At 36.0% G+C, this 72,089-nt stretch overlaps 4 protein-coding genes across 4 annotated transcripts; 1 reads left to right on the forward strand and 3 right to left on the reverse strand.

Moving 5' to 3' along the window:
- Positions 1–5,936: 5,936 nt before the first annotated feature.
- LOC111916385 (BTB/POZ domain-containing protein At5g03250) lies at positions 5,937–8,710 on the reverse strand. Its single transcript, XM_023912053.3, has 4 exons — positions 8,462–8,710; positions 7,889–7,958; positions 6,592–7,812; positions 5,937–6,507 (listed from the first exon to the last, which is right to left on the reverse strand). Exons 1-4 carry the CDS (start codon positions 8,518–8,520, stop codon positions 6,106–6,108), a joined length of 1,752 nt encoding a protein of 583 aa, XP_023767821.1. The 5' UTR covers positions 8,521–8,710; the 3' UTR covers positions 5,937–6,105.
- A 4,216-nt stretch (positions 8,711–12,926) lies between these two features.
- LOC111916386 (CASP-like protein 5A2) lies at positions 12,927–14,542 on the forward strand. The gene is made up of 3 exons (XM_023912055.3): positions 12,927–13,442; positions 13,935–14,067; positions 14,153–14,542. The coding sequence occupies exons 1-3, from the start codon at positions 13,228–13,230 to the stop codon at positions 14,342–14,344; spliced, it is 540 nt and encodes a 179-aa protein (XP_023767823.1). The 5' UTR covers positions 12,927–13,227; the 3' UTR covers positions 14,345–14,542.
- Positions 14,543–17,530: 2,988 nt separating this feature from the next.
- On the reverse strand, positions 17,531–19,144 carry LOC111916387 (uncharacterized). Its single transcript, XM_023912056.2, has 4 exons — positions 18,754–19,144; positions 18,402–18,513; positions 18,213–18,278; positions 17,531–18,137 (listed from the first exon to the last, which is right to left on the reverse strand). The coding sequence occupies exons 1-4, from the start codon at positions 18,876–18,878 to the stop codon at positions 18,051–18,053; spliced, it is 390 nt and encodes a 129-aa protein (XP_023767824.1). The 5' UTR covers positions 18,879–19,144; the 3' UTR covers positions 17,531–18,050.
- Positions 19,145–51,156: 32,012 nt separating this feature from the next.
- Positions 51,157–52,074, reverse strand: LOC111916388 (uncharacterized). Its single transcript, XM_023912057.3, has one exon. The coding sequence runs from the start codon at positions 51,963–51,965 to the stop codon at positions 51,435–51,437; it is 531 nt and encodes a 176-aa protein (XP_023767825.1). The 5' UTR covers positions 51,966–52,074; the 3' UTR covers positions 51,157–51,434.
- Positions 52,075–72,089: the final 20,015 nt, after the last annotated feature.

Raw genomic sequence — 72,089 nt, forward strand, 5'->3', positions numbered from 1 at the left:
CAACTTCTCTTTTCTTAGTATTAAGGTATCATACAGTGAAAAATCTAATGGTTACATCATTGTACTTTTAATTTTTTCTTGTTAAGACATTATACTTTGAAAGATTTATTTTTACTTTGTTTTGTTATTTTGGTAAATATATCAAGCAACAACCACTTGTCATTAACTTCAACCCCCTTAGGGGAAAAGGGTATTGGACCAGTAGCAAAGGTAATATCTTTCGCAATAATGGCCGTCTCTGTATCCCCCAAAAATTTCCATCTTTAACTTGAAATCAAGCAAATAATTTGCTAAAAAATGTTTTGAAAAACAAGAAAACCCTTATACCCTGGAATTCTTTATGTAGATTTTATAGGGTATAAAAAATAAATATTTTTGTTATTTTAGTTAATACCAAAAATAAACTATTAACCATTCCAAGAAAATAAAAATAACAAAAAAACTTACATTGGGCTTGAAGATATTGTCACTCATTTGAGACCATAATCGATTGGGTTTGTTCATTAACTTCCGGTTGTGAAAGCATTCTACAAATAAAATTAAATTATAGTATTAGTATTTAAACAAAAGGAATACTTTAATTCTGTTTGACTGTAAAATAAAATAAATGCTAAACACCATTAAAGTAAGGTTTGTAAGAGATGATGTGGATGGAAAATATTTACCAAGTCATTGGTGTTGGATTGATCATATGAGAATAATCTTAATCTTACTATGTAAAACTTTTTTAACTTTTTCCCAAAACCCCATCAAGAAAAAGGAACATTTCATCATCAAAGTAATTTGAATAAATGTCTAGAAAGTAGAGTTCATACTGCTATAAAGAAAAGAAGACATAAAGAGAACACATCTTTATTTGGGTACCGCATCAAGAATCTCAAAAAACACATCATATTTTGTTTAAGATTATTAAAATTAAAGGATCAAATATTTCATTCAATCATTTTAGTGAACAGTTGGTGAGCTTAATCCAGAACACATATTTTGGGAAGAATATGTAACTTACTGGGATTCCATTACTTTCTTAAGGTGTTATTAAATCCAGGGTTATGAACAAATGATTAATGCAATTTAATAGGCATTAAAAACAAATAAATTTCCTATGGTTGCTCTTGTATTTTCTTCCAGATGCCTACAATTTCAAGGACTAATGAAACCATGAATATAATATTCTAATCACTTATGTGAGCCCGTTACACCTTATATGAGAAATGGCTTTTAAGACTTTGAATCTGTATTCGTCGATAATATCCTCAAGAAATCCTAACTGGTTTCTTTAGATTTCCAGAGATTCATCTTCCTGATAATATATAGTTTCAATATATACGCATACAAACATGGAAAATTTGAAATGGAATAGAAGAAAATGCGAGGAGAAGAGAGTAGAAGAGTGGAGAAAAGAGACATTAACCGAGGAATATTAAAGTGCGATAAACGACACAAGATCTTCGTCATCTCTCTCTATCTATCTGGCTATTTAAAGAAGAACAAAAAACACGTCGAGATTCAGAAACTAATCATTCATTTGCCTCCATCGCATCCAGCTAAAAAAGAAATTGGGTAAGAGAAGCATGAGGTGGCGTAGTAAAACAATCAGACAACCTGCTCGGTGGCGTCAAGGCTTGCTCCCTGGTGGAGAGAAACTTCCAGTTTTTCCCGCTTTGAGACGACAACATGAGGGAAGCAGGAATTAAGTGGTGGTAGAAGGAGAGAGAATATATCTAGCAGACATTAGAGTTGAGGAAATAATGGAAAGTTTGTCATCCATTCCACCAATACACATCGTCACTACGTATAAGAAAGTTGTTACAGATTAACAAGAAACCGGTACCTTTCACCAAGACTTATAGTTGATTGTAGTTTCCATTATTGTATTTGATTTTGATCTTGCATGAATTTATGCATCTTGAGAATGACAGAGGGAGACATGGAGAGAAAAGAATGCACCAACAAAGTTTAGGTCCTGTTTGATAACCATCTGACCGAGTCGAGTCAGACGTTTTTGGCTGACTCGGTCAGCAAAACATGTTTGATAATCCAACTTCGAGCATCTGAGTCGGTAAGAAACGTCTGATTCAGATAGAAGGGGGAAACTAGCTGACTGAGGAAATGGAGATACATTTCCATCTTTACCCCCGCTTTCACATTCTCTTTCAGAGCCTCCATTAGTCCATCCCAAGGACCGACTGGAAGTGGTTCAACCAAGGAGAATGATCATTGTTGTATAATTTTTAGGAAACTCTTTATATAGGCCTGAGCAGTGCTTAAATTTTATCCCACAAGCGATGTGGGACTTCTCAAAGATTGAGGATGAAAATGGATACAATAGTCTCTCTTTATATAACTGACGAGAACAGCAAATGTTTGATTCAATAGGCGATGTGGGATGGATGTATAACTGTGGCAAAATAAATCACGTCTGTGGCAAGAATCGATCCATGGCCATCTTGATAAAATGTCAAAGCTATAACAAACCAAGCATGTTGCTGCTATGTATTCTAATCACAAAAAAATTAATATAATATGAATTACGTAGGCACATAGGTTACCTTATTTGCTCTTTCAGCTACAATTTAAGTATCGGAAGAACTTTAGATATGCTTTAGGGATTTGGTTTTTATTTTATTTGGTTAAAAAAATGTGAGTTCAATTCATAATATTTTAACTTTGTGGTTATATTGTGCATTTAACTATATATATATATATATATATATATATATATATATATATATATATATATATATATATATATATATATATATATATATATAGTGTTCTAATTAAATCTACTTATGATTTTGGTATATATATACGTTTCTAAAAATATTTCTACATGAAGCAGCAGGATAAAATGGTCATTTTCTATAAGTCAACATATTCAGTCAGATGTGCAATCAAACAACATGGTTTCTTACTCAGTCATGATTTCTTACCCAGACAGATCTTTCTCAGTCAGCACTTTCTAAGTCAGCAACTATCAAACGGGACCTTACTCAGATTAGCTTTCGCAAACAAGGGATGGTGGGGGAGGTCGGTGGAAGAAAAATGAGAGAAATCATGGAGAAAGGTGAAGAGAACGAGACTGATTTTGCCTCCATTTTCTTTATTGAGGGGTCGCTGGAAGAAAAATGAGAGAAATCATGGAGAAAATTGTTTCCTTTCACTGTGAATGAGACCAACAGAAGATGGAAGCCAGATGAATTGAGGTGAAGCGGTGAAGCATGAATCGCAATTAGAAAATCGGTGGTATGGAGTTAGGGCATCAATGTGATACAACAGTTATGCTTCTTATCTGCAAAGAAACCCATCGATTGATGAATTACAGAGGAGCGGTGGCGAAATGGGCCTTGTTGGGTAGAGAGAGGTGACGGAGGTAGTAGTATTGGGAAAGTAGGGAAGCGGTGGAGTTGGAGAATTGGGAAATCATGGAAGCGGGGAGGTGAAGAGTTGATGACTTTTCAAACATGGCACGTTCTCCCATCTGCCATGTGTCAAACAATACATTCACATCAAATATTTTGTAACTTATCATTCTAAGCTTTTACTCGTTAATTAGATTAAAAATAAATTACATTCTTTCTAATAAATGAAAATAATTTTGTCACATGTCACTTTCTCATTAACTTGGACACATGTCATTTTTTGGTATTTTGATTAAATGTTTTTTTCATTTGTCATTTTTTTATTTTGTTTTTATTTTTTCTTAATTAACACATCATATTTACTCTTCAATTAATAATTACCTTAATTGAAAATAACTAATAAATTACAATATTAATACTCATATAGTATTTAATATGTTTCCTTTTAAATTGAAATTTTAAATTTTAAATTTTTAATTTTAAATTTCAAATTTAAATAAAATTTTGTTTAAACTTTTATATTTAATTTTTGGTTTATCAAACTCGTATATCATACGGGTCTCACACCTAGTGGTTTAATAAATGTTCCTAAAATCTACTATAATAAATCAAGGTTTTTTGCCACATGTCATCTTCTCATTCATTTGGACACATGGCATTTTCTAGAATTTTTAAATTTTCTATTTTCCACTTGTCATTTTATTGTATTTTTCATTTTATTAAATTAAAATTCCACATTTAATATGTAAGGTAATATATATGTAAAGTATTTATTAGAAATGGTTTATATATTTAATGTATTTAATACATTAAAGTCTCATTAATTTTAATAAATCAAAAATTTTCTTATTTTTCTTATAAATTCAAACTATTCAAATTATTAAAATTTCATATTTTTTTTTAATTAAACCCATTTTTGTCTACGTGGCTCTTCCACAATCATTTTCACATATAAGTTAATTTACCAGAATACCCTTAATAAATTTAACTCATTAATTAATTCAACATTATACGCCCCAAATCCTTCAATTCAATTAATTAAGATCTTCTAATCCCCCCTACTCTAATTTTTCATCTATATCGTGCAATTTGAATTTGAAAATTATAGCATTCCTGAAAATTAGGGTTGTTTGGGCTTGCCATTTGTTTCTTCTCCATACATTTCGTTTTTTACCCTCAATTCCACCCAGATCCCTTAAATCTCGGTGCCTTCCCTTATTCATTCAAATATGAAGATTTGCAACCCTCAATTTAAGGAAGCTCCTTCTTTCACATTCTTCCACACCGGCTTCCTTCTTCCCTACACGCAAATGCTTTCCTCATTCAAACCCTCAAATTTTGACATACAGAGAACCATAGATGCAGTTCAATCAGTTTTGCTACTTTGTATACATCATAGATTTATTAAACCCATGTTTTCTCTCTTTTGGATGTCCTCAGTTGACATTCACCACCATCAAAGATGCTTCACAGTCCTTTATTCTTCTTCTTTCTCTGGTATAAATCTATTTTCTCTGTTTTTATCTTTTTCTATTTTTCCCCATTTTTCTCTATCCAATCCTTAGAAATCAACGAAGACTCCTCTTTGTTTACTGTTTAAAGCCTAATCCAGAAATGACTCAGTTCTTATTTATTCATCTTTTATTTTTCATTTTATGATTTATGTTGTGAAATGATTAATCAAAATTTTAGTTCTGATTGTTATGTAGTAACATGGAGTATTGATTCAGGCTCTTTCCTCAAGAATTCATTATAGGAATTGTGAGTCCATAATAAGTATGGATTGACTACGATGGTAATCAATTTCCAAGAGCCCTTTAAAATGTTGATACCCTTAATTTTGATATACAAATTTTGGTGTTACAATCATTGTTTTTTAAAGTTTTTTTTTTACCTGTTGCAACTGTGAATGAAGAAAACTTTGCTTTGATATGTTGACTAGATTGCATAAAAGAAGGCTACATAGTTAATAGATGGACCTGACAGTCAAATTAGATTCCCTTGATCTCCTAGCTTATAACAGGTGATGAACTACTACATTTTGCCCCATAGAGGGATGAAATCATCATTTCCCAGCAAGTATGCAAGAGATTATCAGTGGTATTCACTGTTTATACAGAAATTTTTATTAGAACTTTTCAATGTCTATCCATCTCTATGGTAGAAAAGAAAATCCACTATTTCTCAAATTTTTTGTCACGATCATAGGTTTATCATGACAAAATGATTTTGTTATCCTTTTGTAATACATGGTTGATACAAAAACAAGTCTAAGAGTTTGATTACATTGTGAAAAAGAAGTGAGCGGTAAAAGCTTCCTTACAATAATTCCATTTGCATGTTGGGGATAAATTCTTTTTTCTATTTTATGTTTTCTTTAAATACAAAATAAATTATAATTATACTAAAAAGAAAATAATAAGGGCAATATAATCATTTTATATTTGGATTAAGATGCAACATGCAAATTTAAACGGACAAAAAGTGCATTTTCTTAGGATATAAGAGATGGTTCGAGTTAATTTTAAGGGACTAAACGAATGGTTTAACACCCGCACATGACGATTGGTGTAATTTACCCGATGATTTTAATTCTTGATATATTTATGAGTTTGTCTATTTTACGTTGAAAAAAAAAAGTTTTGTATTAACATTAGTAGACTGATTAAAACTCACGTATCAAATACCATGACACAAGAAGAAGAAAGAAACAAAAATAAAAAAATAAAATAAAATAAAAAAACTACATACGTCGATGTCTTCTTCGCTTGCAAAAAAAATTCCAACTTCTCTTCTTCTTCACCATTTTCCTCATTTCATACTTCATATTCTCACACTCCCTTTCAAGCTCCACAACACGCTCCCTCATCTCTCCGATCCCCTGCGATCTAACAACTTCACCATCGTTTTTGTTATTATTCGTTTGATCCTGCGACTGCGGGTTCTCAAGGTTTTCCGATACAAAAAACCACCCGGCGATCGACGTCCGCAGCCGTAACTGTTCAAAAAACAGAACCTGAACAATAACACGAAGAGGAAGCCTCTCATTCTGAGCCGCATGAGTACTCGCATCCAACGACAGTTTCTGAATGTTCATCAGTCTGCAGATCTGCTCTCGCTCACAGTCCGTCAGCCATGGATGCGCCTGTAACAATAATAATAACGTTCCTCTTCCAAACAATTAAACAAACCCTAATTCAAAGAATTAACCTAATTTTCGAATTCATACCTTTAAAAAGATATCCAATGCGCGATAAATCCCATCGGATTGAGGGCGGGCGTAATCGGGAACAGCAACCGCGAGCGATTGGAACTTTGATAGCTTCATGTTAACGTCAGCCGCCACGTCAGAAAGAAACGAGTCAACAAGATTGGCGACAGATGTCAACGAAGTCAAAGATTGTGGAACATCTTCTAAACCTTCTTCGATTATACACGGAGAACACTGTGTGCTAGTTGTATCCATGGCCATTGACATGAAGTAATCAAGAATCCTTTGAAAACAATCGATGTCATACAGAGTATCAACAGAGTTAAATCCTTGATTCGGTATCAATATATCATCTAAAACCGCTGAATCCAACTGAGCTCCGACCCGTTTCTCAAGATTTTCCCTACAAGATGGAGACACGTGTAACACCAAAGCAGTGCGAAGGAGTCTGATAAGAAACTTAGTGCCAACAATCCTTTTTCTGTTCGGAAGCAACTCCACAATTTCTTCCAATAATGCCCTTTGATCTGCTGCTGAAGGAGCAGAAACTGGTTTTGAATGGCTTGCATCGTTGAAACTTGATTGTCTGTTCATTAATGGAATGTATTTCTTCGCATACCCCACAAGAGAACCCGCTATTGTTTCAGCTTTCATGCCTTGAGACTCCATGGTTTGAATCAGTCGTTTGTATAAATGTAAACCAAGAAAGGAGACATCTTTATACCACCAGTCATCACCGAATGTATGTGGTTTATTGGAGGTGGGAACTCCATTCCAGATTATAGAGGTTTGAGTGATGTTATTGACTGGTGATGTGGCAGTAGGAGGGGGGTTGTATGGGTTCTGACCTGAACAAGCTTTTATAGCTAAAGAATCTATGCAGCGTGAGATGAGGTTGAGGTCTTCTGCATCTGAAAGAACTTCTTCACAGCTTTCAAGAGCATCCATGGTGTCTGACCAAGTGGTGAACACTTGTTGTAGGAAGGTCTCTGTTTGTGTGATTAGGTTTTCTTCGCCATAATCATCTGTCATTTGGAGGTAGTCTGAAGCACATCGAAGGCTGATAACGTTGTGGGAAGTGAGTTCTAGCTTTATGCTATAACAAAATTTGGCTATAAGTTCAAATGCTTTACATCCACCAGGTATGTCATTCAGATGGACACTACAAACTGGAGCATCTTCATCAGGATTGTCTCCTATTAGCTTTGCTAATAGCGCACTTCTTGAAATCAGAGGAAACTGTATAAAATAAAATGTCAACTAAAACATATGAAACAACTACTGTCTACTGTGTTTAGATGAATTGAATACAGACCTTGTGGAGATTAAATGATGTTTCTCCAATCTCAATTGTGAGATCACTTGGAAGCCCACTCGTACACTGCCTGAAGAGGAAAGAAAGAAATATTTAAATGATTTGTCGTTAACTGATAACACAAATGATAGAAGTGTAAGAAGAAAGAGATAATTTATTAGTGGACATGCATGTTAAACAAATCAATCAAGACAGATAGTTCACTGATCGTCTTTAATGTACACGATGGCTACATGAATTTAGGGTTTCCTAGATTATACTGCGAATATTATCAATTTTCGACAAATTCAGGAACAATTTTGTACGGAGAAGTACTGTGATTCACATAAAAAAAACCGAACTGATGTTCTATTCTTCTAACGAATACAGTAAGTGGCTATAGGTGTAACTTAACCAATGTGATGAGAATTTGCGAATTTTGGGTAGTAATAGCATAAACACCTGATCGAGAAGAGGTCGAATTAAACAAATCTGGTTTTACACCAGGAAATAGTAAGAATTGAGACAGAAACACGTATCAATTGATATATCAAAACGAAATCGAGGAAATCTGTAGATAGTTGAGTAGAATACCATGTATGGTCTTCAAGGCGAAATATATCAGGTTTTGTACCAAGCTTCATACAAGCCATTTGTAAATGTCAATGGTGTTCTTCTTCTTCTTCGTCTGGACTTGAAGAAACATAGATCAAGTGAAAGAATTGAATCACGGAGGATGATTTTTCTGGAAATAATCTTCATAATTTTGAGATCTAGATAGCGAGTGTGCGTGCGTGTGTGTGTGTGTCCGAGTCTATGGGAGTGACCAAAGAGAGGGGGAGTTCAGTTACTCTTTATTTATTTTTCTTTATTATTATTCTTTTTTGATCTACTGGTTTTCTGCCTTCTGCTTAACATGAAAGTTAAAAAGTGAATAGGATTTTACAAAATAATAACTAAGTATAATTTATAGTTACATTACATAATCTGGGATAATTAAATATCTTTAATAGGTTTAAATAAACAGTTGCATTAAATAATGCATAAAGGATATCAATACTAATATCACTAGCATATATATCTTACATTACATCATCAATTTTAATGAATTTTCTGATTTAAAAATATTATGTTTTGCATTCTCAATTTCATAATTGTTTTTATTTGAACTTTTTTATAGAGTTTTGGATGATGATGAACTCAAAATCAAAACTCCAAAAATAATTTTTCAAAAAATTCCAAATTTCAAAGACTCTTTATTCAGAGTCAAGGCTTCATTAGACTTATAGTACAATATATTATACTTCTATAATCCAAAAGTGGCAAAGTATTGGTTAGCAAAAATTAACAAGTGACTAGAAATCAATATGTATCAAATGGAATAATTCAAACAAAACAAACATTCAAATGCATATGTTTCTATTCCCCAAACCTACGTCAATCTCATTTTCAAACTCTCATAATTAGTGACGGGTTTTTTACAGGTATAGGGGCCATCCCCCTGATTTTTGAACTTATAATTAGACCTAGCAATGGGGTGGGTTTTGAGCGAATCAACCTTGATCCAAACCCTTTTAGCAAATTTCAAAATCCGATCCAAACCCGCTCTGTAATCCGCAGGGTTTTGAATAATCAAACTCATACCCTTATTCATCGAATCAGCAGATATACAAACCCGTCCCGTAACCAGTAGGTTTTTTAAATAATCAAACTCATTTTACTTAAATCATAAAATCACATTTATTAAATAAAACTAAGTTTTGATTTAGAAAACACATTATGTACTCGAGGGCTTTATGTTGGAATTAAAATCATTATTTTAGTTACTTCCAATTGGTTTTTGATCGTCGATTGCATTGATAGAGAATAACAATTACAAATTTTCTTCCGGTTGATAAATGAACTTATTGATTTATAAATGAAATGAAATCATGACTCTTGGGAGAGACTGAAAGTCTAGAAGGTGAGTCCTCAAGTCTTATGTAAAAACAATTTAGTCTTTGGCCTTTTCTCTTTGGACTTCTGATTGAAATTTAATGTAAACTTTAGGTAATATAAAATATAAATTTATATTTCTAAAATTTATATGGAGCGGGTTATAAACGGAGCGGATCGGTGATGATCAATATCCGACCCTTTTAATAAAAATGTTAGCGGGTATGGGTCGTTAACGGGTAAACGGATCAAGAACTATGCTCCAAACCCATATAATTGTTAAGGGTTTGGATTGGATTAGGGTCAAAACCCGCTCCATTGCCAGGCCTATTTATAATACCTAGATTTTACATATAAGATTGGTTTTATACTTCCAGTATTCTCTAGCCCCTTCGTTCATTCTTTATAAACAAAGCAAGAAAATTAAAAGCTAATTAATAAATTAAGGAACTAGATAAATTATTAACAAAAAGACCAGAAATCACTAAAAAAATCAAAATTAATCATAGTAGTATACGAATTGATTTGGAAACTAAAAGTCTATAAAACCAAAAAACTATTATAGTTTATAATTTTCTAACTCAATCTTTGAAATCTTTGAGAAACAACAAACCATAAACTAAAGAATACTAGTGCAAAAAAAATAATAATAATAAACAGTTCACCGGGAAAAAAAAAACTAGCTACCTCGAAAACTAGAGAAATATGGAGGTTTCTGTCTCTCTAGTCTTCTCTCTGTCGTTCGTTGACTGTTGTTTTCCGTTTGCTAGTGCTTCATGTTTACCGTTTGCTGCTCCGACTGACGTTATCCAGTGCTTCCTTACGTCGGACTCGGATCTATATTTACCTTAGTTGGTTCTTATTTTGTCCCTCCACTCGAAAGTCCGCCTCCTCCGAGTTGTAAGTTCTTCTTTCTATTTATCTCTAATGTATTTGTCTTTCTTTCACTATAATATGTGATATAATATTTAATTGTTGGTGAAAGACATATGAAGAGTTAGGACTACTTGACTATAACCTATAGGTACTTGTTTACCGTGGTATTACAAGTTTGCAATAAACTTCATTATTTTTTTTATTGTTTTGAAATTTTATAGATTTTTATATTGCTAGACAGATAATGTTATGCATAAATCTTGCGAAAATAAATTAGAATTTAGGATAAGGCTGTTATTTTTTTTATATTTATTAATTATTAATTATTTTTATATTTTCATTAATGTATAATTATAATTGTTGTAAAAGAATTATAGTAAATTAAAAATAATGAGTTTGACAAATACAATTGTTAATTATTCTTTCATTTGGTTCTTTGTTAATTGTTAGTTAAAGTTTTCATAATATTTTGAACGACTATCGTCAGTTGCAAATACATGAGATTTCATAGTAGGGATTGCACAGGAAAGTCAGGGGTTGCACAATAATAGAAAGGAAAAAAAAATTCAAAATTTTTTGCACTGCGTCCGAAAAAATCAGAGGTTACACGGCCACTGTGTGCCCTATACACGGCCACTGTGTGCCCTATACTAAAACTGCAAGTGAAAATACGGCTAATGTTCATGTTAGGGAGGATTGATCTCGAATTAAACTTATTTATATGTGAAGTTTTAGTTCCGGCCCCTCCGGTTCTAATGTTTGTGTTCCGCCCTGCTCTCATTGATGGTTAACAAAAATGGACTCGTGAATAGCTAGAACATGACTATCCAACTATTATCTATTCTAAAAACTAGGTACTAGTAAAACCATTATACTAGACTACATGATGGATCGTTAGTCTATACATGTACCCTCTTTTTGGGAATATCTCAAACCCACTTGGAGAGGTGTTATCACTGGATGGAAGGGTTGGGTGGAGGTCGGAGGAGGACGAGGAGGAGGATGGGGAAAATGGAGATAGGTAGATGAGGGGAAATAATTAGAAAGTTTTAATCGGTTCCCTTATTGTTGAAGGTCCATGACAACCATCTAAATTAACCAGAAGTATGGAATCAACGGGAGGAAGAGAATGAAGGAATGACATTAAGGGTGGTTTCTAGAGGAAGCAGTGGTAGGATTTGGTAGTTGCAAGCAATGGTGGTAGTGACAGATAATAGGGGATAATGTGGTAGATGATGATAAAGGATGAACTAATTCATGTCTGATGTCATTTCTGGTGATACCTTAAGCAAACGAGCTTGATTAAAGCTACAAAAAGCTTTGATTATAACTTGTATTGAATGGTTCTTGAAGAAATTCATATTACGAAACCAAAATTTCCATCAAAAGCATGTACTAAAAACAACCATCACCAAAAACTGACAAAAAAAAAAAAAAAAAAAAACATATTCGATTTCATTGATGTTCTAACAAAATCTGATTTTGGGTTGGTTAGTCTCAATCTCGTCCAAAGTGATACAAATATAACATGTTTAAAATGATTTTAGACAAATGTAAGATTTATAAATGAAATAAACAAAAAGTCACAACAACATATCACATGACCCAATTCAAATGTGGTAAGGAGACATAAATGTTGGTGGTTATGACCCCATCGAAAACAAGAGAGAATGTTTAACAATTATGACCTTCGGTGTATGAAAAACACGAACATATTAAAAGAAAGCATATAGAAATGAGGAATGTTTAAGTATATGTGTCACTACACAATATTAAGAGAACATATAGAAATGAGGAATGTTGAAGTATATGTGTCACTACACAATATTGAATAACGTTAACAACATAGTTAAGTATTGAATGGTTAATTGTTTGTTCAAAAAGAAAGTCATATTCAAAGAAAATGACACATGCGATGGCGACAATCTTTTATAAACTTATTTTCCGAGTCATATTTGAAAAAGAGGCATATGATATTGACAACTTCTATAAACTTATTTATTATAAATTAGTTATTTTCCAAATGATTCATTTGCATACCTAGATTTGAATTTGTTATCAAGAGTACAAGCAACTAATTTTTAATAAATAAATTATTATTTAATAAAAAGTATTCTTTACCATAAAAGGAAGAAGGTTCTACAGCAAAAAGCATATAAATTGCAACTTTTTTTTCCTTTCAAAATAAATTATTAAAGCAACAAGAAAATAAGTTGTGATGAGCAATATAAATAAATCAATAGACAATATTCAAGCATAAAGTTATAGACTTTAGGAAAACATTCCCCTCTAGGCATTGGTGTCCACCGATTGCTACCAACTTCCCTCAATCTTTTGGAAGAAATCTATATACAATTTCCTCTTTGAAAAACCCCAAAATCCAAAAGTTCGTCAGACAATCTACAAATCGCATAGAATCTCTGTTGAGAATCGTGTTCTTTAGTAGTGTTGATGCAATTCCATGTGCCGTCGTTGATGGTTGTGATGTGATTTTTGTTTCCGGAATTTGAGTTTTAGGCGACCGAGTCGAGTGGAAAGAGGGTATAAGTATGAGTCGGCCGGCGGTGCATCCGGTTGAGCCGCCGCCTTTGATTGACGGAAGAAACGATGCAGCGCCGCCTCGAAGAGTGAGGATGAAAGACGTGCAAGGCATGCCTGGTACGTCAACTGGACTCGCCCTCCGTCTCTGTCAGTTCGTCTTCACCGTCATTTCTCTCGCCGTCATGGCTTCTACCTCCGATTTTCCTTCCGTCACCGCCTTCCGGTACTGTCTCTAACTTCAATTCTATTATCCTTCTTACATTGCATGTCAAACGGATTATATTTCATCTTCAAAATTGACAAAACGATTCTGAAATTCACTTGGATTATCGCTAAACGCTTGAAAACCTGCTGACAATTTCTCCAAATACGATAATATTGCTGTTAATTTGCAACAACATCCATATCAATTTTGCATCTAATAAGTATTAGGTTTTGGATAAGCTAGAATTGCAGAATTGAACTTGAAGAATTCATATTGTTAGATAACCATTCAAATGTGCTCGTCCATGTTACTTTGTATGATGAGGTTTAACTAAGAGGCAGGTCCAAAAACCTAGAAAAGATCAAAGAGTCATTTAGGGATTTCTCTACCATTGTTGCTCATGGTCTGAAAACGCAATCAACACAGAACTGATCTAACAAATAATGGCTATTTAGACATTTTACTACGTTCTATTATGTTAAACTAATCATCAACCATGTACACAACTAGATACCTTGTTGCTGCTGTTGGGTTGCAAAGTTTATGGAGCTTTACACTAGCCTTGATTGATATTTATGCTCTTTGTGTCAAAAGAAGCTTGAGAAACCCTGCAGTTATTACTGCATACACCATTGGAGATGGGGTAAGATATCTTGAATCTTTTTACCAAAAAAAAACACAATTTTGTTATTCTTATTTTGAATTATTTTTACATGATTGTGGCATAGGTTACATCAACTATTACTTTTGCTGCTGCATGTGCATGTGCTGGAATCACAGTTCTTATCAGCAGTGATCTTAATAGATGTGACATAAACCATTGCAAAAGGTTCATGTCTGCAACAGCTATGGCTTTTATAAGCTGGTTTGCTGTTTCTCCATCTTTTTTCTTGAACTTTTGGTCTTTAGCATCATCATGAGGAGTAAAAGCAGCTATGCTCGCTAATTTCTGTTTTCATTTGTGAAGATTTTAATTTTTTATTAAATGCAATCTATTTGAGGTTGTAGGTACAAAATTTTGCTTGCTATTTGGAAGTTAATTAGTGTTTTTGACACTTTTGATGTCAAGTTTTGGGTATTTGTGTCTTGGGTTTAAATTGGAAGATTAGCTTCTATAATTTTGTTGTTTATGATGTTAAATGTTGGGAAAAATTGTGGGGAATAGCAATGTGCTTTATTTTTTTATTCATAATAGAAACATGCTTATACTTTTTTACACATAATTGGAATGTATTTACATTTAGTTACCAATTATAGCAATATGTAACTTGAAATTTATGGGATGCGTAAAAGTTTCATCTTGAATATTGCTATTATTGATAAAGAAATGCAAGTGTGTTGCTATCATATGGGTATGAAAGTGTATGTAGATTGCTATTATGTGTATAGAAATGTAAGTGCATTGCTATTATGGGTAAAAAAAATGAAGCACATTGCATATAGTGGTAAACGGAATAAAGTATCATTTGCCATTGTATTTGCGTTCGGTTATTGAGGAAATCATTTCCGATTATTTGTTTTCGGTTACACCATTCAAGGATGAACAAGTTTAATGGATTAAACATTTAATCTGGATATATATATATATATATATATATATATATATATATATATATATATATATATATATATATATATATATATATATGATTGTTTTTTTTACTTCATCCGGATAAAATCACTTATTAGGTTACACTGTTTGCTCTTTCTTGTTTTCCATCCCGATTTTTTTCACATTAAATTTGATTTATATTGTCATTATTGATGAAATATGTAAAAAAATTGTTCGTTGGATTGTAAAAGTACAATGGTCATTTAATCTATTCGGACATGATATTCAGTTTAGAAAAAAAAAATTCCCTTATATATACTATATAGAGCTTTTTATCTCGAGTAGATCATTACCTATTTAGATATTTTATTCATAGTGGTCATAATTGGTAAAAAAGAAAACAAACCCTAAACTTCTTGCAACATAACCCGATCGACGATTATATATCAAGACCCATGTATTGAATCCCAACAGAAATGTGGAATCGTGGTCCTAATTTATGAGGCTAAAGAATGCCTTGTAAAGGTGGGGAAATAGTCATAATAAATGATGAACTAGGATCTGGACCATTAGTGCGAGTTGTAAAAGCCTCATGTTGAAAAACCCAGTTCGACACCATATATACCAAGGAGATGATTAAACTATATAAAGTAGAGCACAAAAATATCAAGATATAATTTAGATACAAACAATTATGTACGGAAGAGGCCTGCAAAAATAAGACTTTAAAGTGTAATCTAAAAAAATTAATAAAAAAGGAATATTAAAAATTCTTGTAAGGGGTCAAAATGTAACTTTAAAATATAGTAAGTGACCAAATCGTAATGTATAAAATACTAATAATTTAACTTTAAAATTATAAATGGTGAAAACTATTAAATAAAAATTAATTGATAAAAAAAATTTAAATATGAAAATCTTCTATGACTAAAACATAAATGGTTTTTTTCAGAACATAATCCAGAAAAACTGTTGTTTTAAGATATAACATGGTTTGGTTTAATTTAGAATTAAAAATAGAAAGACCAAATAAACAGTGAATCATCCTCACAAACCATATTTGATATATATATATATATATATATATATATATATATATATATATATATATATATATATATATATATATATATATATATATATATATATATATATATATATATATGTCATAGTTTTAAAAAGTTTGTCATAGCTCCGTAACGAATCATGGCTCCATGGCTTGTACATATCATCAAGATTTACAAAAACGCCGTCTTAACTCATATATGCATATAAAAATGAATAATAGTTGAAAATACATATAAAAATATTAATTATATACAAAATTATCGTTTTATGTTACGCCTCACAAACGACGTGGCTCACCAAGGCTCAGAAAAGTTTGAGTTTTGACATTGTCGTCAAGTCATGCATTATGTTATTTAGGTTATTTAGAACCTTGATATATATATATATATATATATATATATATATATATATATATATATATATATATATATCGGAAAAAATCAAACATCGGACATTTTGTTTTTAGGTACATACAAAACGTATTGAACTTTTAACTTCAAAGGGAGTTTAACTAGGCTTCAACGTGCATTTTCTGAGTCAACGTGAATGAATTGGCAATACTGGGCATGATAAATTGGCAAGAATATGCTTTCCTAGTGTGTGTTATAATATGATAGCTTCTAATATTGTTGATGACATCTAGACATTATCGATAGATGAACGAAGTGTACAATTACAACATTCATTGAGGTTCTATGTTCTCAATATTGTCATGATGGAGGTTAATGTAAACACATCAACAAATAACTATTTTTAGCATTATATGAAGTGAGTCCTAATATCTTTTGCAATGAGATGTTGACATCTTTGAAATCTACATGATATTACTTGTACATGTCAAACCCCACATTAATGAACTAACACAATGGAAACCATTTGCAATTTGTGTGTATGTAATCCGTCTGCATCTTTTACAAAATCATAATATAACACAAATAAATACCGAAAAAATACCTTCATTTTCATTTATTTCTAACGAAATACACTTCTTCAACATAACACTGTTATTATGAATTCAGTCCAACTCTCCCACCTTACACTGCTACTATAAATCCACCAAACTATAACATTTATGAATCCACTCAACTCTCCCACCTAACTTGGTTTTTTATAAATTCTCACCCAACTCCTCAAACTACTATTTGAAAATTTAAACATACTCATTCACTTCTCTCTTTTCAAAGAAAAAAAAAAGCGCTAGGCCATCTAAAAAGTCTAAAGAATGGAAAATTAGTTGTGACCTCCAATACCAATAAATGAAGTTATTATGTGAAGACGAAGAGTGTCATTTTTCATTACTTCAAATAATTTCGATGATGTACCTGATCATCTAGATTTTTAAATCTATGGAATATATGTTGCAGCTTGTAACAAAATCTATGTTTTATCAAATTTAATATTTATGCTATCAGATTTTACGTTTTCGTTATCTTTTTTCGAACATCATACTTTTGTTTTAAAAAAAAAATACACAATACAACATAAATACATAGAGAAAATCGAATACTTTCATTTTCATTTATATATAAAGAAATACACTACACTAAAAGACATAAAACCCCAACAAAATACAATACACTATGGAGGAACCATTATCTATACACATTTTGCACTATAACAAACAAGTAAACAATAATGATGTTACTTTAAAACGAAGCATTTCAGACTCTAAAATCAGAACTTTTTCTACATACAGAAGTAACATCACCAAAACTTTATCAAAGTCAGAGAGGTCATCTTTTGGTAAATTGCAAAAATTGTGACAAATACAAATATTCATTTTTGTGAACAACCTTTAAAATGCAATGGTTTTTTGCTAAAGAATTAAATATGATGATCTTTTGAATAACTTCATGCCGATGTAATGAAAGTTTCTGTATTTAACCCTTTACCTGGATACAACAATACATCTACAGACTACAGTCTCAAAACAACAGTGTAAGATTGAAGTCAAACTCCACCATCTTTGGTCAAAATCATAGATTCATTCAAGACTTCAGAGACACTTACACCCTCTGCATACTGCACTTCATCTTCTCAGCTTCAAGCTCTTGTTTTAATGTCTCAACTCTTTCCAACAAGTTTATATTTTCCTGATAACAAGTTTATAATATCACTCCCCTCTCTTATAAAGTTTAACAGATACAAAAAAAAAAACTATAGTATACCTTCTGTAACATCTCTAGTCTTTTGCTTATGCTGGCACCACTCTTATCTCCAAGACTCTCCTTAACCTGCAAACAAGAACCCAATTACTAATTAGGTTCAAGGATCACACTTAAATCTAGCAGTATTTCAAAAGATTGTATAATCGATGTTTTCATGAACATGTGAATTGTGATTGCAAATGTACATACTCTTTTTAGCTCCTTGGTACACTTATTTGCTCGTTCTTCTGCAACATCGAATTTGAGTCTCCACTCTGCAGATTCATCCATTGCTTCCCTGTTTGCAAGATCAAACTGCCTTCTGCAATAAATCAATAACGATTACGCTATGTCAGGTCAATGTTGTACTTCCGCTGATGTACATTATGAAATATCGATTCATTCTAAACCCTAATTTCCTAATCTTACAGCTCCATAAGATTCTCTCTCAATCTCCATTCATAATTTCAAAACTATTGAACAATCAAACATAATTATTACAGAGATCCGTTGTTCGTCGGTTAAATTTTCGAAGAAAATCAATGAAATCTGCGTTATATACCTTATTAATTCGGTTTCATTGGAGGAAATTTGGTAATCAATGGTCCAAAGCTTCATATAGACCGCGAGTCCAAGAACCATAACGATTACTACGCCGATCAATAACGGCCCTCTCATCATCATCATCACGATCTTCTTTTACTTTTTGTTTGTGGATTAAAGTTGAATCACAGCTTTAAACAAGCGCTAACAGAATTTGGTAATAGTAATGGTGATCATGCTAAATTTAGTGCGATGACGGCGAAAGGCCACAGGAAGAGGATGATAACATTAACATCACGGCGGAGCAGCCGTGTAAGGATAGTAGAACTAGAAGCCGACATTCCACCAGAAAACCCTTTCTCTATTTTTAGACAATTATGTTTTCTCCTTCGTAGCCACTTTTCATCTTTAATTAACTATTTCTTACTATAGAGGGGTTTTAAGAAAATAATTTTTTTTAAGGACAAATCTAAATTATTTCTAAACTATTTTTTAAAACGAAAATAATTATTTATTTATTTAAATGGCAAATGTGTTTGGGCAACAGCTATTATCTGGGTTGCCCATACCTAGGCCTGCTTAAATGGGCCGACTTCTATGTTTTGAATTTGTTTACTTCAAATTGTTAATACTTCTTCTAGGGTACATAACTGTATTATAACAAAAAAAAAAAAAAAAATGATTCACTCAAACGTATAGACTAATGGTTAAAATCAAGAGAAGAAGACATTTCCATCTTTTCTAAGTGTTTTTTTTTTTTTGAAAAAGAGAAATTAGCTAAACTTTAAGATTTTATTCTTCAATTACCAGGAATTTCGTAACAGGCTCTGCGAGAATGGGCTTCGGTACTGCACAATGGGCCGTCTAATATTAAGACTTTTTTCATTTTTACCTGAATTCTTTTTGTAAGAATTTCTCTCAACTCGTTTTAGACTAATAAATTTTTAGTTTAATGTGAAAATGGTTTTTGTATATCCCTACCACAAGAAAACCACTGAAAAAATTGTTTTTTTGACGAAAAATCATGATTTGTGTTAAATTATGAATAATTTCATAGTACGGATACAAATTTGCAATATGATACATTTCATAGTAAACAGTAAATTTTGCAGTATAATTGTTTTGTTGGTAAAAAAAAACCAAAACTTTGTTTAATTTGATTCGCATTGCTAAAGGCAATTTTGGTGACCATTGCGAAATTAGTAGATAGGAGGAGTTTTTTTAAATTTTGTCCAACTTGTAAAAAATCCTAAAACGAAAAGGGTATTGTTATCTTTTCTCCTAAAAATCAAATGTTATGGTCAAAATGATGTTAAGATGAATAGATCCGTTTGCATTTAGATGATAAATACTTAAAAAAGTGATATAATTTATTTATAACCAAACAAACTATTTGACATATTAACTGATACTTGCAATTTTTAATTATATCATCTCATTAAACGCATGTAGCCATGTACCCTTTCTTTTACTTTTTATTGAATACAAATCTTAACTTTCTTTTCTTAAAACAGTATCCCAATAAAATATATTTTTTATTGCTTTGCTCTTATCTTAAAAGTAACTCACATGGTGCACGCAAATCTAGGTTCATCAAATGTTTGGCAAACAAACGACCTAATCGAAATTTCCGCACTCCTCTGACACATGATGACGTGAAGGTCTCCTATAGACTCGTTTTATTTCCTTTTCTTTCGGAAAACATTATAAAAACCATAAATATGTATTTTATATATAAATATCTATATATAGCGTCTGTTATAAAAAAAAGTTCGTATAAAACTTATTATAGAGATGTTTGGAATTGTGTTTTCAAATACATTATGTAATTTGAAATCAATGAAATTAAAAAACAAGTAATCAACTATAACATAATTGTTTTTGTTCATTGAGTAATTGCGATTACGAATTTTTATAAAATTAGACAAAAATGTTCTCATTTAAATTTAATAATTAAAAGTGGTTACAAAAACATATGATTATTTAAGTATTAATATATGTGTCACAAGATTCATGTAGGCAACTAGGCATACCCGATTTATGTATTTTGCATTCACACATGAATTGATCATCATGTTTGTTCTGAAAAGACGAGAACACATGTATTCTTGATCACGTGGAATCACGTGTCCAATCCTTTGCACCCTATCTATCTAACCAAAGTTGATGATCCGTGAAGTATGTGGATGATAAAACAATAGCATACTCTAATTATAAGACAAAACGTTTTTTCTATTGGTTTTCAGAGATATAAATATATAAAATCAATAGTTGAACACAGGAACAAATTAAAAACTCATGTCCATTAAATATGCAACAACAAAAAAAGTTCAGATATCATACAACAAGATAACTAAACAACGATGAGAGAATATTTAAGCATAAGAAAACTTATTAGAACAATACTCGTGAGTATTTTAATTTGTTTTTTTTTTCAATGCAATTTTTATTTGTTTTTTTTATTCAATGCAATTTTTATTTAATTTTATGAATGTAATATTTATTTTATAAACTTTTGTTTTTAAATATTTAAAAATAAAAGTGTTATGATGATATAAAATGATGAGTATTTTCTAGATATGATACAGTGTCGAGATGACAACACTCTTGAGTGTCATCTTTTGATACTGTGAATGTATGTATATACATGAAAGATTAATGGAACATTAGCATTGTAATTTGATGGAAAAAAAAAGTATTAAATTAGAAGTATGGTCCATGTGCTTTATCTAAGATCACAAGCTTCATTCAAATGTTGAAATCTTCCTAAATCGTCTCTAATATTAATTTTTGTGTTGAAATCTTCCTAAAATCGTCTCTAAAGTCGTCATTGGTTTTATGTAGAATGACATTGTTTCCCTTATGTGATTCTATTTTCCTTTTTGTTATTTATTTAATTCGATACCCTTGGCCTTCCCCCCTAACTTTGTCATCTTTAGAGTGAATATATGTATATACATGATAGATTAACGAAAATAAGCATTGTAATTTGATGAAAAAGGCTTAAATTAGAAGTATGGTCCATGTGCTTTATGAAGATCACATGCTTCATTCAAATGTTCAAATCTTCCTAAAATCGTCTCTAATATTATTATTTTTTCCAATATTGGTCCTTGGTTTTATGTAGTATGACATTGTTTCCCTTATGTGATTCTTTTTCCTTTTTGTTACCTATTTAATTCGATACCCTAATTATCATCATATATGTTTATAAGAAATTATAGCCTCAAGGGATCTTGTTTATCTACTATTATGCATAACACCAAAATACATGTTCATGCTAGTGATTAGGGTTTCTACCCAAGCTCCTTAGGGTTTAGGTTTGGTCATTCTTGTATCCTTATTTATATGAGGTTTAATCATCACTATAAATCAAAAAATCTATTATCTTACATGGTATTAAATCGCTAGGTTAAATTCCTACTGTTGACCACAACTAGTAGCTAACGCCCTCCACCTCCGACAACTTTCTCTAATAATCACCGGGGTGTCTTCTCTGTAAAAATCCCCCCCTTCTCCAATATCCTTATCCTCTTTCTCCTTCTAAAGAAAACTTCTCTCTTATAAATAGTCACCATAGCCTTTGTTGCTGCCTTCTTCGACGTCCTTTAGCGCCGACTTCACCATACATCAGTTCTCTTTTGTTGTTGCATCTAGTTCGAACCGCTAAATTCGTTGTCACCGCCGTCATCTCAAGATCTTATCATCGTTTCCTTCACCACCTTTACCGTAGCCGCCTACAGGTCCAGTCGTTACCGCCGATGCATCCAGTTCTTAATCTATGCTGCCCTCCCTCTTCTACTTTTTATCTTCATATATGTCTTATGTTTTATGTTTTTGTTTTTCTAGATTATTAACATTTGTTTCTCTATATTGGATCAGTGTAGAGAATAAAGGTATCAAAGACATGATTTTTGGGAAAATCATGTGTCCCGACGTGACAAGCCAAATTAAGAATGCGTATCCAGAAGAATGCCACAACGTGACATGAGTATGGTCACAATGTGGCAAGGGCTGTAGCCCTATCCCATGATCTTTTAGGGTTTTCTTTGTATTTAAATCCCTAATCTCGGATTTAGGGTTCATTTTACAGCCTCCATCAACTTCAAACCTTAGAAATCCTAACCCAATCCCTATTGGTGATTCTTGGCTCATTTTGGTACTTTTAGTAGCTTGAAGAAGAAGAAGGTGTTCTAGTGTGTTGATCCAGCAAGGGAACCTCTTCATCATTCTCTTTTGCATATTTTAAACTTTTGTAAGTGTTCAAGATCCAAGCTTTATGTTTCATGCACTAAGATCTAGGTTTCTTGTCCCTTTTCTTCATGCTTGTGGAAGTTTATAGTAACTTTCTTTTACTTTGATTTTAGCCACAATATTTTTTCTTTGTTTCCACTTTTAGTCCTTATGTTTATGCCTTTACAATTTTACCCCATGCAAAGCATGGGTTCTCCACTAGTTGATATTAAACCAAATTACCAAATCCAAAATAAAATACATGTATGTTTATGCCTTTACAATTGTATTTTATATGTATTTAATACTATGAAAGAACACACATTTGCTACATACAACTATAATCACAATACAATATAAACACTAATATTGAAAGTCCAAAACACATTATTCAAACATTATTCATACATCATTAAAACATCATTCCAAACTTTTACTCTTTTATCCCTTTATTAACAACACAACTTATTTACTAATCAAGTAACAACATCAAGTAATTACTTATCAAGTAAATTACTATATATTTGTATATTAAACCAAAAGAATGTACATAGCATTAACTGTCATAATATTAAAGTACACATCAACAAACTACTCATAAATTATACCAAACTCCCTAGAAAACCTAACAAAAAAAGCATCCCACAAACAAATTTCACACCTAAATACCCATTTGTATCCATTTACAAAACTATCTGACACACTAATTACAGACTTATGCATTGCACAAGTTCTATGGTAGCCATGGAAGTGTACATGTTTCATCCCCTCCCTATTTAAGTTGAGATGAACCTTAGAACAAGTTGCTCTAAGATTCCACTTACCTTTTACTCTGCGGTAAGCATTGTTCAACATGTCCAAAGCTTCCTGCTTCCTATGTCTCCCTTCAGCTATCACCATCATTCCCAAGACAACTGTTGAATCCAAATGTCCCAATGCAGATGCTTCTTCAAGCATCGTTTTCCCTTCATGATTTGCTTCTAAAAAAATAACTTCATCTAGAAAAAAAACATTAAACACATAAATTATAGTTAAAGTAATGCAAAACAAGAAACAAATTAATTAATACTATGCATATATATATATATATATATATATATATATATATATATATATATATATTACAACGTACCAATCCCTTATTGAACAAAATATTTGGGTTTCTCATCTCTATGCATTTGTTGACAATTGTATGTTTCTAGTCAGACCAACCACGAAATTGTAATCTATCTACCTCCATATGTTTATATACTTCATCCGTTTTTCCTACCTCGTTAAAGAATCTGCAACTGCAAACGAAACACAACATTCACCCCAAAATGTAAAGACAACTCAAATACACTTGTGAAATAGAATGATCGAAGACAAAACTTACACACTCTTCATCCTGAAAGCCTCGACTGCTGAAATTTTTCCCAAGTAGACTATTATTTTCTCCATCACTTCCAATGGCATGTCTATTAGCGATTTCCTTTGATTTCTTGATTGCATCTTCGAAGAAGTATGGTTTCCATAATAATAAACCTTCACTAAGATAACGATTCTGCGAAAATGATTTTAGGGTTTTTTGGCTGTCAGAATTTTGAAATGGGGGTTGTTTGCAAGTGAATGAATTAAGAGTGAAGAACTGAAACAACGTGTTTCGTCGGAAAACATTATGGCGCCTAGAAGATGTTCCATTATAAAATGACCAAATTGTCCTAATACATACAATGACTCATATTTAATTAGTAAGGGTAGTTTCGTCAAAAGTCATAATTAAAAGAAAAATCAATTTCTATTTTAATACATAACCAGCACAAATGATATACGTTGACCAATGACCCGTATGTCATCCATGGGTGATACCATGGACACCATAAGCAATTACCATGTTGACCAATGACCCATATGTCATCCATGGGCACCATAAGCAACTACCATGTTGACCAATGACCCGTATGTCATCCATGGGTGATACCATTACACCATAAGCAACTACCATGTTGACCAATGACCCATATGTCATCCATGGACACCATAATCAACTACTATGTTGACCAATGACCCGTATGTCATCCATGGGTGATACCATCATACAATAAGCAACTAACATGTTGACCAATGACCCATATGTCATCCATGGACACCATAAGAAACTACCATGTTGACCAATGACCCGTATATCATCCATTGACACCATAAGCAACTACCATGTTGACCAATGACCCGTATGTCATCCATTGACACCATAAGCAATTACCATGTTGACCAATGACCCATATGTCATCCATGGGTGATACCATGACACCATAAGCAACTACCATATATATTGACATGACCCATACGTCTTTGATATATTAATTTTGGTTTAAACATTATAGCATAAAGATGTATAGTTTATTAATGTTTAATCCTCGTTTATAATATTAAATTAAAGTTATACTATGAACACCTCATTAGTCTATGTTCTTTCTTAACGTTAGCTAGATGTATATACCCTATCCATTAATCTGAAACCACTTTAATAAATTTGAATTACTAAATATTTAGCAGTAATTAACACAATTCGAATTTTTCATTAGCGGAGCTTCAAAATATTTCGCAATTCCTTTCCCCCCAACCTACACAATATTACACTGCATATTAGGGTAAGTTTACTGATTAGAAATAGGGTTTACATTTTCTGTAATCATCATCTCCGGCGGCTAATTGATCGAAATCTTTGTTCATTATACGTTTGTGCACTGCCTTTGGCGATATAGGTTGTCACTCATCTAAAATTTATTTTTATTTAATTTACTGTTATCGTGATGATCGTTTCTTGTTCTCTGATCATCTTCATGTATATTATCATCTTAAATTACAAGTAAATTGGTTTCGATTGTATTCAATAGTTTGCATGCGTAATAAATGCCTTCATATATAATTTATTTTCATTGTTTGTTTCTCTCTTCTCATCATTAGTTTATCATCTTTCATACTGTAAAGCCCCGTTTATTTATTAAATAAATAAATTAATTAATGAACGAATTGAAGCCTTAAAATAAATAATTATATAGCAAGGTGATGGTCTCGAGGAGTTAACTGTCATAATTTTAGAAGGTAAGGATTAAAGTGTAAAATTTGGACTTAAATTGTAAGTAATATTGAAGGCAGGGGCTGCTTGGTAACATTTAGGACTCAATATGAAAGGAATTATGGAAGCAAGGGATAAAAGGTAAATTTCGGATTTATATTGTGAAGATTTATGGAATCAAGGGTTAAAAAGGTAAATCTTGGGTCTGTTTTGTAAGAAAATGGAGATAGAGGGACTGTTTGTGTAAACATGGGGGGGGGGGGGGAGTTTGGATGATGTGGGATATATAAACCCGCTATACGCTAAAACCCTAAACCTAAGGAGCAGCCGTCGGGTGATCTTCCAGCCACCAACCTCGTGTCCAACCGCCATTGTTGTAACATCCCAAAAATACGAGTCAAAAATTTCATTTTTAAAACAAGTACGCGGCAAAACATTAGAAATAAAAGGTTCAACGGTGATATCATTTCACAAAAGGTATTGCATGTCTAGAAACATTTTTATAAAACATTAAAGTGTCAGAGTACAATTTCCCAGGAGGATCTCATGATGCGGAAAGCAAAGCATGTGTGTGATGTACCGCTACCGCGTCGACTCCTTCCCCTTCGAAGAAGAGGTACCTGAAACCAAAACTGAAACTGTAAGCACGAAGCTTAGTGAGTTCCCCCACTGTACCACATACCATATAACCACATAACATACATATATTGCCAGGCATATCTGGGTGCCCAACCTACCCCGTTGGTCCTCTCGACCGGATGTTGCCTAGCATACCTGGGTGCTGGCCTCCCCTTCGGTCCTCTCGACTGGATACTGCCTAGCATATCTGGGTGCTGGCCTCCCCTTCGGTCCTCTCGACCGGATACTGGGGACTACTTCTCCCTTCTACTACTACCACATAACAGATATCTCAATATCAGAATCTATCTAGCAGGACTGGGTATGACTACCCCTTCAGCCCTATCGACCGGATATCTTGGGGACTATATCCCCCTACTGTCACTAGCACATAGCATCATATCATACTAGCACATAAACATAACACAGGTAATAGTAATCCCTTGATGAATATCACGGAGACAATCATCTACATACAACTCCTACTGGTGGGCTGGCATTGTGGCCGTAGACTCACCGCTACTGGAAGGTAACTCACCTCGAAAGTAACTGCGGAAGTCTGCTTGCTAAGCGCCTGACTGATGAATCAGAAATCTTCCGGCTATAAATCATAAACATAGGTTAGCCTCTCGTTCACACCCTTAGGTCAGATGACCGACCCTCCCTTCGACCCAGGTCAACTCCTTAGTCCAGGTCAACTTCCAGTTAACTGAACTCGCCGAGTCATGGCACCGACTCGCCGAGTCCTTCTCCACTAATCCGGTCCCACTCTACAAGCCCCTTCTTCCCACTCATTGAATCGTCCTTAACTCACTACTCGGGACGATGGGACCGGCTCGCGATCCGACTCGCCGAGTCCATGAACAACTCGTCGAGTCCATGCGAGCAAACTTCCCACTCGCGTCTAGATCCTTATCCGAACATCCTTCATGAGGATCTAGGGTTTCTGGGACTATCGGAACACGTTAGATTGCTAATCTAACGTGCAAACACGAAGGGTTGGACTTCTGACACTTAAACCCTTCGTACACAATCCAGTTCATACAACTCGCCGAGTTTGAAGAACAACTCGTCGAGTACCAGGCAATCTTCATAGTACTCGCCGAGTTGTTCATCCAACTCGCCGAGTCTAAGGCCATATTCATAGAACTCACCGAGTTCCACCCTGGGACTCACCGAGTCCCTTGACCGATTTTCCATATGAGCCAAATCTGAGACATGCAACTCCTCAAAACCACATATATATGATCCTAGGGCATGCTTAACATGTAAAGTTGCAAACCTTACGTGCATGCATGGCCCTATAAGCTCAAAAATGCAATTCCAAGCTCTTTAAGAGGTCATGCACTCCAAGGGGGTCCTCAATCACTTCAACCACAACAACTTTATGCTTCTAACACGTCCATAAAGTCTAGATCTGAAGTCCTTTCGGATTATTAAGCACAAACACATGGAGTTTGGTGTTTTAGGGCTTGAAAACCACCAAATTGGGACAAAATGGGATCTAATGAACTAAAGATTAAGGTAGAGACTTTACTACCTGAATGGAAGCTTCCCCCATAGTAGATTTCGGATCTACTCCCTCTCTTGCACTCTTCAAACTCTTCTTTTCTCCTTCTAAGCTCCAATGTGCCCCAAAAATCCTTCACAAGGCAACAAATCACTCAAACTTACAAATGGAGGCTAGGGTTTCGAAAAGGAACGCTCTGAGGAAGATAGAGGCTGAGATGGGGCTATAAGGACATTTAAATAGGGTGCAAATCCTAAGGATTTGGGTCTCCTCCTGATTAGCCTACTCGCCGAGTCCAGGCGTGGACTCGCCGAGTAGATCACTTAAAGCCCGCACCCATCTCGACATCTACTCGGCGAGTTAGGGCTACAACTCGCCGAGTAGCTCTTCCAAAAAAAGAACCTTTAATCAAAACAAATACGTACCAGGAACTGGGCATTACAAATCTCCCCCACTTATCTTAGACTTCGTCCTCAAAGTCTGCTGACTCCAGAAACAACTCTGGGTAGTGCTCCCTCATCTCCTCCTCCGCCTCCCATGTCCACTCTGAACCCCTCCGGTGCTGCCACTGCACCTTCACCAACTGAACCACCTTGTTCCTCAAGGTCTTCGTCTTTCGATCTAAGATCTCAACTGGTCTCTCGATATAACTCAGGTTGCTATCAACCTGAATATCCTACAAGGGTACAACTGCCGACTCGTCCACCAAACACTTTCTCAACTGAGAAACATGAAAAGTGTTGTGGATCTGGCTAAGTTCTGCTGGAAGATCCAACCTATAGGCGGCCCGACCCACCCGGGCCAAAACCCTAAAACGACCAATGAACTTGGGGCCCAACTTGCCCCTCTTTCGGAACCTAATGACACCCTTCCAGGGTGATACCTTCAGGAGGACCATGTCACCCACCTGAAACTCCAAGTCTGAACGCCTTCTATCGGCGTAACTCTTCTGCTGACTTTGCGCAGTCTGCAGCCTGCTACGAACCTGCTAGATCAACTCTGTCGTCTTGACCACCACTTCGGTGCTCCCGATGACGCGCTGACCGGCCTCGCCCCAACAAATCGGGGTCCTGCACTTTCTCCCGTAGAGCATCTCGAAAGGAGGGCGGTCAATACTCGCATGGTAGTTGTTGTTATACGAAAACTCAGCCAAGGGAAGATAGGTATCCCAACTGCCACCGAAGTCTAGCACGCACGCTCGCAACATATCCTCCGGAGTCTGGATGGTCCGCTCGCTCTGACCATCTGTCTGCGGGTGAAAGGCGGTGCTAAAATGCAAACGAGTGCCCAACTCGTCATGAAATCTCTTCCAAAACCTGGAAGTAAAACGCACATCCCTGTCCGAGATAACCGATACTGGCACCCCGTGCCGCGCCACGGTTTCCCTGATATAGATGTCGGCCAATTTCTCGGCTGATATGCTTTCCTGCATTGGAATAAAATGGGCGCTCTTGGTCAATCGATCCACGATGACTCAAATCGAATCTACTCCACGCGCAGTCCTGGGAAGCTTTGTGATAAAATCCATCGTGATATCTTCCCATTTCCACAACGGGATGTCCAACGGCCGCATCTTGCCATGCGGTCTCTGATGTTCGGCCTTGACCTTCCTGCAGGTCAAGCACCGCTCAACGTACCAAGCCACATCCCGCTTCATGCAGGGCCACCAATAATCTAGACGAAGATCCCTATAAACCTTCGTCGCCCCTGGATGAATAGAGAATCGGGATTTGTGCGCCTCCTCCATCAAGATATGGAGCACGCCCCCGTGATACGGCACCCACACCCTACGGTGTAATTCCAATAGTCCTCGACTATCATAATCGAAGGAGGAAACCTAACCCACTACACGCTCGCTCTTCCGATGTTCCTCCTTAATAGCCTCCCGCTGAGCCTCCCGAATCTGCTTTAACAGTGGAGTTACCACTGTCATCCTCAGACAGATATCCCTGAGTAGCGCTACCTTGCGGCTAAGCGCGTCGGCCACCACATTGGCCTTCCCCGGATGGTAAAGGATCTCGCAATCATAATCCTTCACCACGTCTAACCATCGACGCTGCCTCATGTTCAGATTCGGCTAATCCATAAGGTACCTCAAAACTCTTATGGTCCGTGTATATGGTACACCGGACTCCAGAGAGGTAATGTCGCCAAATCTTGAGGGCGAAAACAACCGCCCCCAACTCCAAATCATGTGTCGGATAGTTCGCCTCATCAGGCTTGAGCTGCCTCGAAGCATAGGCAATGACATGTCCCCTCTGCATCAGTACCGTGCCCAACCCTGAAATGGGCGCGTCGCAGTAAACCACAAAATCCTCTACGCCCTCTGGCAGGGCTAAGATTGGCGTCTCGCACAATCTTTGTCTCAGCGTCTCAAAGGCAGCCTGCTGCTCGGGTCCCCACCGAAAGACTACGGCCTTCTTCGTCAGTCGTGTCAGGGGTACGACTATCTTGGAGAAATCCTGAATGAATCTACGATAGTAGTCTGCCAATCCTAGGAAACTCCGAATCTCGGATGGAGACTTCGGAACCTCCCACCTCATCACGACCTCCACCTTGTCCGGGTCTACTGAAATCCCGTTCTGGTTGACGAGGTGTCCAAGGAACTACACCTCACGCAACCAAAACTCACATTTGGAGAACTTGGCGTACAAGCTCTCTCTCCTCAGGGTCTCCAAAACCTCTCTCAGATGCTCCTCGTGCTCCTCCTGTGTCTTGGAATAAACAAAGATGTCGTCAATGAAAACTATCACAGACCGATCCAGCATCGGCCTGCACACGCGGTTCATGAGGTCCATGAACGCGGCAGGAGCATTGGTGAGCCCAAACGGCATCACCATGAACTCATAATGGCCATAACGCGTCCGAAACGCGGTCTTCTGTATATCCTCCTCCCTAACCCTCATCTGATGATAGCCTGAACGCAAATCGATCTTGGAGAACCAAGATACTCCCTGCAACTGATCAAAGAGATCATCAATCCTCGGGAGTGGGTAACGGTTCTTCACCGTTACCTTATTCAGCTCCCGGTAATCTATACACATCCGGTGCGACCCATCCTTCTTCTTCACAAACAAGATCGGGGCTCCCCAGGGTGAACTGCTCGGTCTAATGAATCCCTTGTCTAGCAGCTCCTGCAGCTGCGTAGACAACTCCTGCATCTCAGGAGGAGCCAACCGATATGGTGCCTTGGCTATCGGAGTCGCACCAGGAACGAGGTCAATCCTGAACTCCACCTGTCGCTCCGGAGGTATCCCAGGAAGCTTCTATGGGAAAACATCTGCGAAATCTCGCACCACCGGAACCTCGCTCACTGTCGCCTTACCTGCCTCCCGGGTATCCATCATGTACGCGACATATCCGGCGCATCCCTGCTGAAGGTAGCGTCTAGCCCTCGCTGCTGAACATACTGCGGGTCCATACTGCGGCCTCTCGCCATGAATCACTAACTCTCCCCCACCTGGGGTCCTGACTCGCACTAACTGCTGCGTGCAATCTATCATTGCCCCATTAGGGCTCAACCAATCCATGCCTATAATCACTTTGTTCCCACGCATCAGAATGGGAACCAGATCCACCAAATAGCGCTCCTCGAATAACCTCAGAACACAATCTCTGAACACTGATGACGCTCGCACTGATCGATCGTCGGCAATCTCCACCTCCAAAGGGCAATCCAACATGCCCGAAGACTCAGTGAACTTCTTGCTAAGTGCAAGGGAAACAAACAATCGGGTAGCACCCGAGTCGAACAACACCTGGACTGGGATACCGTTCACATGGAACGATCCTAGCACATATATATACATATACCGAGCACATATCAATATCATAACATCATATAAATAAATGAGAGGGAAAGAATCATACCCATCACCACATCGGGTGTTGCGCGTGCCTCCTCGGCGGTCAGCTGAAATGTCCGGCTCCTCACCAATGGAGCCTCTGCCTTGCCCTGCCGGCCATCTGTGATCCGCAGGGTCGCTGGAGCTGGCGCCTTCACTGGCGCTGCAACCGTCAACTGGGGGCAATTGGCCTTCTTGTGGCCCCTCTGGTTGCAGTGGAAACACAGCAACTCAGACGTCTGAATAATTGCTGCCGGAGCAGTGCAATCCCTGCTATAGTGCCCAGACTTGCCGCACTTATAGCAGCCTGATGACCCCAACCTGCATGCCCCCTCGTGCGTCTTGCCGCATTTCCTGCAGCGGCCCCGTCCCTGTTGGCCTTTCAGCCCCAAATCTGATCCCTTGGGCTTCTTCCCCGAAGCCCCTCCTGACTGTCCATCTTTTGCCTTCCATTTCCGGATGTGCTCCAAATCTATCTCCCTCTCCCTCGCAATCATAGAGTCCAAGGTGGGGCAAAGCTGAAAAACTAACGTGCTCCCGTATATCACCTCGAAGCATGTCATGATAGCGGGTCCTCCTCATGTCCTCATCACCCGCAAATTGGGGCACCAACAATGCCCTCTCTCGAAACTTGGCGGTGATCTCCGCCACAGTCTCCGACGTCTGCCTCATGTCCAAAAAGTCCCTGGCCAGCTGCTGAAGCTCGACAGCCGGCGCAAACTCTGCCTTGAATCTGGTCACAAAGTCCGACCAGGTCATAGCCTTGATCGCTGAGGCTCCCAACGAGTCACCCACTAACTCCCACCAGTCTCGAGCTCGGTCTCGTAAACACCCTGCTGCATACCTCACCTTCGACCCCTCGGGGCAGAAGCTAGTCAACTGTGCAGACTCGATGTCTGCAATCCATCGTCTGGCGGTAATGGGGTCTTTCGCCCCATGAAAGTCTGGCGCACCACTGCCCCGAAAGTCCTTAAAGGATAGTGTGCGAGGTCCCGACTGGCCAGATGTCATGTCGCTCCTGAATGCCCGAAGGCGATCTTCCATCAACTCGATGATCCCTTCCTTGATCGACCCGAAGATAATGGGGGTCGACTCAAGGATACCCCTGGTGATCTCTGACGCGATGAACTCGCGTAGTCCCTCATCCACTGGCTCGGAACTTGATCCCGAACTTGACCCCTCTCCTGAACCGCCATCTATCGGCCCCAATCGTAGTACCACCATTCTGCACTACATAATAACAATCATTAGTGATACTGATACTTCTTGAGGGATCACGACTACTTACAAGTTCCCTGGTCTTATCTTGGCCTTCCTTGGTTCGGGTACAGATCCTCTTCTTTCAGTAGTACGGGCCCATACTACCTTCCACATCTATCTGTACCTTTTTCAAGGACTGCCGCGACTCCACCAGATTCCTTCCACTATTGCTGATCACCGCTATACTCATCCTAGGCTTGCCCTAGGAAATCTCAGGCTCCACCATACCAGGTCCTCAGCTGCTGAAGGCCTCCTAGTAATGCCAATTAACCATTACCTGAATACCATCACATGGGGTGAGGCTCGGATAATCCTTCGAGTATCAGACTCGTCCCTACAACGGTTAGACTCAAACAAGAGTTGCGCAATAGAGCCAAATCCAACACTCTAAGATTATCCAACCCTGATCACATGTGACGTGACGTATTCACCTAATGGCTAAATCCCATCACTCAAAGTCCCACAAAGCACAAAGCAAGCAGCATTCACACTAAGGAAACAATCTCAAGCAACTCCGCTCCCGTAGAGAGAACTGAACTAGCATATAATGCTAAACTCATACTATCAGGCATAACCCCTAACATGCTATCCTACCGTTGTCTACTCAATTCTAGGATGCAATTTTTCATACACTGAAGCACATAAAGCAGGCACATAAGGCATCACTACTAGATCCTTAGTCCTATTCTAGCATGCTGTTCTACTAAAACCGATAAACACAACATAAGCTTGTATGGGTACTTTGGGGAATACTTACTTGAGCTCGGCCGGTTGCGCACATCACACACTTTGTTCTTTCTCAAACCCTTTTCTTAATTCTTAGAAAACATCTCTTTTTGAAAAATCTTTTACTCCCTCGATTTGAGTTCAAACACCCCCGAAGGTGAGTCCGAATCGCTCAAACCAGGGCTCTGATACCAACTTGTAACATCCCAAAAATACGAGTCAAAATTTTCATTTTTAAAACAAGTACGCGGCAAAACATTAGAAATAAAAGGTTCAACGGTGATATCATTTCACAAAAGGTACTGCATGTCTAGAAACATTTTTATAAAACATTAAAGTGTCAGAGTACAATTTCCCAGGAGGATCTCATGATGCGGAAAGCAAAGCATGTGTGTGATGTACCGCTATCGCGCCGGCTCCTTCCCCTTCGAAGAAGAGGTACCTGAAACCAAAACTGAAACTGTAAGCACGAAGCTTAGTGAGTTCCCCCACTGCTTGCTAAGCGCCTGACTGTTGAATCAGAAATCTTCCGGCTATAAATCATAAACATAGGTTAGCCTCTCGTTCACACCCTTAGGTCAGATGACTGACCCTCCCTTCGACCCAGGTCAACTCCTTAGTCCAGGTCAACTTCCAGTTGACTGGACTCGCCGAGTCATGGCACCGACTCGCCGAGTCCTTCTCCACTAACCCGATCCCACTCTACAAGCCCCTTCTTCCCACTCACTGAATCGTCCTTAACTCACTACTCGGGACGATGGGACCGGCTCGCGATCCGACTCGCCGAGTCCATGAAGAACTCGCCGAGTCTATGAACAACTCGCCGATTCCATGAACAACTCGCCGAGTCCATGCGAGCAGACTTCCCACTCGCGTCCAGATCCTTATCCGAACATCCTTCATGAGGATCTGGGGTTTTTAGGACTATCGGAACACGTTAGATTGCTAATCCAACGTGCAAACACGAAGAGTTGGACTTCTGACACTTAAACCCTTCGTACACAATCCAGTTCATACAACTCGCCGAGTTTGAAGAACAAATCGTCGAGTACCAGGCAATCTTCATAGGACTCGCCGAGTTGTTCATCCAACTCGCCGAGTCTAAGGCCATATTCATAGAACTCGCCGAGTTCCACCCTGGGACTCGCCGAGTCCCTTGACCCATTTCCCATATGAGCCAAATCTGAGACATGCAACTCCTCAAAACCACAGATCTATGATCCTAAGGCATGCTTAACACGTAAAGTTGCAAACTTTACGTGCATGCATGGCCCTATAAGCTCAAAAATGCAATTCCAAGCTCTTTAAGAGGTCATGCACTCCAAGGGGGTCCTCAATCACTTCAACCACAACAACTTTATGCTTCTAACACGTCCATAAAGTCTAGATCTGAAGTCCTTTCGGATTATTAAGCACAAAAACATGGAGTTTGGTGTTTTAGGGCTTGAAAACCACCAAATTGGGACAAAATGGGATCTAATGAACTAAAGATTAAGGTAGAGACTTTACTACCTGAATGGAAGCTTCCCCCAAAATAGATTTCGGATCTACTCCCTCTCTTGCACTCTTCAAACTCTTTTTTTCTCCTTCTATGCTCCAATGTGCCCCAAAAATCCTTCACAAGGCAACAAATCACTCAAACTTACAAATGGAGGCTAGGGTTTCGAAAAGGAACGCTCTGAGGAAGATAGAGGCTGAGATGGGGCTATAATGAAATTTAAATAGGGTGCAAACCCTAAGGATTTAGGTCTCCTCCTGATTAGCCTACTCGCCGAGTCCAGGCATGGACTCGCCGAGTAGATCACTTAAAGCCCGCACCCATCTCGACATCTACTCGGCGAGTTAGGGCTACAACTCGCCGAGTAGCTCTTCCAAAAAAATAACCTTTAATCAAAACAAATACGTACCAGGAACTGGGCGTTACAGTTGTCGTCGGAGTCGGGAACCACCGGTCGAAGCGCTGCTATGTCCGTTTCGCTACCGGCGAGGGAGAGAGGTCGATGACCGTTGCCGTCGCACCTCTACCCTTCTTCTTATCCTTCTGTTCTGTCCCCATTCGTATTCGTTCATGGTGGTCGCCGGCGCCTCAAATGCCCTTGCTCCTGGTGTGACTTCGCCGCCTTCGTTCGCCGCCGTTAGCCATTGCTGGTGCCGCCTTCTCAGATCGCTGTCGTCGCATTTAGCCACCAGGTGGGTGGTTGGATTCTTTTTCGAGTAAGAGATATGGGTGTGTGTGGTTCGGATGCTATCATGGTGGGTGCTGTCATTTGTTTTCTGCCACCTTTGGCCACTGTGTGTGGGTGGCAGTGGGCATACATCGGTGTGTGGGTGTGTATTTTACAATGAAATATAGCATGAAGTATGTGTGTGTGTTATGCATAGCTGGAAAATCGAGGATAGCCACCGCCACCACCGTGAGGTGGTGGCTGCCGCTGATAGTTTGTTTTGTTTACTTCTGTTTATAGTTTATTTTAGCATATTTCATTCAAAATTTAGATAATTTCCATGCATATTTTCCTTTTTGTTATTTTATGACTATTTCGGGTACTTTCGAATCTTGTGAGCATGATTGCAGGTTTTCGGGTCTAGCGGAGCGGGAGTGTTCGGGACGTATGGAAAGCGATGGGATTTGGTAGACAAAAAGGATGTTAGGCTTGGTGATTGTGGAGATGATGCATGGAGCGAGCTTGATGATTATTTGAAGGCTTGGAGAGAAATAAACTTTAAATTTGTAAGATGCGGGAGTTTATTCAAGTGTGCGTAGATTGTTAATCGGGCGAGTGCACGAGCTTTGGAGGATTTGGAGAGGTCAAATTGAGCTTAAAATGAAGAAAAACTTGAAGAAAATGGGCTAGGAGGTGATTGGATTCGATCTGGGCTAGTGGGATATGCTTTGGAGGCCCAAAATCTCAAAGAAGCCCATGTCAGGCACCACCCGTGCAACCCACCCGCGTAGAAGCACGCAGATCGCGCAAGGCTCTGTAGGGGTAATTTCGGAAATCCATTTGGAAGGCTATTTGAGGAAGGTTGGTGCCCATCTTTTGGAGACTCTTGGACATCCGATTTTTGGAGATTCTCTCTGGAGTTTTGAAGACTTTTGAAGGCCAAGAACACTTGAAGAACATCATATTTTTACCTCTTGATTCTTGCTTAATGTTTGGTACAATTTTCTCTAACTTTGTTTCTTTGAGTTTAGCCATGCTTGGCTAAACTAATCTTGGTTGACTTTTGGTTAATCCTTTACACTTTTGTTGAATGTTGAAGAATCCATGAACATGTTCTTAAATCTTTATGGGAATGTTTTGTGTTTTAACATCTTATCACTACTTGTATGTTTTAGTTCATGAGTTTAAATGTGTTTGTGGTGATTAGTTGGCTAATTTCTTGGTTAAGTAAAGGATCCTCAAATTAGCAAGCAACAAATGATTTTTGTGTTGTTTTTGCTTCACACAATCATAAAAACATTTCCTCCAACATGGTGGTGAAAGCATTTGACCCCTCTTGGATTTGGTGACTTTTTGGTTCTTAATGCTAGTTGACTTTCACTAATTACATGCTATTTGGAATTAGTGACTTTGACTAAGGAAATTGTTATGAGCTTCTCTAGCCATTTCAACAATTAAGAAAAGTCTAGGTAATCTCAAGCTCCTTGGATTACTATAGCCAAATTAAGGATTTAAATTAAAGTATTGCACCATTGGATTCTAATGATATGTTCATCAAAAGTCAAAGTGAGGAAACTTTAAGTCAACCATCTCTCCCTTATTGATTTTACATCAAACTCTTATTTTTGTTGCATTTGTCTATTTAAATCATAGTTAATTCTAGTTTGTTTCAAGTATTTCAAAACACCAAAACCCCCCATTTTATTTTTATTGTCATTTTACAAGTATTTTTACAAAGAGATTTTTCATAGAGTTATAAATTGAACCAATCTCCGTGGATTCGATCCCTTTACCACTATACACTATTTTAGTGTGTAATATTTAGGGTTATTATTTGTGTTGGCCTCGACAACCACCAAATTTTTGATTTGGTGGTTGTCGAGGCCAATACAAATAATAACCCTAAATATTACACACTAAAATAGTGTATAGTGGTAAAGGGTTATGATTTGTGTTGGCCTCGACAACCACCAAATTTTTGGCGCCGTTGCCGGGGATTGGTTTTGATTTAATCAGTTTGTTTCTCTATGCCTACATCTCATTGTGAAGGTACTCTAATTTAAAACCCCAAAATTAAAAAAAAAAAAATTATGATTTGGAAATGAACAATCCTTGCACCGAAGACCAACTTTCTGAGCTAGCTTAGTTAGTTATGATGATTGAAAGTGACCAAAGTGTGCAATTCACACCTCTTCTTTGCGATTTTTGTGCCCAAAATGGACATCATTTCGACACGTGTCCATATTTACAAGGAGAATGGGAAGAAGTGCAAGATAAGGGAAGCTACTACCGGTCAAACCAATGGAGTTATGATAAGCCTCAACATGATCAATGGTAGGACAACAACCAAGTTTGGGAAAATAACCATTATCAAAACCCATACCAAACATGGGGAAATAACCAATACCAACCAACTCCACAGTTCCAAGAACCTTATCATTACCCTCCTCAACAAACTGAAACGCCAAACATGTCCTTAGAGGACATTGTGAAAAGCATTGCCACTTCTACCCAAATTTTCCAGGAAACAACTCAAGCTAGCCTCAAAAGCTTAGAGCAACAAATAACACAAATTGCTCAATCAATTAGTATAATGGAAGCTCAAGGCAAACTACCATCCGAAGAGAGCCCATTGCATAGCGCATGTTCCATTCCTTTGAAAGATGAGAAAAGTTTTGATGGCCCAAGAGTGTTATATGAAGAAGAGGAAGAAGAAGTAGAAGTGGAAGAAGTTGTCAAAGAAGAAGAAGAAATTAAGAAAGTTGTCAATGAAACTATTGAGGAAGTGTTGGGGGTTAATGAAAGAAAGGTTGAGCCACCCACTACCATTGAGAAACTAATTCCATTGGTAGACCAACCACAAGATCCAGAAGCGATAATTTTGTCATACTCTTCAAAGGATACGTATCCCAAGAAAGAAGACGCCCAACCGGTCACGTACTCAAAAACCATGTCAAAGAGGGAAGAGTTGGTCACCTTACTGAACAAGTACAAGAGAGAATATGGTTGGATGATTGCTATTATCAAAGGTCTAAATCCGGTATGGTTCTCCCGTAAAAAGAAAGTCAAATACAAGAAAAGAGTCCCAATGGAGGTGTGGAAATTAAAAAATGTAGACACGGGGCAAATTTGCAAGGTTAATGGACATCGATTGAAGCCATTCAATGAAGGTTTTGATTCAAATGTCCAAGATGTCATCCATTTGGACGCCCCAAAGTGTTAAAGTGAAATTTGGAGGCGTCTCGCCAAAGACGTTAAAGAATGGCATTTTTGGAAAGCATTGTGTTTTTGTGTTTTTAATTTGAATAAATGAGTTTTAAAGATGCTTTTGGGATTCAAAAGAGTTGTTTTTGAAGAAATCAAGAGTTTCTAGGTGTTTGGGGCCTTCCAAAGCAAGAACGGGTGAAAAAAACGAAGAAAAATGAAGCGAAAATGAAGATCAGGATCAGCGGGTTGCGCCACCCGCGTGCTGTTGCGCGGGTGGGTTGCGCGGCCAAGTGTGATGAAGCGACATTGGCCCAAGACTTAACTGCAAGGTCTGCACGACCCGCGTGCTACTCTGCGTGACCCGGCGCACTGTGCTGGGCAATTTGGGCTATTTTTGGCTATTATTTGACCAGGTGTTGACCAAAGGTTTTAATGAGATGACCTTTTGACTTTTCTTGACCAACATTGACCGAAATTGACCCTTGTTGACCCATAGAGTACAATGTTCAACTTCCCTTCTTCTTCATTTAACCATCTTGACCTCCCACTCCATTCCTCTCAAGCACGTAACCTTCCAGCACCCACCTCGCCGGGAAAATGCAAGATTGTCGGAGTTCTACTAGTCGTAATTTCACGAGACCACCGCCACAGACATCTCCCGTCATCCAATCCTCTGATTTAGGTCATTTTTGCCCTTACGTTAAGCATTGAGGACAATGTTTGTTCTTAAGCTTGGGGTGGGGTATTTCCTTTTACTTTTTTCATGCATTTTTTAATTAGGTTGCACAACATTTTAGTTTTAAGCTATTCTGCATTCAATTTTTTTTATAAAATTCAAAAAAGATTTTATTTTCTTCTTTTCCACTTTTTATTTTTGCATAATATTTAGCTTAGGGCATTAACATTCATGCATTTTTGTTGTCTATTTATTCTCACCTCCTTGGATGCCATGGAACAGGTTCATAGTTATTGTATCATTATTGGTCCAGGATCTTGTTGCTCTCTCACCCATCGAACCGAGACTAGCTGCAGTTTGGGATTTCATACTTGGGATCAGATGCTGGTAGCTTAAAGGGGTAAGTGATCATGGCTAGGTAGTTTTCATGAAGAATTATGCATACAATACTAATGACTGTAGGATATACTATAGCAATGGATGTCTTAGCCTTGCGGTCACTACCGCCGAGAGGATCACACTTGATCATGTTTGAACCGTTAGGATGAAGCACTAGTGCTTGTCCCCGAGTAGAATCCATATCCGGTCTTTTTACATCACCATATCTTTTTGCGATTTTCTTAGGATTTTAGAGAAGTCTTTTAGTCCGCATGTGGACATTTTCATTATTTAAAAAAAATCACAAGTTTGAAGAGGAGCTTACATTATATCTTTATGCTCCACACATGGTCATTTTCTCGCTTAGACCATTCGGATTATATTACTACCCTTTCGGTTCCACTTACACACTTTAGGAACCAAATTTTGAGTCAAAGGGTTATCTTGTTAAAAATTTCGATTGTTAATACATTACCTTCAAGTATGGTAACAAAAAAAAAGAAAAAAAAGGGGGCAGGCAAATTCCCAGCTGCAGAAATCTGAGAAGAGTGACCGGTTCAATTATTGAACTAAATTTTCTAACATTTTGGTCACCCGGCGTTTGATATTCATTTATTTAGGTATGTTTTATTATATATAGATCGAGTTGTTTTTCGCAAATTGGTGATGTTAGGGAGAATGTCGAGTTGGATACTACGGGAGGTTTGGGCCAACACCAAGTGAGTCGATTCCTACAACGGTGCCCGAGCGATTAAACCTAGTTATACATGAGAGAAACCGGAAAACGTGAGATCAGAGTGTAAATTTAAAGAAGAGCTCCACCCGAGCCCATCCAGCTGCTTTCTCCCTACTACAGATATTCTTCATTGTATGCATGTTCCATTGAGGTTGCGACTGCTTATCCCTCCTTACTCACCTAAAGGAGTTGTCCTGGCTGTGGTTTATGGTACCATTGTCATCGGATGAAAAATTCGTGAGGTAATAGCAAGATCAATTCTGACCATGTTGACTAACAGTGATCAGGTTCTGCGGCTCTATCCATTCTTTTTACTTTCCTTAGGATAGTTCATCCCGAGTTCATTTTAGTCTTGTCTTACTTGAGGACAAGTAAGGTTTAAGCTTGGGGTGATTTGAGAGTTTGTTTTGTTTACTTCTTTTTATAGTTTATTTTAGCATATTTCATTCATAATTTAGATAATTTCCATGCATATTTTCCTTTTTGTTATTTTATGACTATTTCGGGTACTTTTGAATCTTGTGAGCATGATTGCAGGTTTTTGGGTCTAGCGGAGCGGGAGTGTTCGGGACGTATGGAAAGCGATGGGATTTGGTAGACAAAAAGGATGTTAGGCTTGGTGATTGTGGAGATGATGCATGGAGCGAGCTTGATGATTATTTGAAGGCTTGGAGAGAAATAAACTTTAAATTTGTAAGATGCGGGAGTTTATTCAAGCGTGCGTAGATTATTAATCGGGCAAGTGCACGAGCTTTGGAGGATTTGGAGAGGTCAAATTGGGCTTAAAATGAAGAAAAACTTGAAGAAAATGGGATAGGAGGTGATTGGATTCGATCTGGGCTAGTGGGATATGCTTTGGAGGCCCAAAATCTCAAAGAAGCCCATGTCAGGCACCACCCGCGCAACCCACCCGCGCAGCAGCACGCGGGTCGCGTAAGGCTCTGTAGGGGTAATTTCGGAAATCCATTTGGAAGGCTATTTGAGGAAGGTTGGTGCCCATCTTTAGGAGACTCTTGGACATCCGATTTTTGGAGATTCTCTCTGGAGTTTTGAAGACTTTTGAAGGCCAAGAACACGTGAAGAACATCATATTTTTACCTCTTGATTCTTGCTTAATGTTTGGTACAATTTTCTCTAACTTTGTTTCTTTGAGTTTAGCCATGCTTGGCTAAACTAATCTTGGTTGACTTTTGGTTAATCCTTTGAACTTTTGTTGAATGTTGAAGAATCCATGAACATGTTCTTAAATCTTTATGGAATGTTTTGTGTTTTAACATCTTATCACTACTTGTATGTTTTAGTTCATGAGTTTAAATGTGTTTGTGGTGATTAGTTGGCTAATTTCTTGATTAAGTAAAGGATCCTCAAATTAGCAAGCAACAAATGATCTTTGTGTTGTTTTTGCTTCACACAATCATAAAAACATTTCCTCCAACATGGTGGTGAAAGCATTTGACCCCTCTTGGATTTGGTGACTTTTTGGTTCTTAATGCTAGTTGACTTTCACTAATTACATGCTATTTGGAATTAGTGACTTTGACTAAGGAAATTGTTATGAGCTTCTCTAGCCATTTCAACAATTAAGAAAAGTCTAGGTAATCTCAAGCTCCTTGGATTACTATAGCCAAATTAAGGATTTAAATCAAAGTATTGCACCATTGGATTCTAATGATATGTTCATCAAAAGTCAAAGTGAGGAAACTTTAAGTCAACCATCTATCCCTTATTGATTTTACATCAAACTCTTATTTTTGTTGCATTTGTCTATTTAAATCATAGCTAATTCTAGTTTGTTTCAAGTATTTCAAAACACCAAAACCCCCCATTTTATTTTTATTGTCATTTTACAAGTATTTTTACAAAGAGATTTTTCATAGAGTTATAAATTGAACCAATCTCCGTGGATTCGATCCCTTTACCACTATACACTATTTTAGTGTGTAATATTTAGGGTTATTATTTGTGTTGGCCTCGACAACCACCAGCCGCCGTGTACCACCACTGACCACCACAAGGGTGGTTGTTTGTGTGTGTGTGTGTGTCTGTTTAGTATAGTGTGTGTGTTTAATTCGTGAGTTCATTGTAAATTGTAAAAATTGGAATAATGAAAGGAAAAATCAAACCACCACCGTGAGGTGGTGGCTGCCGCCACCGGCCGTCGTGTCGGGTGGCGGTGTGCTATGATGGTGTTTGGACTCGTTTGGATGATTGGCCAAGGGACTAAAACCCTAATGGGCCTTGTTATCCTAATGGGCCCAATGAAGCCAAATGGGCTTAGCGAAAACCCTAATGAGTCTAATGGACTCTAATTGACCCTATAAAACCCTAATGGGCTCAATGATATTTTAGTGGGCTTAATAGGCCCAATAAATCCCTAATTGATCTAAAAGTCCAACAAATTAATTAATGGACTAGTATTTGGTTGGTAACCCTAATTAGGGTTTGGAAAACCCTAATGCCATGAAACCCTAATTTTGGGGAATTAATCGAGACACACGAGAATTATTTAATAACTTGAGATATTAAATAATAAACTTTGGCAAAGATTAATCTAAACGATAATGGACTTAATGGATTAAGTCCTTAATGGGCTAAGTAGGAAACTTAACCCTAATCATCATTTTATGTGAAACCCTAATTTCACTTGGGTTTATTGTTGGGCCTTGAGGGTTGGGTAATTAATGGGTCATCCAAAGTTAAGCAAATAAACTAGAATAATTTAATGGGCCTGGGGTAAGGCCCATGTAAGGGGCTTGGGCCCAATTTGGAAAATTGGGCCATAGACGGGCCATAGTTTGGGCCTTAATGATTATATGATGTTGGGCCTTAGGATGAGACCATGTATAGGCCTAGGCCCAATTTGGAAATTGGGCCATGTGTTGGGCTTTGATTTCTAATTGACTTTGGGCCTATGGATTGGGCCTTGGGCTTGAATAAGCCAAGTTAGGGGTAATGTAGTAATTACCCAAAGAATATACTTATGGTTATGTATTGTGACCCAATTATTAATTGGGTGTTATTTTGGTGTTGACAGTTCGGGAATCTGTCAGCGAACAGCTGGGGTCGAGTCTGCGGGACTTCAGCAGTGTGGGATTGTGTCTATGGGAATTCAGCAATGTGAGGTGAGTTACCTTCCAGTAGCGGTGGGTCTACGGTCACAATGCCGGCCCACCAGTAGGAGTTGTATGTTAGATGATTGTCTTTGTGATATCATCTAGGTTTGCTACTACCGGATATGTTATATGTGATAGTGGTAGTAGGAGGGGAATAGTCCCCAAGGTCGGTTGTTAGGACCGAAGGGTAGGTCAGACACCCCAAATATGTCTGACAGTATGTGATGATATGTTTATATGCTGGCATGATATGTTATATGTGATATTGGTAGTAGGAGGGGAATAATCCCCAAGTTCGGTTGTTAGGACCGAAGGGTAGTTCAGACACCCCAGATATGTCTGATGATCTGTTACGTTATGATATGTGATAGTAGTAGTAGTAGTAGGGGTGAAATAGTCCCCGAGGTTCGGTCGTTAGGACCGAAGGGTAGTCAGCACCCCAGAATGGCTTGACATGGGTAGTCAACACCCCAGAATGGCTTAACATGGGTAGGTCGGCGCCCCAGAATAGCCGTACCGGGTAGGTCGGGCACCCCAGCAATGCCTGACAATATGTATGCTATGTGATTGTATGGAATGTGGTATGATGGGGGAACCCACTAAGCTTTGTGCTTACGGTTTTCAGTTTTGGTTTCAGGTACTTCGTTTTCAAAGGAAAGAAGCTGGCTCGATCGCAACGCATCACACTATGGTTTTCCGCACATGAGATCTTTGGGATTACACTCTGATATTGTTTTATGATAACATGTTTGATTATTTCTACTTTGGTTTTGACATGACATGGTATTACATATGTTTTATTACACTGTTGGTTTTATAATGACGTATTTAAAAATGAATTTTTTGGCCTGTATTTTTGGGATGTTACACATACATTGGTATTGACTATTGTTTTTGGTTAATTTTTAAGCAAGAAAGATGTCGAACTCGAAAGCGAAAGGACCATCCGGTGTGAAGCCAACTAAACTCATTACACCACAGGTTATGAAACGTAACAGGATCTCAGTTGCAAAATTCATAAACATACAATTACAAGATGAAGAAATCGACTTCCCAATACCAACAACCACATACAAAGCACCTATAACATCTACCAACAAAACCCCTATACCTAAATCATTAACATCAACCATGACTACCACTTCCTCGGCATCACTTACAACATCCACACCGTCCTTAGAAAATACATCTAAAACTTCAGAAACTAGAACAATACAATCCTTAACACTTACATCAATAACCAAAACTTCAGCACCTACATCATCTAAACCATCCTCAACACCGACACCCACTACCACATCATCAACACTTATATCTACTACCACAACCTCAAAACCTGCATCTACACTACCATACTCCACAACTACAGTAACTACCACATCATCAACATATACATCTATCCCAACACCTACCCAAGAATATACCCCAACAACAACACCTATCCTAGAATCTACCCCATCACCAACACAACCAACCATGAGTGGATCTGTAGTGGAAAGTATAGAAGGTGAAAACAATTCCTCTGAAGATTGTGGACCAGATGTACGTTTAACTATTCATATTTGGAAAAAAAAATGTGAGTTACCAATCAAATCTTAATTACAACCTTTTCTATGTATAACCTTTTGGTTTACACATACATATCAATTCATAACTTAACACATCACATGATTACTTGCAGGCTAATGCCACTAGGCCCTTGTGTACACTTTATTAGTCGGTCCTTTTTACAAAGAGTAGATCCAAAAGGGTTCGCTTGGGGAAAAGTAAGCAAAGAAATGCACGAATTATATTGGGAGGAGTTTCAGGTAATTAACTATATGTGATAAATTGTTGTTTGGTAAACTTTTACACTTAAGCTTATGTATATATTGTTGATGTGTAGAGAAAATGTTGTTGGGATGAAACAATAGACTCACTAGTGAGGCAAGCTTGGGTGAGGAAAGCGGCACAAAGTTATGGTCAATATCTCTTCAACATGCGGAGCCCAAAAAGAAACAAACACGGCTTTAAACCAGCTTATATTCCACACGAAGTCTGGAACTCCTGACAACTAAAATGGAATACAAAAGAATACAAGCTAAAATCTGGGCAGAACAAGAAAAATAGACGTAACGGTGTGGCTGATGGAGTAGAAAAACCTACACATAACGATGGATTTGCAAGTCATTTGAAGATAGCTTCTGATTTGGTAATTTTTTACTGGTATATCGTATCAATGTTTATATATGTTTATCTATATATTTGACAATTTATATGGTATTTATGCAGAAGAGGAAATTAGGACGTGATCCACCCCATAATGAATTGTTCTTGTATACACACATGAAGAATCACGATGAAGTCACTTTCACAAATGAAAAAGATAGACAAATTCATGTAATATTATTTCAGTGTTAAAATTTTATATTGTAACTAGTCCATAATATCATTTATAAATTTGATATCTTTTAACATATATTTTTTTTGTAGGAGGCCTATACAGAAAAACGAGAAGAGTTGGAAGCTGAAGGTGTTGATTTGAAGAGGACAAACTATTTTATGTTGTTGGTGGTGGTCATGATAAAAAAAAAAAAAAAGACTTTATGGATTAGACTCTTTTGCAAAGGCAGTTCCCAATAGGAACTGTAAAACGAATGTATCTTACATTCCGGAAAAAAAATGATGAAATAGAAGAAATGAAAGATCTTGTTGCTAAACAAAAACAACAAAACGAAGAGCTTAAAGAAATGATGAACGCCCAACAAGAAGAAAACAACGCAAAGGTCGGGAATCTTGAAAAACAACTTCAAACAACATTGGATCTTATTAATGTCTTTACAAATAAACAACAATAATAGGTCATAAAGTGTTGATATATGTTTATTGTAAAATATTTATTTTAGATTACCAACTTTCCTTTTTCCATATAGTAAATAATATTTGTATTATTTTATGATATAATGTTATTTGATTTTTTTTGTTATTTTTGTTTTTCATATATTACTACAAAATAATTTGGATCTAATTTAAAAATCAATTATCCATCGGTCCATATGGAATCTGGTATTTAATATACACCACAAAAATTGCTAAGGATTTATGACCACAAAATTTGCTATGAAGTCATCAAACAGAATTTGCTAGGGATTCAACACGACGGAATTTGCTACGAAATCACCACCACGGAATTTGCTACGGAATGACTACCACATAATTTACTAGGGAATGACCACCACGGAATTTGCTAGGGATTCACCACCACAGAATTTGCTAGGGAATCACCGCCACGGAATTTGCTAGGAAATCACCACCACAAAATTTGCTAGGAAATCACCACCACAGAATTTACTAGGGAATGACCACCACATAATTTACTAGGGATTCACCACCACGAAATTTGCTAAGGAATCACCACCACGTAATTTGTGATGGAATAACTACCACGAATTGTGTGATGAAATCCTACTACGGAATACACGACTGAATACCATCTACCACGGTTTTCATTCCGTTGTCACATTTGTGACCGACTTATCGTTTCCGTTGCAAACCCTCGCTTCGAAGTTTTTAGGGACGGAAATGATCCGTTGCAAATTCCATAGAAAATCATATTTTGCAATGGAATTTCAGCTTTTCGCAACGGATTCCTTCCGTAGAAAAATCGCGTTTTTCTTGTAGTGAGTAGACTGTAGGCTCGGGAGAGCGGTCCATGCATATTGTAGGCCTTATGAGGCAGTCCAGGCACACCGACGACTTATGCTTGGATGCATTGTGTTTATATTTGTTGTGTGTATGTGGTATTTTGGGGAACTCACTAAGCTTTGGCTTATAGTTGTGGATTTTAATGTTTCAGGTACTTTTGAGGATCGAGGGAAAGCGAATGCATGATCACTCACATCATCCCATGGACTTTTATGTATTGAGAGATGCACTGATAATCTGATTTGTCTTGATGTTTTGGAAAACAATGCTGGATTAACTTATAATTTTATGAAAATGGTTTTGAAAATCAAAATTTTTCCTATGGTTTTTGGTAGAATGCTCTTTTCTTCATTAAGAGCATCAAATCCCAAAACTTCATATCTGGTCCTTTTCATTGACTTAGTGGATAAAATTTCCATCTTTACCCATTAAGACATCACTACAAAACAAGATTTATAACCCTAAGTCCATTAAGCCATGACAATGACCAAAACTCGTGCATGGCTCAAATGAAACCATGACTAAACACCTTATTCATCAGATTAAGCCTAAAAATGGTCACCAAGCAAGTCTAAGGTTATGGAGTTACTCAAAACTCCAAGAACATACCTTCAAAGGATTAAAAGGACCTTAAGGCATGAAAATGAGTAGCAAGAATGATAAAGGTGGAAGCTTTATACCTTTCAAAGCTCCGCAAGAAGTAGGAGATGCAAGATATGAAGTAGATACCGACTTTCAACCAACAGGCACACCACCTTTTTCTCTCAAGATGAATTTCAAGGCATAAAACTTCAAGATCATCAAAAAAATATCAAGAGCACTCAAGTGAGGGATATGATTTCATCAAGTAACGGGTGGAGGCTGAAGAGGATGCCCTGATCCATGAGATAATGCCTTTAAATATGGAAGAAATCTTAAAAATCTTGGGGTTAGGCTGCAACAACTGTCACGCCATGGCCACCAGCCATCAACTCACCACGTCGTGACATAAGACTTTTTCCCCAAAACCTTATTCCTGACATCCTTAAGTCTTTGACTGGTTGAAACGGAAAAATAGGTGTTACACTCTATATTTGATGCTTCGCAATCACAAATTATTTAATCCTTAGAAAGGTAATATGAGAAGTGGTAAACATGATATGCCCCTACCATTTTGATGTCTTGGTAGTCGTTATGCCTGGCCATTTTTAGGCGACCCTATAACGCATCAAACTTTATAATGTTCAATGTATTATGGATGACTTAAAACGGTAACGTAAGGTGTGAGATGGTAGAATGGTGAATGTACGACAATGGTTGAGGTGGTGGGTCTACAAATAGCTATATCAAATTAAATAGATAATAATTTTAATTTAAAAAAAATCATATAAAAATAACAATGTCATTTTGTATTAGCAAGGACCAATATCGAAAAAAGCAAAATCGGCGATATATCTTGAAATTTTTCACAAGAATTAAACCAAACTTGTGATTTTAGGTAAAGCAATAGTTTACTAAAACACAAAGACATGCTTGCTATTAAACAAAACTAGAAGAAGAAAATTAATTTTTAAAATAATGTAGATAAATTGAAAGAGACTTGCAAATGAAGTACTAAAACACAAAGACATGCTTGCTATTAAACAAAACTAGAAGAAGAAAATTAATTTTTAAAATAATGTAGATAAATTGAAAGAGACTTGCAAATGAAGGGTATAAATGACTTTTACTTGAAGGGTTAATTTCGATGGAGTGCATCTTTCTTACCTACCACACCCAAACAAGGCTTAACTTCAAACACCTCCCTGATCAACTCCAACACTACAAACCTTATCTAAAAAACCTGGATGTTTTTTGACGTTGTATATCAGTATATGTAGATATTTCGATTAGTGTATTAAAAACTTTTAATTTTATTTTTTTAGAAAAGTGATAATTAATTTTTTATTAAATAATAATATTTTATTTCTCCATGATGCATACTTTTTTATATCTTTTTAATTGATCTTTCTTTCTATGCATTGTTTATTTTAATTCGATTACCCCATCAATATCCATTTTGATCTTAAATCGTTTTCAACTAAAAAAAACTTTTAAAGCACATCCCAATTTTACCACCGTTTGTTGGCATCTCATATCCATCATTTTTCACTTTTATTATCATTTGTTGACATCTCATAGACAATAATATAATATATATACAACATGATAACGATAAGACTATATAAAAACTTGTTTTGTTCTTGAATTAATTATCCGTCTTTTTAGTTAGTAGTCTATAAAAATCCCAGAAGGTGGGTTCCACGCCACAAAATCAATTAAAATCCCCCCATTGCGTACATTAAAGTCAAAATTGCTTATTCTCCAATCATATATATATATATATATATATATATATATATATATATATATATATATATATATATATATATATATATATATATATATATATATATATATATATATAGTTTGTGGAACATTAAATTAGACGAAGTGTAGTTTTATAGATACTCTAACTTCATATTTCATGAGTATACTGTATACTACACGACAGAGTTTCTTAAAGTGTATACATTGAATAGTTTTGTTGTTATAATTTATACATTCATTGTCTTTTTATACTAAACGAAAAGTACATTGAAGATGATGAATTGATTATGTATATGAAAATAGTTTTATTAAAGATAACAGAAATCGAATGGAGTACCATAAAAATGCAAGATTTCTTTACTTCCTTATATATTTAAATAAAATAATCATAATTATAATATAAGCACATAAGTTTTATATAAAAAAAAAGGTAAACAGTTGGCTACTCGTTTTGATTTTAAAGTAGTTGATTTGACAATGGATAGACATCTTATTTATCAAGCTTTTTCTCAACGATAAAGACGAATTAAATAAAGTAAATCATTTATTGTCATTGAATAATTTTCTAGATTAAATTAAAGTATATATATGACTTGTATATTATGCAATTAAATTTGTATGTTCATTAGTAACTGGGATCCGAAATGCGGCTAACCAAAATGCAACAAATACGTGTTTTTCATTGACTACACATATTAGAGATTAGACCAATGCTTTTGACTATTTTGGTACTTAACTACGCATTTCTATTTCTAGTTTGAAAAAAAAAATCAAATGTATGATCATGGGTTCGAAAACTTTTTGAAGGAACTAATAACTATAATTAATTGTTCTTAAATATTACTACAAAATAAGATAACAAGATACAAAATGAAATATGATTTTGTGATTTACGAGTAAGATAGATCGATAATGTTAGACTTACAAATGATCGATTAATGTTAACCTGATTATTGACTAGATGTCATTTTATACCTCTTTTCACTAAACATGACACATTCATCTTCAACGTTTTCATACATGGTCTACTCTAAGCAATTAAATTCTGAACACAAACATCTTTTTTTTCTTCACATGTGTACGTAGTTTAAGCTCGATCATAACTTGGTTAAGTGGACCCCAAATGTGTCAGAGTGTACGTACTAATCTTGTTCAAAACCGGTTTGCTTCCAAATCGCATTTCTAACCCTACTCAAATCTCTGCCTTTTAGTGTTCTTCCAAGACCTTCATGAACAGAAAATGAAGCAATCCTAGTTCTTGCTAAATACTCATGGGGGGGCAATCTTTCATCATCTTCATCATCATCATCATCAACATCGAACCCCACATGATCATGATCATAATCATTCTCTCTCCTCCCATGATCATCATGTTTGTACTCATCTCTTAAAATCTTTGACCAGTCCGGTACATTGACCGGCAATGACTTCGCCGCCTCCATGGGTACTTTTCTTTGATGATGAGTTTTCAATGGAAACTTTGATCTTCGTGAGATGAGGTTTTGAGGCTCGTTTGCATGATCTTCAACTCCGGTGCTCCACAGGTCGGATTCGTTCATCTCAAAACCCTCGGCATCAACTCCATTGATTCTCCGGTCACCACCACCACCACCGAGATAAAGGAATTTTGGCCTTTGATCATGGTGGTGGTGGTGGAATTTTCTTGTTGCCATTTCAGAGAAAATTGTTAGAAGAATTAATCTAAAAAAGATGGTGTTGTTTCTTTATGTTTTCTGGGAAAAAATAGTGGGTATGAAAGATTGATTGGTTGGCCTTAGGTGGTTGTTGATGGGTCAGCCAATCTATATATATAATGGTGTGATGGATAAGCCTTGTGTTTGGTTTTGTAAATACTGTTATATTACGAGGGCTGATATGAAAATATATATTGGAACTTACATTAATCATCCTGATAGTTTTGTTATAGTTACATATAATACCACTATTGGAATTCATGACATGCAACTTTGACTCAAGCCCTATATGAACAACTTTGACATTGTGATTCTTCAAATTAAACGAATGGAAATTATGAGAAAATGACAACACAAGTTTTTTCTTTAGTAAGTTATTTCTCGTGTTTGTTTGTACTATTTTGTTATTTTTTATTAGTGATATTATTACTGATTAAGAACAATGATTATAAAAGAATTGAACACATGCATTTTATGTACTGTTTTTAGGTGGTTTGTTGGATGATGAAATCTTATTCCTATGGTATGGTGGAGCCTATACTTATACATTGTGTCATCATTCTTGTTGTGATGTTACATTCATATTGTCTTATAAAATCAAAGTACATGATGGGAAATAAAAAAGAAAAAACAAGTTTTCTATTTCAATAAGAGAGAGTTGTAAACTTTGAACTTTAAGAGGAATATTGGTCTCTTAAAAAAATAGAGTTTATAAGTGGGTATTATGTAGTTATACTAAACCACAGGGGGTGAAGTAGCATAAGTGCATAATTGATCAAATAAAAAAAATTGTGTAGCATTTTATTTTCAGATCACATAGAAGGATGTGATGTTATGGTGGGGAGGAATAGTGTAGACGTGTGTCTTCAGCTTACGGTGGACCCTTTATGGTGATCAATAATGGAGAGCTTGGATCGACTAAATTATGCTATAAATTGGAAGTGACCTCATTATTGGTCCCACTTATCTTTAAATTATTCCGTCTGTCTGATATTTTTATTTTATGAAACCAAATTATGGGTTGTATGTGTTCTCCGAGTCGACAGAATGGGTAAGGTGAGGAGGAGGTGAGGGCGGAAACACTGCTTTATTGTGGTCTGGGCCGGTTTTGGGGATGTGTGAGGTGTATGATCGTACACGGTCTGTGTCATTTAGAGGGTCTGGATTAGTAACAGATTAATCAGATCAATGATAATTTTGTTTTGATTATTTTTTAATAATTATTGAGTTATCGTAGCATTAATGATTTTTGCTTATATAAAAATATATTTAGATGTCTTTTGTCACTTTTTGCAAATGACTTTTAAAATCAATGAGCCAATTGTGGTGATGTAAAAAAAACAATAAAAATGAATAAGTATTCAACCCTCATCTTTCTCTTTCTCCTCTCTCTTTTATATATTTGTACTTCTTAATAGAGAAAAAAAAAACAGCTGTTGAATGGGTCAGAATGAGTGTGGGATGAAATGGGATAAGAGGGAAAAAAGAATTATTGTTACGCTCTTCTTAAATATAAGCGTACATTATATTTTATCCTTAAAACCAACTTCAGTGATGAAGTTGCTACATTAAGGAATATGCTTTTGTTGACTTGTACTTTATACAATAAAATCTAATATCTTAATGCAAAATCTAATTCACCACAAATCAATTAATAAGAAAAGAAGTGGGGCTACTCTAAAAAATAACCAAAATTTGAACTGCAGTGTCATAAATTTACAATTTATAAAAACTATAATGAAATAATGGTTTATTTTGTAAAATATATGAATTATGAAATCAATTTGTTGTTTTGTGCAACTGATCCGCAAACATTATCATGTTAGTAATAAACTAGTAAATATTGCCTTCCAACGATTTGAATTAACTACAAGTTTAATAGGATTGAATAATTAAAAAGAAAATTGCATATTAATGATTTAACTAAATAAAATAAATATATCGAATAATAAAATGAGTTAAAATAATATAAATAACTGATTTAATAAATATAAAAAATACTAATAATTTAAACTAGTTTGTATGGGAATTTTTCGTATAAAAAAATTTGTTGCTAATAGCTAATTAATGATTATTGATTATATTTGTATTATTATTTATATTATTTTGATTTGATAGCTGCATTATACATATGTTTTAGCTAGTTTATTAATAAACATGAGCCCGATTGCATGGATGAAACATTAGGAAATATATATATTAGTTCCTTGATAATCCCATGTTTATGGAAATTTAAACCCTCAACATTTAGGTTATTACAGTTTCACCCTTTGAAGATATTGTTAATAACAAAAACTAATTTTTTTTAGAATAGCTAACATTCACCACACTATTTTATTCCAAAACTACATTTTTATCTACAACAAAACTTGTATCCACAACCTATGGTAGGAAATGCACATTTCATCGACACGTACTAAATACACTATGAATCCTTTGATAACAACAAAAACTAATAACACTCTAAAATACAAATATATAATTATCATTGATAATTTATATTGTCATGACAGCATAAATAAATTTGCATTTAAAGCTTTGCATTTTTATCTATCAAATTTAATGAAAATATTTGTTAATAATATACTTATACTATCATAATTCATAAAAAACTAAATTTTTTTTTATTTAAATTTAGTTTAAGAAGGATTCATGTGATTTTATCAGGTTGTTATTATATCTCATTTTTGTTCAAATGTATCTAATTATCTTAGGTAATTTAATGTAAATTAGATACAACTATAATGATCTTACCTTCTCTTTGAATGTGAGCAAAATGTCTAATTATGAAAGTCTATATGTCAAACTCTATATGAAAATTTTTTAACCAAAATCTGAAATCTAAAAAGCCTATGGATCAAACCTGACAATATACGAAAGATTTCTGCCAATATATAAAAGTCTTAGGGTTAAAGGCTAAAACACAAAAAAGGTATGGACCAAACTTATTAATATAGAAAAGTGTTGTTGCAAAGTTTGAAAGCCAAATAATATACTATTCATCATTGCAATTGTAATTAGTATATATAATAATAATAATGAACTAATAAAAAAGATTAATAAAGCATAAACATATATTTTATATATCTTTCTGTTTTCACAATTGTAAACTATATAAAAGTATTGTGATATTTTTATTAAGCGAGGTTAAATATCCTCTTACTAAATTGCGAATTTCCTGGATAAAAATTAATACAGATGTAATATTTTTCGCCTTGAAGGATAACATCAAAACATGCGCTGCAATTTTTTTTGTTTGATATTTTTGACTGTAGTTAATCTAATTTATTTTCTAATAGAAATTGAAATTGAGACGTAATAAATTCAAACTTAGATCTTATCCACTTACACCAACCCTTAGGTTCACCGACGAGTTAAACGAGCACCGGAGAAGCCGGATCAACTTTCTTTCTTTTCTTTTTTTTTTTTTTTTTAAATATTAGTTAACATAAACGAAAAAATAAACTTTTTTTCTTTTCTAAATTTTACATAAGAGTATAATTCATTGATATCAAATTATGGGTTAATCATATGACCAAAATGGTATAATACATTTTTGTGTAATATTTCGTTATGATTGATCATTAGCAGTTTAGCACAAAAAAAGTACCATACAGTAGCGGTTTTATTACGGTGTTTCGTAGTGGCACCGATAATATTTGATTTTTCCAGTGAAGTGTAAAAGTTTTTAAATTTTTTTGAGTTTTTTTCTCCTATCATGACACTATTAAGATTATAAAATCATGCGTCCGTTCTTGTATTATATTTTATTTTGAAACTAGGTGGTTGATTAAAAAAATTAAATATTAAAATATAAACATTAAATATTTTTTAAATACAATTTTGAAATAAGGAAAAAAAACATATTAATTACAATTACTATCATATTTATAACGTTTGACACTTTGCATATATAAATATATAAGTATTATGTAACTTTTTTATTTTAAAAATTAGAAAACCCTAGAAATTGACATGTGGATATTATTTATTTCAAAAATATCATAAAATAACAAGTGTCAAAACTTATGAAAAATTGACATATAACAAAATGGATCTTCATTTATTATAATTACTAGTTTATAACCCGTGAGAACCATGGTTATAAAATTAATTAAACTTTTATATTAAAAAATCAAAATTATTAATCAATTATTTTAAATAAACTATTACTTAAGAGATATTTTTTAATTACAGAGAATTATAATTGTTGATTTAAACAAATATGTAAAGTTATATCATCTTATAATCTGTATTGATTTGTTTTATTTTTTAACTTAATGTTATTAATTTAATATAATTAGAATGAAAAATTTTAAAATTTGAAATTTAAAATGGAGAATCAATTATTAATTTAATGTAATTAGAGTGGAAAATTTAAAATTTGAAGTTTGAAATTGATAATTAATAATTTGACAAGTGGCATGATATATTACATATAGTTATTAATGAGAAATTCTAATAGTATGATACCTGTCAATAGGAGAATAAATCTATTTATTTATTAGAATAAAAAGAAAAGATATAAATAATTACATAGGGTTAAAGGGTTGATATTAGACTCATAGAAAACAGCAAATATTATAACATAAACTACCACTTTCTATAAATAAACTTACGAAAATGACTATCTTTTCCCAAGAAAGCCAAAATTACTTTCATGTTTGAATATATCAATTTTCGAACATGTTTTTTCTAACAAAAAATATGTTCGAAATCTGTTTTTCTTAACAAAATTTAAATATTGGAATTTATTTAAAAAAAATATGTTCGAAATCTGTTTTTCTTAACAAAATTTAAATATTGGAATTTATTTTGACAAAAGCAAGTAAGCAACCTTGAAATTTTGGAACTTGACAAAAACTTTTCTACGTGCGCTGCTTGGCCCGTTTCCGATCTTGACTATGGTGGGTTTCATGTAGTAGACACACGTTCGTTTTCATTCCTTTTGGTTTTATGACAACTTGAAGCTAAACTACCTAATAATTTTTATGAACACAAGTTTAATATGATGCTATATATTTATTAATGAAGGAAAAAAAAATATTGATATGATTTTCAAACTTGTCCTTAAGTTCATATGAGTTTTGAACACCTATTTATGAGTTTCGAACTCGTTTTTGTGGGTAGTATAATTTCTCAAAGTAGGTCATATATGTTTTTAGGACCTACATACCAATTAACATAAGATGATAAGAGTAAATATCTGCTTCAAGTTTCAAACATATTCTTTTTATGAGTTTAGAACATGTTTCTCCGTGTGCATGGGTTTTGAACAAGAACAATATGTTATTTGTTTGTATAATTTCAAAAAATCAGGCAGATAAGTCCAAAAATATGTCATATACACTCTTTTAAAGACATATATAACAATTAATTAACGAAAGGTAGTATAAAATAGTTTTGAACATATTCTTTCCTATGAGTTTTGAATATGTTCTTCATTGTTTATGAGTTTCAAATTTAAAAATATACTTTTTGTGTATACTTCCAAAAAAACCTGATAAATAGAAGAAAAACTTACATCCATTGTGTTAATCATTTGACTATAAGATGTTTCCAAAGAAATAAGAAAAAAAAGTTATAAACGAAATTATCGGAATTGTTTGTGGTTTGTGAAAGTCCTAATGCTTTAAATAGGTGGTCAACAAAATTTAAGTTCAAAAATAATAATAGAGTTTGCGTATATGAAGGCTACTTTGCTTTTTTTATTTCAAAAAAAATATATGCAATAGGTATTTATAAAATAATATCATTTTATAGAACAAATTTATGAAATTCATCTTGCAAAATGGATGATTATTATTTAATACTAAAAAAAGATTATTATTTGGTTATAACTATTAGTGGTGAGAGTAAGCGGGGTATCCGGCCTAATTAAAGTGATCACACTGATTCTTGTCGCACACTACGATATGTGACGTGTCACAGCGGTGGTATCGTGAACACGACACTGTCCAATTGTGGGATGTGCAGTAAAGCCACCACATAAGTGTTGGATTAGTGTCTAAGTCCATAACTATTTTGGTATGTACTTGACCCGATTATGAGTATGGTCCTTTTGGGTTGCCTTCACCATAACAATATGTATGATGAATTAAGGAAAGAAAGGTTTAAATATGTTTTATTAATATATTATGAGAATAATATATTAAAGGAGAAATCATATTGTTTAATTAATATTAGTCAATAATTAATTAAGAATTAATTTTGTGGCTATAAGAGATTAATTAAATTTAGGGGACTGGACTGCAATTATTGGATAATTGAGTTATTGGGCTAAGGAATGCTAAAGGAATAAGGGGTGAACGAAATTATGATGGAAGCCCATCATATTTTCGTCCATAGCCTTATCCAGAAGGTCCCATGGGTTGCTTAGAGTTTAAGCTGTCCATTAGGGTTTTGACTGAAACCCTAGCAGCCCACACAAGTATATAAAGAACCCCTTAGGCTCCAAAAACGTGGACAACTGATTCTCTAGGGTTTCTAGTCGTTTTTTGGGCAACCTCCTTTCTTCTCCTCTTCATCCAAGTTGTATATGGTGTTTGTGACTCCATTAGAGGTGCAGCACTTGAGGCACTAAGCTTTCTAAAGCCAAACCAAGCAAGGAATTGATTGTTATTGCTATATAACAATCAAAGGTAATTCTCTAAACCCTAATTCAGATTATGATATGTTAGATCTAAGTTTATTAGTCTTGGATTCAAAGCATGTACAATAGAGAAACCTAGATCCAAGCATTAGGGTTTGTATGAGCACATAGGATTGTTCTTATGCATAAAACTCATCAGTGGTATCAGAGACTTGATTGGTTTCAGTTTTATGTGATGCTTAACTGTTTTGTTTGCTGAAAATCGAGTTTTTGGCCTCTGCCCGACTCAACTCAGCGAGTCAGTATCTGGACTCGGCGAGTCAGTTCGTCAGGCAGAGAGTATTTCGGGATTTAGCTGCTGTTTTGACTTAGATTTGATGCTTAATTCATTTTTTGAAGTTAAAGTCCGATTTTTATCTTAAATTAATGATTATCCTTGCCAAAACAATAGATAATTTCAAATCTTTTAAATATTGGTTGTTTATATGATAAATATGGATTATTTTAAATTATTTGGTAATTATCTAGTGACTAAAATAAGATTAGGTCAAATATAGATAATTATGAAATTAATTGTTTAATTTGAATTATTTGTTATTTGATCCCTAATGTTTTGAAATGTTTCAAAACTTCCTCAAGTTTTGGAATTTAAAATTTGACTAAAAGTTTAATTTTGAAATGTTCAATTCTAAAACCCTAGTAATTTGAAAAGTTCAAATCACACCCTTATGGTTTTATTAAATAATTAAAAGTGATTTAATAAACCCATAAAGTTTTGGTTTACATTTAATTAAATTAAAATTATAATTTACTAAATTAAATCACCTAGTATTTTAAAAGTGTAAAATACACCCTATACTATATATAACATTAAAAGTCTAGTATTATATATGTATGAGTAAATAGTCAGTCTTATCGTTAGTAGGCCTCATTCACGAAGCTGGTCTATAAGGGGTGTTTAAGGAAATTGCCTATAAAATGGCGATTGAATGGGTATCCACTCTTACCCATCGCACTCTTGACTAGCGGAGGGTCGTTAGCCAAACAGGTAGGATAGGACAGAAACCTTCCATTATAAGTATAATGAAGTACAAAGTAACTAAATGCCTTTTCAAATTCCCAAATCATAGTTACTTAAGGAAAAATGTGAAATTGTATGTTAATCCATAGAATTACACTTCGTACCCATGTCAAACGTTAGTGGAGCGTGTGTGGTTAACCGACACACTAATTTGGGGATGAAATTGGTAGCGAAGGGTGACTCGATGTTTGTCATAGATCAATGGAGCGTGTGTGGCTAACCCGCACATTGATTAGTTGATTGTAGCATTGGGTGCACCACGTGATTCGTATGGTTATTCACACCTTATTTGTGATCCTCGGCATCCCAGTCACAAATAGTAGGGGATAATCGAGATTAAACATGCCATTGAAAAGTTCAATGAATCTCAAAAGATCTAGGAGTTTCAATCCATTTAAAACTTAATCTTCCTTTTTGTTTTTCATGGTTGAAATTGGTAAATCGTCATTTACCTACCTTTAAATTTTCTGCAACTAGATTACGGCATCCCTCTTCTAGGTTGTAGAGTATTGTGTTGGATCCTAGCCTTAATAACTCATTTGGGTGTTTTATTAAGGACTCTAATCAACTTAACTTGAACTTTCTCCCATTTTGTAGATGTCTAGTTTTGACAATCATGGTCTTCCCAAATCCCATGGAACAAGTTTTCCAAATGAAGATGACGTTCCGAGATACGATCAAGGAAATGAGAGTCATGCTTCACTTCCTCCACCTCCTCCAATTGTTCTCCCTAACCCACAAGTTCAAAGGCTTGAAAAGTTCAAGCTCACTCAAGCCCTTTTGGCAAGTAAACACGAAGATAGGAAACCTGTGTGTGCACACGTCTTAGAGATAAAGTCACACATTGATAGGTTAAGCATGTTGGGTGTCGAGATTTCAAGCGAGTTGGCTGCTGACTGGGTTCTTCAGTCACTTCCTGAATCATATAGTGAGTTCGTTAGAGAGTACTATATGATGGATCACGACGTGACCCTCATTAATCTCGCCTATTTTCTTATAGCTGCTGAATCGACAATGATTTGGCATGATGGTCAAGCAAATTTGTTTGGTGAATCAAACTCCCAAAATTCAATGGACACTGGCAACATTGGAAGTCCAGAAAGAAGTAAGTCTGTGATTGTCCGATGTGTTGTGCCAAAGGAGTCCATTTGCTTTTATTTCCAAGAGAAGGGGCATTGGAGACGAAGCTGCCCTAACTACCTGAGAGATCTAAGAGATGGGAGAGTCAAGACGTATGGCTCTACTTCAGGTAAAATCCATTATCTAACTCTTTTGAGTTCCTATTCTAGATTCTTAATACATGATGTGATAAGATTACATTTTGATGTTTTGTAGGATCGAAGAAAAGAGAGGAAGCTTGAGAGAAGAAGTGAGCTGAATCTAATCATGAAGAAATGATTTCGATCGCATTACTTGAAGAACGGATTCTTGAGCTACTACTTGGAGTTAGAATAGATTGTTAAGAAATATGTAATAACATAGTTTTTCAACTGAATTGCATCGTAAGGACAAATTTTTTTCCGCAATAAAATGAATTTTGATTTTATCTTTGCGATGGCATGTATGAAAAATTGATGTTTGAATGTTTCTATTATTAGCAACAATGGATTTGATTCTTAATTATGTTGTTTGTGGAAATGTCAAAAGTTTACCAAATAGGGAGAGTTTCTCATCGCCCAAATTTCAATTGGACAGAAACTTGGAATCATGCAATGTATATTGTATGATGAATGAAAAACTTTCACATTTGGGAAACTTAGACTAATTCTTTGACAAAGTGTCAATTGAAGGACTAGGAGATCAAGTACACTAGGTTGTGCGTTAATCAAGTCCACCACAAGAGTGACAAAGATATTCGTCATGATTTACCAAAGTTTAGTAAATATGATTATAGTTATAAGATTAAGTGTAATTCTGATTTGATTGAAAGGGTTTCAATGAATAGTAGAACGAATAAAGAAGAATCAAGAAGGCAAAAAGATAAAAGTTTCTCTATTCTAAGAAGAAGGGAGAGTACCTTTTATTGTGTTTTATGATAAGTCTTAAAGACTAAGAACCATGTCTCAATAGATCCTCTAAGTGAGTGTTAGTGCAATTGCATGTCTAAGAAGAGGAATCGAGTATTGTAGAAATGGTTAAATCAATAAGTCACTCATACTTCGTTCCATTAATATCAAGTCTTAGAGTCAAGATTGTGACATTGAGTGAAAAGTCTTAAGTAGGTTTATAACACTCATCAAATGTGGAACTTGGAAAAGTTTTCTTATTCTTGCACATTTGAAATTGGTAAGTTTTGATGTCTTAAGACAAAGGCCAACTAGGACCAATTATGTGAAGTGTTTTGTCTTGATAAGAACTACACTAACTCTTGAATATTTGCTTTGTCAAGAAATGTTTCTTGACAAGAGAATCTTATATGTCAAGGAGTCAGTGGGAGTCTTAATGGTCTTGAAAGGTTTCAAGAACAAATCAAGAATAAACCTTATGAATCATCACTTGCACACGACTTGAGGTTTACAACCTATCGTGCTGACATTATTTTGTTTCTGTGCCATTCCAATTGAGTTAATTGTGTATGTGAGTTCTATGAGTTCTCATTTGAATGCATACTAGCGCCTTAGTCGATGGAAAGTGCATTGATATGTAAGGACAAGTTACTAAACTACTTGGAAGACATGGTGGGCACTCGTGTTACCATAAGGTAAGAAATCAAGATTAAGAAAGTTCAGTCCATATGAGTTTGGATTTGTCGCAAACCTTGGTTTTGGCAAATTCACATGGATAGGAACTCATACACCATAAAATCTAAGTGTCATAAGATTCCCTCCTTCATGAAAATGACTGTGAGGAAATGCTTTCACTAAGAGAGATTTTAAGAAGATAGCAATTGTGAAAATTGTATTCTCGAATTCAATTATGGTTACGGCATCCCTTTCCATAGTTCGAATTGTGAGATTTGACAATTAGTTTGAACATTTGGAACTTAGTAACATAAGTTCTAAATTGTTCAAACACACATATGAGCTATCTAAGGCGAAGGTGTATAACTTTAAGAAGCTTAGATAAAGGCTTATCAAAGCGTCTGGTATTAGAAATATAAATTTCAGAAATTCAATAGGCATTGTTTTCTGGAAGTTCATTTGTTTTCTGAATACATGTCAAAGCTAGTGGGAGCATAAGTGTTATGCTTATATAATAATCATCATAGTGGGAGCATAAATGTTATGCTTGTATGATTATTATGGCGAGTATTGCAAGTTACCAATATTAATTATAGAAAACAAGATTCAATTTGCAAAGTTGCATGGGTTGAAAAGTTGTTTTGCTATAATTAAGGGAGAGAATATTATACTTCGTCTCAAAATCTAAAGCTTAGATTGAGAAATTTTAATAAATTTAGTTAAAGGATACATAGTGTGTTCTCAAATTTCGACTATGATTACGGCATCCCTCTTCATAGTTTGAATTATGAGAACATGACACATAAAATATTATGGCAAAAGATTGGTAAAGTATCATATCTTTATGTGAGACATTATGTATCGTGTCCCATACGCTTCGGGTATAGGATCGATTGCAAATGCTATAATATTTACCATTCTAAAATTTTCCAAATGTCTAGCGCATTAAGAGGGAAAAATGACTAGAATTGGTTTTGACTAAAATATTTAAACAACTATCAAAGGACGATCCAAAGTTCGCTGAGGATTGGTTGCTTGTGAGTAGTTGGGAGTATGGCATTGGATGGACCATATCGACATTATTATGAGTAGATAAGTTGTCATATGGTAAATGTGGAAATGTTTCCATATTGGGAGTTGGATATTGAGAATCTATGTCTAGATTAGAAACTTTTATGCAAGAAGGATGTTCAAGGAATGTACTTTGAATGTGAGACTTCACGTCTATGGAATTGACTTGTAACAATTTCAAAGTAAGTACTTTGTAATTTCATTAGCCAAGACTTGGTGACTTTTTTGCTATGACCTTACGAAAGGATCATTGCGTAAAATGTTAGAATCTAGCATATTCTAGTAGTGGCAAGAACCTTGTGTTCTTACACTAACACTTAGGATTAAGAAATTGTGAAATGAGCATCGTTGGAAAAGTTTTTCAATTGATCTATTTCACAAAGCATTGACCATAGGAAACAAGTGTGCATGCTTAGAGCATGGGACAATTGTTGTTGTAATTCAAGTAATGAGTTGATTATCCGAAACATTAAATGATAAATAATGAGTAATCAATATGGTGGATAAATAGAAGTGTTTTATTTACTCTCACAAGTTTGGGGTCATATAGGATTAAGTATTATTATTATGTTTCAGTTTGCATGTTTTGGATTCCAGAATAACTAGGTTATTCAAACATCCACAGTCGGTCATACGTTGGGAGTAGGTATGAATAAAGACTGTCATGAATCTGTTTGTAGATTGTCTGAAGTGTTTAGACATGACACAAGGTTGCTGCAGAGTTCATGAGTGCTTTGATAAGATTAGAGTATTGGATTAAACACACTCTCACTTGGATCACTTCATGGATTTATCATGAGTGATTAGTGAGACGATAATATTGTATATTCTTGAAACCGAGACGTGTGAGCTGTTATTTGTTGGTCGGTTGCACATTGATAATAAGTAAACGCACCAGTAATTTGGTGTTATAAAACTTATTGTTGTGTGTGGTTCGATCAGTAAATGCAAGCGAGCATTTGAGTCGAAGTTTATCCATTCCTTTTACCCAAAGTGGGATAAAAGCGATATCTGTGGGCCTCTCGATGATTTAGTGATGACACCTAAGTGCGTGGCGAAGCCGAGACTAAGTTGATGTGTTCAATTGTAGCCTGTTGTCTGTCGTCATAAATCGGAAGTCGGGAAACAGTATAGAAATAATGATTGAAATTCATGTCTTTTTTCTATACGATATCTTGAGAATGGAGGAATATATAATCCCTTATCTAAAGGAAACGCTATCTGATAAGATCAGAGTTGACAGCGGCTTTTGAAAGCTACGATTGCTGATCAGGTTCTGAAGTCATACGGAAAATAGTTATTAGACTTATCCAAGTGGGAGACTGTTGGATTAGTGTCTAAGTCCATAACTATTTTGGTATGTACTTGACCCGATTATGAGTATGGTCCTTTTGGGTTGCCTTCACCATAGCAATATGTATGATGAATTAAGGAAAGAAAGGTTTAAATATGTTTTATTAATATATTATGAGAATAATATATTAAAGGAGAAATCATATGGTTTAATTAATATTAGTCAATAATTAATTAAGAATTAATTTTGTGGCTAAAAGAGATTAATTAAATTTAGGGGACTGGACTGCAATTATTGGATAATTGAGTTATTGGGCTAAGGAATGCTAAAGGAATAAGGGGTGAACGAAATTATGATGGAAGCCCACTTGGGGTGCTAGGCTCACAAGGTTTCAAGGAACACAAGCAACAACAAGGTAAGTTATTCTATCTATTATTCAAGTTAAAATTATTCCCCATGTATGCTAGATAGGAATATAGCCTTGGAATTCAACTTTGCATGATAATTAGACAAACATAGATCCAAGGTTATTAGGGTTGCATGTACACTTAGGAAGTGTTAGAATGCTCAAAACCCATCAGTGGTATCAGAGCCTAGGCTTGTTTGTTTGTTATTTGTGCTTAAAAGTTGAAGAAAGTCGAAAATCTTGCTGTCTGACTGATGGACTCGGCAAGTCCATGGGGAGGACTCGTCGAGTTCACGTGTATCTTCAACCTACTCGGCGAGTAGGTTTATGCACTCGGCGAGTAGGGTCGACAGAGTGCAGAATTTCGACCTCAGTTGCTGGAAATGGATTAGAAATATTACCCTAAATTGTTTTGGTACTTGAAAACTTGTTTTAGAAGGTGTAATGTCTTTTCTAACTCATTTACAACAACTAGTTATCAAAATTACAAAGATTAAATGTGATTTTGATTCTTGAAGGTGTTCATATTCATGTTCTTGTTCTTATGATGTTTAGATGATCATAGGAATTATTTGTAACCTATGTGGTAGATTAATTCATGATCATAATGTGTTTTAATGGAGTCCATAACTTGTCCTCAAGTTATGGAAAACCAAAAGTCTCTTGGATTAAAAACCATTAAAAGAACACAAGAGTTAGGAAAAATGAAAAGTCCTCATTGTATTACTCTATTAAACTCATAAGTTACAAGAAATGAAAAGTTTTGAAAGTTTACAAAACTTGCCCTCAAGTTTTGGAACAAGTAAAGTTAAGTTAAAACTTTAGTTCCAACCCCTAGAATTTTAAAAGTTAAAATTCAACCCTTATACTTATATTATTATGATTTAATAATTATATATATATATATGTATAAGAGCAAAGTCGTCTTACCGCTAGTACGCCTCATTCACGAAGCCGGTCTATAAGGTGGGTATAAGGTTGTTGCCTATAAAATGGTGACTTAATGGGTGTCCACTCTCACCCACCGCTTGCTTGATCGGTGGAGGGTCGTTAGCCGAACGGGTAAGACAAGGACTTATTAATTCTCATTCAAAGTATGATGAATATTATAAAGTAACTAAATGTTTTATTAAATTCCCAATCTTAGTTACTTTAGGAAAAATGTGAATAAGGTGCTATTCCATGAAATTACACTTTACACTTTGATTAAGTCGTTGGTGGAGCGTGTGTGGTTAACCGGCACACTAACTTGGACTTGACAAGGTAGGTGAAGGGTGACTTAGGGTTTATTATAGTATCGATGGAGCGTGTGTGGTTTACCGGCACATCGATTGAGTGATAAACTTTAAGGGTACCAAGTGATTTGCATGGTTACTTCACACCTCGTTTTGTGATCCTCGGTATCCCAGTCACAAAACTTGGAGGGCACACTCGAGATTGAAACATGCCTTTGAAAAGTTCATTGAATCTCAAAGAATCTAGGAATTTCTAAGAACCATTCAAAAACTTAATACTAAAATATTGCGGTTTTCGTGGTGGAAATTGGTGAATCGTCATTCACCTACCTTTCAAATATGATATAGATTAGATTACGGCATACCTCTTCTAAGTTATATTATATTGTGATTGGATCCTAGCCTTAATATTACATTTGGGTGTTTTATTAAGGACTCTCTTATATCTAAACTAATCTTGTTCTCTTTTCTTCAGATGTCTTTCAACAATGCTTCTGGCTCTAATCCTAATGGCTCCTTTACCCTTATGAACTTGTGTGGGAAAGTCACCTTTGATGGATCCAACTTCAATGAGTGGATCAGAAACATCAGGATGATTACCCGTTACGAGGACAAAGAATATGTCCTTGACAAGGAGCTTAAGGAGATTGATGAGACCACTGCAACTCCTCAGGAGATCGCTGACTTTCAGGCACATGAAAGGGATGCTACGAAAGTGGCTTGCATCATGATGGCCACGATGACAGCGGAACTCCAAAAGTCTTATGAGGATTTCTACCCTTATGAAATGCACCAAGATTTGATGGAAAGATACCATCAAAGTGCAAGACAAGAGAGGTATGAAATCATCTGCTCCATGATAACAACCATGATGAAGGACGGGGAATCCGTCACGAGCCACATGCAGAAAATGCAAAGGTATGTGGATCGTTTGCTGAAGCTTAATGTGAACTTCCCGGAGGATCTTGCAATAGATATCATTTTGCATTCCTTACCATCGTGTTATGATCAATTCCGCATGACATATCACATGAACAAGGAAGAAGTCACCCTCAGCAAACTTCAGGGACTTCTCAAGACCGCAGAATCAGGTCTTAAGGGTAAGTCGGTTGCTATTACTCCTACTCCAAACTCTACTCCGGTTTTGGCAATCGGGAAAAGTCGAGGGAGGAAGAGAAGGAGATCTTCGAAGGGTACCAAGGCTTGGACCCTTGATGGCTCTTCTTCAAGTGGAACCAAGAAAGGTTTCATTACTCCTTCTTCTGACCCAAAAGAGGCTGAATGCTTCTATTGCCATGAAAAGGCTCATTGGAAGCGGAACTGCCCAAAGTACCAGCAGGATGTGAAGGATGGGAAAGTCAAACCCAACCATGCAGGTATTTACACTATCATTTCTAATAACTCACCCCATTCTAATTCTTGGGTCCTTGATACCGGTTGTGGTATTCATATTTGTTGTGACTTGCAGGGACTAAGAAGAAGTGAGGATGTGGAGCAAGGAAGAATAAACTTGATCATGCGGAATAGGAAAGTTTCACTTGTCACCAAGATTGGAGTTTATGCTTTATCGCTAAGTAGTGGGTTTAGTTTAGATTTGAATAAATGTTGTTACTCGCCAGGAATGGCAAGAAATATTATTTCCTTTCATGCTTTGTACAAACAAGGGCTTACCTTTTCGTTTAATAATGAAGTTGGTTCTATTGATGCTTTCTTTAATAATGTTCTTTATTTTAAAGCATTACCTTGTGATGGTGTGTATGAAGCTGTGTCTGTTGTAGATAACTTAGGAAATAATGTTTTGTGTATTGATTCTACTACTAATAATAACTTGGATAAAGCATCATTATGGCATTCTCGTCTTGGACATATAAGCAAGAAACGCATGGGCCAACTCCAAAAGGATGGAGTCTTAGAGTCGTTTGACCTAAAGTCAGATGATAGTTGCGAATCATGCTTACTTGGAAAAATGACAAAGTCACCCTTCACAGGTTCGTGTGAGAGGGGTGAAGGTTTGTTGGACCTTATACACACGGATGTGTGTGGACCATTCAAACATGCCACAAGGGATGCTAATCGTTATTATTTGACTTTTACTGATGATTATAGTAGATATGGATATGTCTACTTGATCAAGCATAAGTCAGAGACTTTCGAAAGGTTTAAGGAATTTAAACAGGAAGTCGAGAATCAATTGGGCAGGAACATTAAGATGCTTCGATCCGATCGAGGAGGTGAGTATCTTAGTTCAGAGTTCCTCGACTATCTTAGGGAATGTGGGATTGTCTCACAATTGACACCTCCCAGGACACCACAGTTGAATGGTGTGGCTGAGAGGCATAATCGAACCTTGTTAGATATGGTTCGTTCCATGATGAGTTGAGCTACGCTACCAATCTCATTCTGGGGGTATGCCTTAGAGACTGTCGCCCATATCCTTAATCTAGTCCCTACAAAGAAAGTTGCCAAAACTCCTCACGAGATGTGGACTGGTAAAGTACCTAAACTAGACCACATCAAGATTTGGGGTTGCGAGGATTTCGTGAGACGCGAGACTCATGATAAGCTCGAACCTCGAAGCGAGAGGTGTATTTTCATCGGTTACCCACAACGATCCTTTGGTTACCTCTTCTACAGACCCAGTGACAATGTGGTCTTTGTAGCTAGAAGAGGAGTCTTTCGAGAAAGAGAGTTTATAAGCCAAGGAGACAGTGGGAGGCAAATTGATCTTGAAGAAATTCAAGAATCAAGTGGTGAAGGAACTTCAAACTCTAGCCCTCAACTTGAGGAGGAAACTCCTATTGAGCCAATTGACAAATCTGTACCTCTGAGGCGTTCCACGAGAGTTAGGAGTGCACCTGAGCATTACTATGGATTCCATATTACTGCAGAAGGTGAGACACTTATTAGTGATGGGACACTAGTAAGTCAAGATGACCCTAACAGCTACGAGGAAGCCATGGCAGGCCCCGAGTCTGCTAAATGGAAAGAGGCTATGGATAGCGAGATACAATCCATGTATGACAATCAAGTTTGGAACTTGGTTGAAAATGTACCAGGTCGTAAGACAGTAGGGTGCAAATGGGTCTTCAAGAAGAAGACCGACATGGATGGTAAAGTACACACTTATAAGGCTAGACTGGTTGCAAAGGGCTTCTCTCAAATTCCTGGAGTGGATTATGATGAGACCTTTTCTCCGGTAGCCAAGATTAAGTCTATTCGGGTTCTGTTAGCCATAGCTGCATTTCATGACTATGAAATATGGCAGATGGATGTCAAAACCGCTTTCCTTAATGGAAAGTTGGCTGAAGATGTTTACATGAGTCAGCCAGAAGGTTTTGTCAGCAGCAAGTACCCTAATAGAGTGTGTAAGCTTGAGAAATCCATCTATGGATTAAAGCAAGCACCTCGCAGATGGAATCTTTGCTTTGATGAGAAGGTCAAGGAATTTGGCTTTACTAGGAGTGAAGATGAATCTTGTGTGTATGTCAAGGCTAGTGGGAGTATAGTTAGCTTTTTGGTATTGTATGTGGATGGCATACTACTCATAGGAAACAACATTCCAACCCTGCAGGAAGTAAAGTCCTGGCTTGGGAAGTGTTTCGCTATGAAGGACCTTGATGAAGCTGCCTATATTTTAGGGATAAGGATCTTGAGAGATCGGAGTAAAAGACTAATTGGACTTAGTCAGAGTACCTACTTGGATAAGGTGCTGAAGAGATTCCGCATGCAGGATTCCAAGAAAGGAGAGTTACCCATCCAGAGTAACACCAGATTGAGTAAGACACAAAGCCCTAGCACTGAGGCTGAGATAGCAGAAATGAGTCGAACACCTTATGCTTCGGCTGTAGGATCGATCATGTATGCTATGACGTGTACTCGACCCGATGTAGCCTTTGCCCTGAGCATGGTTAGCAGGTATCAGGCGAACCCTGGCAAGGCACACTGGACTGCGGTAAAGAATATCCTCAAGTACCTACGGAGGACTAAGGACTGGGTTCTTACCCTCGGTGGGAGTGATGACTTGAGAGTTGTAGGGTATAGTGATGCTAGCTTCCAGACTGATAGGGATAATTTCCGCTCTCAGTCGGGCTGGGTCTTTACCCTAAACGGAGGAGCAATTTCTTGGAAGAGTTCCAAGCAAGAGACAGTGGCAGATTCTACTTGTGAATCAGAGTATATTGCAGCTAGCGAGGCAGCAAAGGAGGCGATATGGCTGAAGAACTTCATTGGAGACCTTGGAGTTGTACCAGCTATTAAAGAGCAAATGGAAATTTTCTGTGATAGTGAAAGTGTTGTTGCCTTAGCCAAGGAACCAAGGGATCACGGGAGATCCAGACACATCGACAGAAAATACCATTTCATCAGACATCGGATCGAAGAAGGACTCCTCGTGGCAAATAGGGTATCATCAGATGAGAATCCGGCAGATCCCCTCACAAAGGGACTGACTCGGGTTAAGCATCTTCAGCATGCTCGGAGCATAGGGCTGAAGGATGATATTAGATTTAGTAGTTAGATAACCTCGAAATTTGTAAAGTGTAATTGACATTTGATGATGAATAAAAAATGTTTTATTTATGAGTAAGGTGTTGCTATCTCTTGTCGATCGTTTACTATATTTCTTTTGCATGTTTTGACTTCCAGAATAATTTTGTTTGGTATAACATATTATTCAAACCTCCACAGTCAGTCATATGTTGGAAGTAGGTATGAATCAAGACTGTCATGTTTGGTTGTAGAGGTCTTGGACAAGGCTACAGCAATCATGAGTGCTCATAAGTTCTGAGCATTGGACTCAACCCACGCTCACTGGAATCACTTCATGGAATTCTATCTCGAGTGATCGTGAGACGGTAATATCGTATAAGTCTTCAAACCTAGAGATATGATTTGTTACTTACAAATTGGTTATGCATTGATTGTACGAAAACGCATTGGTAACTCGATGTTATAAAACGTGCTTTTGTGTGTAATTCAATGAGTGGTAGAACAAACATATGAGTCGAAGTTTATCTGTTCCTTCTTGGATTAGAAGCTGATATCTGGGCCCCTCGATGATTTTGTTTTGACCTATGTACCGGGCCCGGTCAGAACTAAGTTGATGTGTTCAATTAAGTTCTGTGTCAAACAAATCGGAAATCGGGAAACAAATGCTGGACAATAAGCAAGACAATGTTCCATGTATTTGTCCGGATGATATCTAGAACGGAGGATTATATGATCACTTATCTTAAATGGCGTACCATCATCTTCTCAGTTCCGAGAGACCTTGAAAGAGCTACGATTGCCGGTCGGTTCCTGAAGTACTAGAGATATAGTTATTAGACTTATCCAAGTGGGAGACTGTTAGATAAGGTGTCTAAGTCCATAACTATTTCGGGCGTGTACTTGACCCGACCCGGCATGGTCCATTTGGGTTGCATGGCACCATGCAATTGGATAGACTAAATGAGAGAAATAACACTTGGAGATTATTAATATATTATAAGTTCTAATATATTAATAATATTATTTGATTAGTTTGATCAATAATTAATTTAGAATTAATTAAGTGGTCAAAAGAGAACTAATTAAATATATGGGTTGATTATGTAAATCATCCATATCTTGTATAGTGGGCTAAGAGGCTCCATGGATTATCAAGTTGGGTTCTACCCATAGGATGCTCCATGGATGCTCCATGGGAGTTACAAACCCATGGGTCATGGAAATGAAGAGTCATGACACATTAGGGTTTACATGG

This window comes from Lactuca sativa, chromosome 2 (assembly GCF_002870075.4).
Source record: "Lactuca sativa cultivar Salinas chromosome 2, Lsat_Salinas_v11, whole genome shotgun sequence".
Classification (NCBI taxonomy): Eukaryota; Viridiplantae; Streptophyta; class Magnoliopsida; order Asterales; family Asteraceae; genus Lactuca; species Lactuca sativa.

Bases quoted from the DNA above. Each gene is read 5' to 3' on its own strand.
- LOC111916385 (XM_023912053.3), bottom strand. From the start codon at position 8,520: ATGGCTTGTATGAAGCTTGGTACAAAACCTGATATATTTCGCCTTGAA. The intron at 7,959-8,461 runs GTATTCTACTCA...TTTCCTCTTCAG, and splicing joins CGCCTTGAAGACCATACATG to GCAGTGTACGAGTGGGCTTC. The intron at 7,813-7,888 runs GTCTGTATTCAA...TATTTTATACAG, and splicing joins CATCATTTAATCTCCACAAG to TTTCCTCTGATTTCAAGAAG.
- LOC111916386 (XM_023912055.3), top strand. From the start codon at position 13,228: ATGAGTCGGCCGGCGGTGCATCCGGTTGAGCCGCCGCCTTTGATTGAC. The intron at 13,443-13,934 runs GTACTGTCTCTA...GTACACAACTAG, and splicing joins CCTTCCGTCACCGCCTTCCG to ATACCTTGTTGCTGCTGTTG. The intron at 14,068-14,152 runs GTAAGATATCTT...ATTGTGGCATAG, and splicing joins CATACACCATTGGAGATGGG to GTTACATCAACTATTACTTT.
- LOC111916387 (XM_023912056.2), bottom strand. From the start codon at position 18,878: ATGATGATGATGAGAGGGCCGTTATTGATCGGCGTAGTAATCGTTATG. The intron at 18,279-18,401 runs GTATGTACATTT...TCTTGTTTGCAG, and splicing joins GTACCAAGGAGCTAAAAAGA to GTTAAGGAGAGTCTTGGAGA. The intron at 18,138-18,212 runs GTATACTATAGT...ACTTGTTATCAG, and splicing joins GACTAGAGATGTTACAGAAG to GAAAATATAAACTTGTTGGA.
- LOC111916388 (XM_023912057.3), bottom strand. From the start codon at position 51,965: ATGGCAACAAGAAAATTCCACCACCACCACCATGATCAAAGGCCAAAA.